The sequence below is a fragment of the Rhipicephalus sanguineus genome, chromosome 10 (assembly GCF_013339695.2).
Source record: "Rhipicephalus sanguineus isolate Rsan-2018 chromosome 10, BIME_Rsan_1.4, whole genome shotgun sequence".
Lineage (NCBI taxonomy): Eukaryota > Metazoa > Arthropoda > Arachnida > Ixodida > Ixodidae > Rhipicephalus > Rhipicephalus sanguineus.
The window spans coordinates 11,987,575-12,059,663 of record NC_051185.1 but is presented as its reverse complement, the minus strand read 5'-3'; the positions used below and the strand labels follow the sequence as shown (position 1 = coordinate 12,059,663).

The following is a 72,089-nucleotide window of genomic DNA, read 5'->3' as shown; positions in this document are numbered from 1 at the left end:
GGCAAGCAGTATGTTCATATGTTCAAATAAACAAACAAATAAATACCGCTCTACATGACAGCCAATGTTGCACCAAAGGCGGCACCGCGTCTGTAGGCACCCACGTCCTGAAGAGATCATTTATCAGGCATGTCAAACAGTGTGCTTTAGTATTTTTTTTGAAACATAGAATAATTCCAAGAATTCGAGAGCGGAATCAAACGGTGGGGAAAAAAAAAAACGGAATGTAGAAGGGGGCTTCCCGCTGAGGCAATAAAACGTCGAACAATGTGGCGCAGACAAACTCGGCAATAAAGCGAGGCGCGCTTCCTCTTTTAGAAAATGACTTCGGAGAACAGGCATTTCCGTCCACTTTGGTGCTGCGAGTACAGGTGTGTGTGTGTCGCTGAGTCACCTTGACAGAGAGACGACAGCGCGGGGGAGGTCAGGGAACGCGCATGTAAACAAAACAAGTTGACTCGTCCGGCTCACAGGGTCGCCGCGGGAGGTCGATTGCCCGGCGGCCGTTAACCTCCTCCGCTTCGCGGTACAGCCTTTTTTCCTCTACTGCGTTTCGGCGCTCGCTTCTTGCAGCCTCCGACATGGCCGACAGCGAGAGTGTGCGGGCCGGCGATACCGGAGGACACGCTTTTGCTAATCTCCTTTCAATATCATTCTATCGACGCTAAGTGTATTATACTAATCTTAGCGTCAGTATTATAGAAATATGATACTGGCGCTAAGATAATAGAAATAGACTCACTCATGAAATATATTTTGTCCTTAGAGCTCACTGGACTCAGATTCAGCAAAATTTTCTTTAACCGGACTCACTTGGACTCAGAGTCACAGAACTTTTTCTGAGATGGACTCACTCGGACTCAAACTCACCAAAATATTACTCACTCGGACTCCCTACACTCACGGCTCTATCTGAGTATGAGTGGGTCGACTCATGAGTCCGTTAGCGCATAATTAGCTTCTTCAACCACGGTGTCAACGCCGATATCTCGCATAAATGGTGCTCTATACTTGGCGCCTTTTGATCTCGTACCTTCAAATATGAGTTATCAGGGCAGGCCCGTAGCCAGGAATTTTTTTCGGGGGGGGGGGGGGGGCACTTGCTGAATACCTTGACTTTTTGAGAAAAGCACCTATTTTTATTATTTATTTTTGGTAAAAACACATACTTCACCAAAATTTCGGGGGGGGGGGCGCCCCCCCCCCCCCCTGGCTACGGGCCTGTATCAGGGGTAGCAATCCAGTAAGGACATTTTTATTGAAAGAGATGACTCCCACGAGATATTTTTATCAAGAACTACCTGAAAGAGCTTGCAGGGGAGGGGGTCACCTGCCTCTCTTCCTCCCTCCTTCGTAACTCACGCTGATCAATAAATTTTGAGCTGGCATATGAACACTAGTGCTTTGTATGTGTGAGCCGACAGGAGTATAAACGTGAGCCGAAATACGGCTGATATTAATGCTGAAGTTGTTTAGATAGAGCCATAGGTCGGCAAAAAAGTGCGGAGCTCACTCAGACTGATTCAAGAAATATTTTTTGCGCTTAGGGCTCACTCGTACTCAGACTCACCGAAACTTTTCTCAACCGCGGGCTCACTCGGACTCAGATTGATTGATTGAATAACATTATTGAAAACAGTCCTGAAGCTCGGTTTTTTAGGCCTAGGTGGGCCGCGTCCACGTCGGCACCACCAGTCCGAGACGGGTGGCGGAGTCGTGGGCCTTCTGGACAGCCCTTAATTGATCGTCGAGTTCGTCGCTCTTGATGAACCGCATCCACTTCTCCCAGGTCGGGATCGGCGAGAGAGGCGGGGCATCCCGCCATCACGTGTTTGATTTCTATGACGCCATTACATGCATCGCACACTGTCCTTAATTCCAGCTCCGGATAAATTTTATTCACGTTGTACGGTGTCGGGTAGGTAGGAACCCGTCTGCAGTAGCCGCAGACTGACCGCCTGTGGGCTATTTAAGACTCACTGAAATTTTTCACAACCGGACTCACTCGGACTCATACTCACTGAAATATTACTCACCCGGACTCACTCAGACTCAGATTCACGGCTCGATCTGAGTCTGAGTGAGTCGACTCATGAGTGAGTTGGTCGACCTATGCACGCAGGTCATGTGACCAGAGAGAGGACTGAGTGAATAAATTAGTAAATAAATAAATCTAAACGATGCTCGAAATTATGGGGATGATGGTGTTCGAAATGATGATGATGATGTTTAAATAATGATGGTGATCAAAATGAGGATAAGCTGTCCTTATTCTACCCTAACATACACTCGCACGCTTACGGTTTCGCTGTCGAAAGGTTTTCACGGAGTGGAACTGTTTATTTATTTATTTAGTTTCAACTGAAGCTTTACCGTAAACAAGCCGTTATAGAGAAGAGGAAAAATTACACGGAGTCTGGGCAACAGTGGCAGAGATTCGAGGATCTCGCCTCGCATGGCCGTCATCATTATATCCCAAGTTTTTTTTTTCTTCGCGCAATGTCAGAGGCTAAATTTGCAGACACACATCTGCGATACTCTGCATTAATCAGAACTAACAGATAATCAAGCCAAACAATGTATAGGGCATGTTATTTTCAGTAATTAGAATATAAATGTGAAGAAAATAAAGTGGACGAAAAGATAACTTGCCGCCGGCAGGGACCGAACCTGCAACCTTCGAATAACGCGTCCGATGCTGTACCACTGAGCTACGGTGGCGGTCATCCTTCCGTCCACTTTATGGGGTATGTCTGTGCATTTAAACCTAGGAGTGTTAATCAGTGCCGCTCGTAGCCATGACGGCGAGTGTGGAACACTCATTTTACAGCGAAAGCTGTTATGAGATCATTTCTCCGGCCGTTTTTGGCGCCGTAGTTGTCCGCCGCCGCCGCCGGTGTCCGTAACCAGTATCGCTCGAAATAAGAAAAAAAAACTAAATAAGAAAAAAATTCCAGGATGGAACGAGGTTCGAACCTGGGCCCTCTGCGTGGGAGCCCAGTATTCAACCTCTGAGCCATGCCGGTGCTTGAAACTGCTTTGCAAAAAGGTCCTATACAGGCTTCATGTCGGGAAGGAACCACATTAGCATATGCAATATAGCGTGGTAGAAGATTAAAATAAGCACCAAGCGTCGCACAACGCGAATTCTGTAACCAGGCGTCAAACAATTGCGAATTGCGCAACGAGTAGGTTGTTGAATGCTTCCAACCCATTACAAAAGGGCTCTGCCATAATTCTTCATCGTCATCAGGCGCATAATCAACAAAGTGCGCATAATCCCTTACATGCGTTTAGCAGGTACCAACGCTCTCTGTAGAATGACGAAAAATGGCACAGTGCCTGCTGCCCTACTTCTAAAAAATTACAATTATTTATAGCGTAGTGGGTTCCTCGCAAGTGCACTTGTATTGGTTGCCAAGGAAGCCCATAAGCGCATGATCCATTACCTCGGGGTCTCAACAAAGTTCTTCGTCCCCCCCCCCCCTCGTCTCTCTTCCACGTCAACGTATACAGCATGACGGGAGAGGGAAATAGCGACCGGGCGTCACCCAATGCAAATTACATAACTGGTGGGCCGTTTAAAGATTCCAACCCATTACAAAGGGCTGAGCCATAATTCTTCATCGTCATCAGTCGTCACGTCAACAAAGTGCACATAATGCCTTACAGACGTGTAGCTGGTGCCTCGCTTCTCCATAGAATGACGAATAATGGCTTAGTGGGTGCTTCCGAACTTCACAAAAATTTTGATTTGTGGCGTAGTGGGTACCTTTCTAACGGTACTTGTATTGTAGCCCCAAGAGAGCTTAACGGGCTCTAGAAACGCCGCTCTTCCAGCTTTCGCTGTGACTGTGCTGCGGTTTCAGCGCAGGCCTGGCGTTTTTTTTTTCTACCTGCTGGCGTCACGCACCTCGTGATCTTTTCACGAGCAGGCAGCTGACCAATTATCCCTATACGTACTACCTGAAGGCATCAAGTCTGCCAGAACAAGACCGTCGCTATGAATGAACGAAAGAAGGGGAATTTTTAAGCGCTCGTGTTTTTCGTTGTTAGACACAACATTAATTAGAACTAACAGACAATCAAGCTCTTCATGTGTTTCGTCCAGTTTTTTTTTTAACCACGCTTCTGCAATATAAACACGTGTTAATACGATTCTGGTAAGCCAATCGATGATAAAGAAGATAAACGAAGTAGGAGAAAGCAGAAGAGAAGACAATATAGGATATGTGAAATACACAGAGTCAAGAGAAGAGCCACACGACTCCGGCACCGTGCATGACCGCAGACGGTAGCGCCACACAGGGATAAGAAAAGTAAACACTACGAGGAGGGCCGGGAATGTGCCATGACTCATAGCAGTGTCGCCTTCGGAAACTCTCTGACAAGTAGCAGCTCGTGGCACTAAGTGCCCGCAAGTGTTTGTCGCAGCATTGTCCATGGCTCAAAGAAAAAAAGATACTACGCCTTCCACCCGAGGCATTCTAAAGTCCTAGCTAAAGTCCCTAGATTTTTCCCTAGATTTTTCCCTTGTTCTTTCTTAAGTACCGACAACCACTGAAGCGCGCCGTCGACGAATCTCATTGGCTAAGGCTCGTTTTCGGTAGCCATGTTCTTCCTAACGCTTTTCCAGCACCCGGTGAAACGCGATCCCCCATTCACTAATGACAGGGGGTTGACGGGACGAAAAAGGCGCACCGCGTTAGCATATTGTCCGCTGAAAGATGCGTGCCTAATTTACTTAGAAGCGCATGGCTTTGTAAATCTTCCAAGTTAGGAAGAAAATGGCGTCGGACGCCAGCTGCGCGTGAGAGACGGCCGGGAAAAGAGGCAGTTGTCGGTACTTAAGTAAAAAGGACAAATCTAGGGACTTTAGTCCTAGCTATCGAAGGACTATGGTCCTAGTCTTTACTAGGAAGTAAGTGGAAGCAAAATTGCCATTGCTCGCTCTTGGTTCCATTCTTTGCTTCTCAGTACTACATACCACCAGTGCACGACTTAGCGAAAGGATTCTTGAAACCACCACATCCCCTCGGCGTTTCGTGGAAGTGGCGAAGCGAATTGAGGGGTTTCGTTTTTCTCGTACAGTCGTCTGCGACCTATCGAGCAGGCGTATTGTCCTCACAACAGCATGACCACGTGACCATGACTCACTGGCATTTTAACCTGACGTACCGTGGCACAAACCGGTCTCCACAGGTGACACGTAAAACCCGGCGCTTTAGTGACACGTGGTTGGTGTTGTTACGCTCACGCGTAAGGGAGCTCTACCAATTCCACGGTGGCGAGCTCTACCAATTCAATTCTACCAATTACAAGCTGAACAGAACATTTTACATAAAAAGTGTGCCATCTGAACGACAAAACGCAGCGAAAAAAATAAAACAGTAGAGTTTACGCCAGGTATTTGCATTACTTGTTCTTATCCTAATAAATGGCTAACTACACAAGGCCTCAGAATTCTCTGTTCCCGATCACGATGAACTTAAATATAAACTCGTATAATTGGAAGACCATTTGTGTGCCATCCAAAGTAGGTACAGTACGTGTTGTGTCCTAGGCAACAGGCTTCAGAGATATGGGACGTATGCGTAACCTCAGCATGATAAGACAGATAGACATAGAACATACGTAAAATATGATAGACATATGCGAAATATGCAAGGAAGAGTATTAGTTATCTGCAGCACGATGTCGCCAAGCTACGCAATGAGCACTGCTAACGCTCACGTTTTGTAGAATACATTCGTGGTTCCATTCTTGTTCGATGTCAGATATTTCATACCTGAAACACTCCGAATTTCGCACGAATAAGTGGCCCCGAAATGGCTTCCGAGAAGCATCCAACTGCCTCGTTCCGTGGTTGTTCGTCTATTGGATATGTGCCTCTGTTTACCCGCATGCGGAGACGTAGCCACGCTAGCGCATATGCTCTGGGAGTGCAAGGCAACGCACACTAACCCCGATACTGCTTCGGCCAGGTGGGAGGCGGCCCTCCGCAGCTCCCTCCTGGCTGACCAGCTCTGGGCCGTCCAGCAGGCCCGCGGAGCGGCCGGCAGGCTTGGTCTGACGGTCCCGACGTGGGAGTCGCCCGCTGCGCGCTGACGCGCGCCTTGCAGGACCCAAATAAAGTTTTTCAACCAACCAACCAACCAGTGTTAACTACGCCGTGCTACTGAGCACCGAGGACGCGAATTGGATTAGCTTGACTTCCAGGAGTCCTGTTGCCATGTTCACTGCCTCTGTTAAAGGTTTCCGCTTCTCAATCGAGTCAGTGACCTCGCGCTCCTCAAGATAAAGGCCGAAATTCGTCCAGCGTTCTATATTCCCGGGCAACTTTTTGTTTCTTTTTGCCATGGAAAGACTTTCTTTCGAACAATTAGGTCTGCCCCCCCCCCCCCCCCCCCTCGAAAAAAAAAATCCTGGCTACGTGCCTGCGGACGGGGGTGCAAGGGGAGGCGCCCCCCCCCCCCCCCGTAATTTCGAATAATATTTTTCCATGCAGTAGTAATAACCTACACAGTTTGATAAGCACTCAGGTCTCGCATATATCTGTGTGAAACGGCCCTCAGGATTGCCAGCCAACATTGCACGTTCCACACTATTTCAACTAATCTGGCTGCCTGTGCTGGAAGCCCCCCTACCTCATGCGGATGCACCCCCCCCTGGAAAAGTTTCTGCGGACGCCCTTTTGCTTCTGTTTATTTTTTCTTCCTGCCTAGCGGCTCCACTTTGTGCTTGAATCGTGTCGAAGTGACTCAAATTTAAGTACGATTTCACGTGATTTTTATTAGCGTGTGTCACTTTCGCTATGTGTGCGTGTTCACTCGGTGTGTTTCAGTGGGACGGCAGGCAGATGCGTTTTCTGTGTGTGTGCTTGTGCGTAAGGAGGCAGCGTATACGTGAGAAGTTTGAGTCGGTAGTTTGTCTTTCGCGGTGCCTCTAGAGAACCCTCGCTGACAGCCAGGCCAGGCGCGTCCGTCCCGCTGACTTGTGGCCGCTGTCGCCGCTGCCGACGACTTCGCATCTCTTCACCGAGCTCGCGCGGTCGTTGACTCTTTTCCGCAGAGGCGGCGAAAATTGTTCGGAACGAATTCAGCAGCGCGCGCGCGCTAGGGCAGCCGAGCAGTCGACCATTTTTCCACGGCTTTCCGGCCGTTTAATGCCGCGGTCGCAGCTCAGTGAGCAGAATACTCTGGTCGTTCGTTTGTCTGCCGCTGACTGGCGGCTGGCCGAATGCCGCTTCACGAGAAGTATACGGCGTCACGGGAACTGGAAAGGGCCACTAAGCCGGAACATGTGGTGACGCTAAGCCTGATGAATGTTAGGCTCGCTAGAATAAATCTGTCTGCTTAAAGGGACACTAAAGGCAAATATTTAAGTTATACTGACACCAATTTTCAAAGATGGGTTTACTCAGCCATACAAATCTCTTGTGTACAGAGACGGCTATGAGCCAGTGTGAAGCCCAGTATAAGATATTTCATTTTGGCATTAAAGACGATTTTCTCATGATGCACCTGCTGAGATCGCTATTATTCGTGACGTCAGGCAACAGTCTCAATTCTGGTGACTTTACGCATCAGTATGGCTAGTTGTGATAACGTCAGGTACTAAAGCATCCGATATATGGCCGGCGTCACCAATGGAGCCACGGAAGCGGCCGTGGAAACGTCCTGACACCTTGCGCGAGCACGTGACGAGATCATACTGTGTCGTGACGTTAGGGCACAGTAGGAACCGAAACTAGCTTTTAAAAACATACTGTACTTAATTTTTCAGGGTGCACTCACGCTTACCGGTACATTTTCTATAGGCTTGGCCTTTCATTTGAGGCATAAAAACGACAACTGAAAATCTTCGTGCCAGTATCTCTAAGCGGATGTGGATTGTTGGAATAGCGTTCTAGAAACCTCATAGTGCTTGTTTCGCGCCATATAAATGCTTAGTTTGAAAGAAAATCGCGTTTTATTGGTCCGCACCTCCGGGAATGGGCGTCTGACGTTGCATTAGCCATGTCCGCACTGCCCGACAGCCGGCGCTGCTGCGCAAGGGGCTTTCGCGGTGCAGAATCCGACAAAGACGGAACTTGCGGCGTCCTCAAGGGCAACGTCAAGAGCTTTTTCGCATGAATCAGACTTAAATGCAAAATATTCATTTTATTCTGTCTTGTAATGCAATGAAGTGTCCCTTTTTTTTTTTTTCTCATGGGTAGTTTGAGCACTTGTGATCGGTACCGAGACCCTAGTATGTCATCGCCCTTGTGTTCCAGGATGTTCCGCTGGAGGCACAAGTCGTATCCTACTTTTAGAGTTACTGTATATGCTACCTTTAGGTAGCAGAGTTGCGCGTCTGTCTTCTAAACGCATCTAACAACCATGCGTTGCGGAGAAGGTGACACTGGGGCCAAGTTTTGTATTTCTCGACGCCGCCGGTGCAGCGAACTGGATTGACACTATATAGTTATCGACAGTCAAGTTAATCACCGGTCTTCCACACGCGAGTCCTGTCAATCGGCGACACGGTAGGCATGTCGCCTGCAAAAACGGAGTGCAGCTTCACTGCATAGCTGTGGTTTATAGGCAGACTTACGCGCAACTGCGCTACGTGAGATTAGCATAAAGAGTAACTCTACCTACATTTACCTTCATTTCTCGATTAATAAAGTGCTGCTGGGCATAATGTTGACATTTTAGACATTATCATGCATTGACGCGTACACTCTGGCATAAAATGTTAGACCCGCCACGGTGGTCTAGAAGGTCGCAGGATCAGGTACCGGCCACGGCGGCTGCATTTTCGATGGAGGAAAAAATGCTCGAGGCCCGTGTAGATTTATGTGCACGTTGAAGAACGACAGATAGTCGAAATTTCCGAAGCCCATGACAATACGGTGTCCCTCATAATCATATCGCGGTTTCGAGACGTAAAACCCCAACAGTTACTATAATTAAATGTTATTAGTGTTCAATGTCCCTTTAACGCGGCACTCAGATGAAGTAGAAGAGGAAATGCATTAGAATATATCTTGATTGTGGTTCGAGGTTAGAAAAACACTTATAAATTTCTGCAACTCACAAGAAAGCACGGCGCCGCGTCCTTGGGTTAGGGGCTAGGAGAGTGTAAGAAAGAGTGGCAAAGGTGAGGCCACCATCTCCAGATATGAGTACCCACACTACCACGCATTGGCTTAGTCGGGGTGGGGAGAGGCGATTCATGCCTACCCCCTTAAAGGACCCCTGACACCAAAATTGAAACCTCGAGATCTTTGTGTTGTTTGACTTTCCTGTATACGGGGGCACATCTGACCGATTATTAGTGACGAACGTTGCCTTTAAGATATCTTAATTTGGTTTTAAAGTAAGCGTGAGTGCTCACTTGAGTTGGCTGCACCTTGCGACATCCTGGTATGACGTAGATAGAGGCCCCGTGTGACGTTCCAAGTGTAAAGCAAGTATTGTGGACGTCACAGAAGCTTTGCGGGGCGCACGTGCACAATACGACGACTGGCACCCGGCGAGGCCTATTGTTCCGCACCCCGCTGGCTGTGTTGTCGGGCTGCTCTCGAGGTAGTTTTCGTGAGGGGACACGCGCTTAACAGGTTTAACCCATACCGAGGCACCCACATACTTTCAATCTCTACCGCGCTCGGGGCCCCGATTTGAAAACCGCGCTGTCAACGTCACCACAGCTTGAGTGCACGTGGTCTTTGACGCTCCCCCGCATGGGGCGCCAGTTTCTTGTGGTTTTTAGGCGGGCGTTTTGAACTGATGCTAAAATGGTCACAATTCACTACGCTAGAATTAGTTGTACGATACGCTAGAGCATTTACGATTTAATTTAGAGATTACCAGACACAAAGCTACAAATTACAGCCAAAAAGTCACCAACAAAAATTTCGCTGTCAGGGGTCCTTTAAGATTTAACTTTTGCGTGTGTATACACACAGACGCGCATACAAACAAGCGGGAACATACATAAAGGGTGGTTGAATCCCTCCCGCCGAATAAATTTCTGCCTACACCCTATAGCTGCCACCAAGCACCGGATAAGATGGAGTACCTCATTCCCGATTACCAGAAAACAAAAATGAGTGTTCGGTGGCTCTGGGAATCGAACCTCTGCATGGCTGCTGTTTTCATACGGTATACCAGTCAGATATATCCTCCACGGAATGTGAAACTCGTAGATAGGCCGTCAGGGGCGTATCCATGGGGGAGGGGGGGGGCACACCGGGCCCGTGCCCCCCCCCCCCCCCCGGAAATTGTTTCCCCATGGGATACAGAGCACAAAATCACACGCGACCCCACTTATCTGCCCGGACCCAATGTCGGATCAAGGAGGTCCCCCCCCCCCTCCGAAAAATATTTCTGCCTATACGCCACTGGATACTGTTATGGGGCAGCAAAGGGAGTGGCACAGCAATCGTCAATATGAAGCCCTAACAAGAAAATAAACCGCGATGTCCCTCAAAGCCGGTCTTATCGTTATTTGACAAGCAGCGATACTGCGATTACGCAAAGTGGGAAATCCAGCAAAAAAATTATAACAAAAGCGGGACAGCCCCGATCTCCGGCGCACTGATGTTGACGGTTGACGGGAAAAGGTCGCGTTGATAAGGTGTACAGACCATAAACGAACCGGGCGCATGCGCAGTATCACGCGCCCTGCCGCGTCTCTCACACTTATCTCACCCACTTGGTCAAACGGAGCAAAGCAGAACAAATACTTTTCATTATCAACAGGGAACCGGTATTCGAGGGTGTCCGAAGGGCGAGGTTATCGCGTCTGCAGGCACAGCGCGACCTTTCGTAAGGGGCTCCTCCATATAACACAGCCTTCTGAAGAGCGCGACGACACATGCCATGCGAGATAAATATGATTCAGCGCGGTGGTTTGCTACTGCGGACGCAACACCCGCTCTGTCAGTCCTCCGCACAATGCACCATTGAACCTGTCAGTCAGGCACGTGGGCATTCGTCTGGCCTTCTATATTCCCGGGCAACTTTTTTTCTTTTTGCCATGGAAAGACTTTCTTTCGAACAATTAGGCCTTGCCCCCCCCCCCCCCCCCCCGAAAAAAAAAAATCCTGGCTTCGTGCCTCCTGTCAGTCATACACAATATTCATCCGATAGATCGCAAGTGGATATCTTAAAGAGCAAGGTAATCTTATGCGCCTATTACCTCATTGTCCTAGCACGTGCGCTTATGAGAATCGAAATGTTAATGAAAACCAAATAGGAATTAGTGTTATATGTGTGCTTCTAGGAAGCACCAATTGAAAACGGCACAGTTGCAGTTGAACTTGGTACTTCAGAAGAGACGCGAATTGAACTTAGTATGCCACACGGGCGCAGAAAATGGCATTAACATCCTAAGGCCTTAATATTTAACGCCATTTGCGCGGTGCCACACGGGCAAATCAAATGGCATTCGCCATGATGCCATTTGTCACCTAATGCCTTCTCTAGAACTTCGACTGAGAAATGCGCAGTCTCGACGACAAAGCTTGCTCACTGCAGTACACACAAAACATTTGAAATAGCGTCTGTCGTGTCAAAAATATTTTATACGTGACTTTTTACACATGATGTGCTGTTTCTCAGTTGCACTATATAGCGATATTCACTCCAGAATTGCAACGGCTTTGATATGACAGGTGCCATGTAGGACTCTATAGGCTTCGGATTTAACATTCAATGGCCGAAGTTGCTGTGGTCGGTTGCAGTGTTGTAAAGGACTGGAACAAACACCATAACATGCCTACTTCTACATTTCGCTGTTCCTGAAAGGAGGCTAGAGTTGTTAAATGCGTGTTTGTATTTTATTATTACCCTAAAATTGTTCATTTCAAAAGTCACTGTTGTCGACATCATCAGGTCAAATGTCATTAAATCTAGACGTGTGGCAGCTCGGTCGAAAAAAAAATGTCATTCAGGAACCTAATGCCTTGACTACTGAATGTCATTTCTTGTGCCCGTGTGGCACGAGTACGAGATAGTGGTGGCGACGCCATACCGAAGTTTTCGCACTTGTTCGCAGTGACGTCATTGACATTGAAAGCCTAGATATGCACGACATAATCGCCTATTGATGAACGAAATGTTACGTCGCAAATACAGCCAATTAAAGACCTATAACACGGCGAGCTTTGAAAACATAATCTGAACAATCGAACTGCCCGAATATGCCAGAAGAGCTGTCTTAAATTCGTGACGTCACTGATATCGCGATTAGAGCATGAACAACAAAATGTACAACAGTTCTGGTTTCATTTTCCGTTTTCCACGCAAGTAATCGAAGTAACTGTACGTTGCCGGTTAGTACCCTCGAGCTCGAGGGTTCTGGTTCGATTACCTGTCCCGGCGGCCACGTTTCTATGGTGGTGAAGTGAAACAGCAGCCATTTACTGAGTTTCAGGTGCACTGAACAACCTAGAAGAATTGTGAAGAGGAAAAATGTGGTATAAATTTATCCGTATTCCCCTACAAAGGCCTGCTTCATTATTCTATCGTAGTTATGGCATATCAAAGTCCAAGTATTATTATTATTGTAATTATAGACGCCTGATCCATGAGCGTCGGCAGGATTTTGTCTTGGGCGGTGCAAGCCTGCATGTGTTGCATCGCGGCTGGGAGAGGGGGAGAGCGCTGGTGTAGCTTGGGTGGGGACAAGTGCTGGTGTGGCTTGAGGGGAGCAAGTGCCCCTTTTGCACCCCCTGCCGACGCCCATGGCCTGATCCCCCCTATCCCCAGCAAACACACTGGAAAACGTCTTCGAAAAGTTACTAGCAGATGGTCAACCCCTTCCTTTGCCAGTGCTCGCTCCCTCTCCTTGCTTAATTAGGCTTGTCGGATACTTGTTGGCGATGCATATCTAAAAAGAGTTGCTGAGTCACCCACGGTGGCAACGCATTCACAGCCCCAAAGAAAAAGAAATTAAAGGATCCAAAGGGTGTCTGCTTGACCGCTGGCAGTGCTCATGGGAACGTGCGCGCTTCGTTGGCCTTTCGCACCGTCCAGAGATAAAGCAACCACAATCGATACCGTGTCGATAATCCTCCCTCTGATGTCTTCTGATGGATGCCTGTGCAATAGCCGCGATTACTGACGCGTGTATTTTGTTTGTGTTGGCTGCGTCACCGCTTAGGATCGTGCGTCGTATCTCCCGTTCCACTTTCCCTAGGGACAGCCGTGCAGGTCGTGAAACTGATTTCGCCTCCATTCAGCACCGCGTCATTCATTTGTTGGTATTTCCATAACTGAATCCGCTCCCCAAAGCCCCGTACAGATACGCCCCCTCCCGGAAACCAGTCAAACATGGACGCCCATCACCAACGTGCCGCTGAGTGACAAGGCAAGAGCCATTGCGGCTACAAACTATAGCATCATCTCAGCGTCCTCGTTGCAATGCACCCCGGCTTTACTGTAACCCCTCTCCTCCTGCAAACCTAAACTTCAACGCGTGCTCGCTCGCTCACTCGCGCGCGCGCGCGCGCGCACACACACACACACACACACACACACACACACACACACACACACACACACACACACACACACACACACACACACACACACACACACACACACACACACGAGGCGTAGCCAGAAATACATATGGGGGGGAGGTCAACAAATCATCCTTTATCTATGTTCGTGCGTTCGTTTGTATGTGTGCGTGTGTGTATACACATGCAAAGTTGAAAATTTTCGTGTGGGGGGAGTGTTTGAACCACCCCCACAACCCTCCCCTCTATGACGCGCACACACACACACACACACACACACACACACACACACACACTACAAAGCAACGCCCCCCCCCCCCCTTCCCCTGTAGGTCACACACACCACACCCTGCACTTTTGTACCACATTCCTCTCGGACAAACAGAACAGCCGGGCCCGTTGCGTAATCTCATTTCACAGCACGTTCACAGACTTTCGCCCTCGTTGCGACCATAGGAGATAAACAAAGAAAAAAGAATGAAATAGGAAGTAAACTGCAGTAGGATGAAAGGCAGGAAGGACGTTGTAACGTACGCAGGAAGGCTTCCCGTTCCACTTCGACGTCACGCCACCGCGCCCTCTTTTCATGTCAGCCGGCGCCATCTGGCAACGGCGTCGAAATGAAAGGGATGGGGGGATAAGGCCGAACCGGGTACTTGGGCGGCAAACAGGGGAGCACATCCCGTAGGAAACTTCAACGTCACTGAATCGCGTTGTGCTTACACAGCGGCCGACACCTTGAGCACACATCCAGCTTACTGCTGCGTAAGTTACGTTTACGAGGATGCACAAAGCTTAGCGATACAGATGATCCATCTGTATTCCTACGGGTTTGTTGCCAGGCCTACGGGAACGCCATGCTCAGTACTGCCCATGCCTCAGGGGCTTGCCGTCCCAGCCTGGGTCGCTGTCCGGTGGTTTGGACAGCCGTAGCTACAGGGAAGACCTGGGGTTGATACATTGGTCTCTACGCCAACCGTCCCTTGCATACCCTTTCATTTATAAAAGGAGTGAGTGAGTGAGTGAGTGAGTGAGTGAGTGAGTGAGTGAGTGAGTGAGTGAGTGAGTGAGTGAGTGAGTGAGTGAGTGAGTGAGTGAGTGAGTGAGTGAGTGAGTGAGTGAGTGAGTGAGTGAGCGGTGTCTTTGGGTGGGAGGGCGAAAGGGAAACGGGTGCTGAGGGCATAACATGCAGCCTTCAAAGTATGCCCTTTAGGAGTGTACAGTTGAACCTTGTTGAGACGTACCCGTTTCGTGCGATTTCCCGGCACCAGCGTCCGCGATATGTTAATGAAGCGAAACTGCGCGATGTTTAAGTGGATTCGGATTGTACGTTTTCCCTGATGGTACGTTTTTTTCTCCACCTCTTCTTCAAGAACGTATGAATGAGGTTCTGCTGTAAAAAATATGAATGAGCTCTGCTGTAAATGTAAATAGCAAATAATTCCTATTTACATAGCTATCTCTGCTTCTGCATGCACGCATTTTGATGTTGTACAGTCGTGAGCAATATGAGCTGGAACACGGAAATTATCTTTAAAAGGTCACAGCGGCTAAACGCCGTTGACAAGCGCGAAGGTGTTCATAACGCTAAATACTCAGGCGGAATTGTATCACTTGCAATTCAATACGTCACATTCATATGCCTACATCACACGTGATCTTAGAATAAACTTGAATTCAGTGTTACAGCTCGTATTGCTCACGATAGGAAATGGGTGCACATGTGTGAAGAAATATTCCATTTTAGGACACCTGAAAGTGCGTATTACTTAATAAATTGCTCCCTTACTGTGTGTGTATCTCCGTATTCACTCACACTATTATTTGCAATCACGTGTGCTTGTTGATTATTACTACTGCCCAGCTGCGATGTGTTATTTAAATGATGCAACCAAGGGCTCCAGGCACAGACGGCCTACTTAGTGCACCACCTTGACATATTTTGGGAGAATAGCGACCGATTCCGAAGTATGTGAAAACGATGTGAAATCAGGTATGCAGAAATCTTAGAGCTGGAAGAATTCCCTTTTATGGAAGGGTGGTGTTGTCAAACGACTTTAAAGTATACATCTGTGTTTATAGCCTCGCGTTACTTTCTCAACACCATGTAAACACTACAATATCTACACGTATGTTTTTTATCTGCATAACATTGACGTAAACTCCTGAAATGAAGGTCAGATGTTGCCTTTCTCATATCAGTTCCTTTCACACCTCCGAGCGTGCAATGCCGTCATGTGCCTCTCTCTACCACACGATTGCAAACTGGGAATTCAGCAGAATTAACCCATGCATTCATGGCTATTATAGCGAAAACTTCAGAGACGAGGGTCGAAAGAACACGACACACACAAGCGCTAACTTCCAACTGAATTTTTGTTGTTTGAGACACATATTTATAATGATAACCACTGATAACGCTGATATCACTGATATCAGTGTTATCAGTGATGCCAGTGATATTGAGATATCAGTGATAACACTGATATCTGAATTTCCCATAAAGTTTGCCAGGGCGCTCAGACCTTTATAAACAGGCAAATGTTATTGATGTCACGGCTGCAATGAGCGAACGTAATTGGCTTACGTTCTGTAAGCCAAATTAGCTCTGTACAAACTATATTTGAGTGTGACAGCTGTATCGATGTCCCTGTAGTCTTATAGATGTCGTTGACTAAAGGCGCAGCCTTTAAATCTACACTCTTAAAAAAAAGGTAGCACTGCTTGCTAACTTTGGGGTTGTGACGGCTTGTCAATGTTACAACCCTGTTAGTAAGTGCAGCTAGTAACGGCAAGGGTGGTAACTATTACTACCTTTGCCATTACTAACAGCAATTAGCAACTGTTACTACCCTAGCCGTTACTAACCATAGGTGGTATAATAAAGGTTAAAAAAAAAAAGGTAGTAACCGAAAGTAACATGTTCATTTTGCCACATTATTAACAGTGATCAAATTCATAATGTCACCCTACGATACAACTTCGGGTAATCTTCCGTGGAGTGTCATGAACTAGAAGAATACACAGATGCAACAACAAGTTCACTACGCGACAGTACTTACTACGCGACTCCCGGGGTATTTATAGCCCCTACTTTCGAGATGCACGACTGGTACCGGTGAGCACCTGTGTGTCACGATGAATTATCAAAAAATGGGACACTAAAGCACCATACCCTACTACCGGTTTGTGTGTGCTTGGGGACGTAGCACAAGACTTTTAATCAACCGCATTAAAATAAAACAATAAAATAAATGTGTCCTGTCTATTTGCTATAAAACTGCCGCAAAAAAGCATTATGTACAGCGGCCAAGACAAGGTACAAAGTCCACTAACATAGCCTCAGTGCATTTCAATGAATTCCTGTGCTAGTACATAGACAGTAAAAAGCTAATAGTTATCATTTCTGGGATCTTACGTGCCAAAACCACAATATGATTATGAGACGCACCGTATAGACCCCCGATTAATTTTCACCACCTGTGGTTCTTTCACATCCACCTGTCATGTTAGTTTGTTGGAATTGATATTGTGTACTAAAACGCGTATAGCACTTGCTTACAGTGAATTAACTTTTGCTCCTCCGTTTTCAGAATAACAGAACGATGCTTAGAAATCGCGGTTGCGTAATTTTAAAAAGAGAACTTGTATTTTTTTCTTGATCCATGGGCATTTTTTTCACCAGTTTTCGATTAAAAATTATGTGTCGAGGCGATTCCAGTTATAAATTAACACAGTGGGTATTAACTACAATTTTAGATTAAGTAGTTAACGGCCGGGTAGGAGAAAGGTAGTAATGGTCCATGAAAGTTGGTAAGTTAGTAACGGCTGCAGTTACTACCCATTTGCTTGCAGTTACTAACGTAGGTAGTAAACAGGCAGGAAAAAGTTAGCAACGGTTGCAGGTAGTAATGTTTACTAAGGTAGGTAGTAAACAGGTAGCAAAAGGTTAGTAACGGTCCAAGACAGTTAGTAACCGCTGCAGTTACTACCTATTTCCTTGCAGTTACAACCTTTTTACTAACTTTTTTTTAAGAGTCTACAGTTGTCGCCGACTTCAGGTCGATAACGTCACGACGAATAATCTTCATTCGCAAGATGCTAGGAACGCAGCGTCGAGCAGACAAGTGCCCAAGGCAGACAACAGCGACAACAGCATCAGAAGTATATAGCAGCATCACAGACAGAATAGCGAACGTGGTGGCGTCACGCCCCCGCTGCCATCGCCGCAGGAGCAGCAGCAACGGCCGCCTGGCAGCAGCCTTCCTGCCAGCCATGGCAGCAGCAACCAAGGCGCATATTCGATACCCACCCGGTTCGCAGCAGGGGGGGTTGCTGCCGCTGGTTCGGCTGTTCGCCGTCGAGCCGTTCTTCTCGAACAACGCGCCTGTCTCCGGTGTCAGAGCGGCAGCCTGCCGTTGCTGCTGCCGCCGCCGGATTAAAGCCCCATCCACTATCTACCCCCACCCCCCATCCCCTTCATCAACATCACTAGCGCCATCGCGTCTTCGTGCGCGCCTTGAACAACGTCTGCGGCGCCATTGCCCCCTTCTCGTGTCGCCTATATATGTATACGTATACATATAAACGCCTGCACCACTAAATATATGCAGCAGCTTCTGCAAGCCTAAACTGCGCGGCACCGTTGCCAACCAGCATCTGATTAATAATAACACTCGTCTAATTCCAGTTACGGGTTCTGAGCTTACGATTGATCGACTGGCACTAAGACATAACTGTTCCAGTTAGAGCGCGGCATTTAAGAGACAGTCGGCAAGCGGCTTATGACCGGCTGGGACATCTTAGTGAACAGTCATGTTAAGCGTGAATATTTGTGTTTTGTATTGAAGAACTGGCACCGAGTGCGTGAGTGTTGTATACTATATACGCGCCTTTGTAGTTTTGTGCTTGTTCTTTACTTTCGCGACAGCAACTATTATGCAAGAGGAGTGGCCGGCGCCACGCATTGGCGCCAACCTGTAATTATATACATTTAACAACAACAACAACAACAACAATAATAATAATAATAATAATAATAATAATAATAATAATAATAATAATAATAATAATAATAATAATAATAATAATAATAATAATATAATAATAATAATAATAATAATAATAATAAGAAAACTGATTGTCCCATTTATGAGAACACGCATTATTGTCGAAGCCCTTAATTGATGTTCGCTGACATTCTCCGATGGGCACATGGTCCTTTGTATTATTTATTTGAATTATCCTTCAGGGCGTACTTACGCGATAAAATAATAATAAACAGCACGCAAAGCACGTTACATAAAGAATAACGGAAACAACATGACGGTGCGTTGTATACAAAAAAATAATAATAACTATACTCCATTTTGTCGTAAGGCGCACAGACTACCCACAGGAAAAATTAGCTAACGATCTAGAGAACGGAGTCTTTTGGTTTGGTATATAAAAGGTCGCATAGGCGATAAGTCCAAGGAGAGTCTAGAGATGTTCTGTTTTAATATGTTGTCTATATCAAGTTGCCTACAAATGATTGAATAACCATATTCAGACAATGTAGTTACTGGTACGTTCATGAACAGTCAGCAGACACAGGGTTCCTAACTTTTCCAAATATTTTAAGTGCACATGTCCAACATTTTAAGTGTTTTAAGTGTAATCCAAACATTTTAAGCGTCGAGATTGAAGCTCTCGATCTAAATTCCCGAATTTCGCAGGCTTCTCGCATCTGCAGTCTCACGCGCCCTAAGAAGGCTTAATGAATCAGGTGTCATCATCCATCGCACTCCAGAGTCGCGTAGCTTTCGCAACGCTGCACGCATTTGTCAGCATCGCCGGGCATTACAAACACAAACAGAAGCGCTCGATCCTGGTACCCCGCATCTTGGTCCTGCGTGTCTTATATACCAAACGCGCGCTCCATCTCGTCAGAGCACTATCGTGCAAAACGGTGGTCTTCAAGAAAAAAGAAAACGAAAAAAAAAAAAAACTGACACGTGTCTACACATGCACGCCTCGCTTCTTTCGTCGTGCGTTGCACTCCGTATGCGCCGTGTTTCTTATGCCGCATGTGTGACTTACGTTTATAACGCTCATGTTTATGGCGTCGTCTTTTCACTTGCCCTTTTCTCTCCCCCACCCTCTTTCTATCGCAGAACCGGCGGTTAAAGAGACTGCCTGTCCTTACACGCATTTTGTATAGTTGCATGCGTTATTCTTGCTTCGTGGCATCGCGCTTAGTTTGGTTACTTTTTCTATTCTTTGTTTTCTTTTGGAACGCACCGCTCTTCGTTGCTGCTGATGCTATAGCGCTGCTGGGGAGGATATATCGGTCGTGCGAGCGTTCGTTAGAGACAGGGGCACCGTGCTGTAGCCGGCCTTTAAAAGCGACGTTGATGGCAGCGTGGTGTGCCGATGGAGCGAGCGAGCGTTGCGAGCGGGGGCTGTTGCTGTACGGAGCCGTTTCCATATTTGTGTGTGTTCTTTTTTTTTTCTTCGGTTGGTTCGCCAATATTGCCGTTGACGGAGAGGTTTCGGTGCAAACGCCTGCGAATGAAACGAGCGCCAGCCATGCAAGCTTGCCTCGCTTAAAACATAGCGCTTAGGAGAGGAGGAAACCACTGGCGATAGTGTGGGAGAGAAAGTAAGGAAGGGGAGAGATAGGAAACGCATCGAACTTGATGCCAGTGGTGGCATAGATTGGAAGAGAGGGAGACAGATTAGGGTGAGGAGGTTTTAAAGGGGCAGGGGTGAGGGAGAAACATATGCGAGGTTTATCACCGACCACGCGTTGAGAAAGAGAGGAAGGACCCTGCTTCTGAAGCGGATAGAGAGTGCCCCTGTTTCTTTTCCATAACACTGCCATTAACCCAGCTTCCAGGGATTTGTGACGGTATGTTTTATTGTTTTTTTCGTGTTTTACTCGCATAGCTGCTTTCAATTTCGGTAATGTAATAGGGCCGAACGGTGGCTGCAGGCGACCACTGAGAGCCATTTCTGGTGCACACGTGATGTCATTTAAACTCACTAAGAGCGGTTCCCTCGTTACGGTGTTGACAGGTCAGCATTACAAACTCGAGCTTACGTTTCTCTACTTTTCTTTCTTTCTTTCTTTCTTTCTTTCTTCTTTCTTTCTTTCTTTCTTTCTTTCTTTCTTTCTTTCTTTCTTTCTTTCTTTCCTTTCTTCCCTTTCTTTCTTTCTTCCTTTCTTCTTTCTTTCTTTCTTTCTTTCTTTATTGAAACGCACAGCTTGTACAAACAGTCTGAGTTTTTCAAAACTCAGTCGGCTTGTTCGCGGAATTATTTCAGTAAAACGACTCTATATCCTCCCGTAGTTGTCCCCGTTATCTTTTTCGCAGTTTGAATTCTGAGCAAAAACAGGGACATTAATTACCCCCGCGAGGCTACAATAAAGATATTTTGTAATTAAACAATAGCGCGGATACAATTTAAAAAAGAGCGCTGATTAAGTGTCCCGACACAAATAAAATTCACGTACTGAAACAAAGTACCATAATATGTTGCTACGTTTGTCAGTCTGTCATTCGATAATGTCACGTAATGCTCACGGCTGTACTACATAAAACAGCTGCATCTCACGTGCTGCGACGCATTACTGAATACAAAAATTAGGGTGCACTAGTAATATAGTAGTAATGTAGTAGGCACGATTCATTATTGAATGTAATAATATTTGTTCATACAAATCACACCGGAAACTGAATTACCGTGAAAGCTAAGCCTTACAGCTAACCCAGCTAAATCAATCCAACCTTTACAAGCAATGCGCTTGCCAAACGTGGACGAAATAAAAGGCGAGATATGTTCGCTTTTTGTCCTTGCATGCTTGTTAAGCATGCAAGGACAAAATCGTACAAATCGTACAAATCGCTGTTGCATGCATAGGCATGCGTGGGGTTCTCCATTAGGGGGAGGGGGGACGGGGGGTGCGATGCCTCACTGTCCACCCTCCCCCACCTCACTACCCGCTCTTCCGAACACGCTTCTACTGAGACTGAGGCCATTGTGATAAGAACGCAGTGCAAAGATGTGCGCGCGCCTATAGTACAGGGAACATCAAGGAGACCAGCTTCAAGAATTACCCAAATAGGAAAAGATTTTTCTAGAACATGTGAAACGCCGCATGCCTTGCACTGGCAACGATATCTCAATACGCCTACGACACAGGTTTCTTAAGGTAACATGCGCTTACCTGTCGTGCTTGTGTAACCGAAAGAACCTGGCGACAATGCTTTTCCCGGGGTTGTAACACCGGGCAGGGGTGCTCCGGAAATGAAATGGCCCGACTCCACGACGTCTCGTCTGACACAACGTTTCCTACGTCTTCCGTTTTCGAGACACATTTCAAACCTTATCGCATGTACTAACGCAATCAAAAGAAACGCGAACCGCGGAAAACGTAGCTTTTGACCCAGTCCAACTCCGACATGCCTTGGTTGTCAATACAGCCGAATCTGTGCTTTCAGCCGGCGTCACCACAGCGTTAGAATCTTGCTCCGGCTGACACTATCGTACTGTGTGCTTATAATCTGCCATTCATGTCTGGTACTTGGAACACACACGTCGTGTGATAGCGCCAGCAGGGGCAAGATATATATAGCGCAGCGGTGATGCCGGCTAAAGGCACAGATTCGCCTATAGCGACATCAGATGGCACGTCGGAGTTGGACTGTGTCGAAAGCTACGGTTTCCGCTGTTCGCGTTTCTTCTCGTCGCGATGGTATGTTTCAGAATCTTTATGCCTTGCAGCGACAAGGTCCGGGCGAAGCGACGATACTGACGTGTTGCCGCGACACTAGCGACACAGAGCGATGGCCGGAGACAAGATATAAGAAGTACGTAGATAGGCAACCACTGCGCCGCCTGGTGCATTCTACGACTTCAGTACAAACGCGTAGAACAAATAATAATAAAAAAGTAGAAGCGAGACAGAAATATGTGAGAGAGAGAAAAAAAAAACATGACATTTGCTTCCTTTAAGAATAAATTTTAACTTTACCTGTGTCACTTGGTGCGCTGCTGATCGCGATTAAGCCCGGTCGGGATCAAATTTATCCGCCGTGATTGGCTAGCTCCTGCAGCATGTGTGTCAAGAAGTCAGTCACGATCAAGAAGTTCGATCCGGATCAGGCACGATCGCGATCAGAAGTGACAGTGTGACACCGGTATTATACTCGCGTAAAAAGGGTCCCTTTTTGTCCCGCCACAATAATCATCACGTGTCTCGCGTCCCTTTCCTTGCGTTATCGCCGTGCGCCCGGTACTTTCTGGTAACGAACGGCATGCGCTTTATTAACGTCACATGTAATTCATGATAGGAAAGTGCTGAGCGCCAAGGTTTTCAAGACAGCTAGAAGACCATGTAAGCCGGATGACGATTACTGTTGTGGGACAAAAACACACCCTTTTCAGGCGTTCTTTTTTTTTTAGAGGGTCATTTATTAATTAATATCTGATGGTTTACGCACGAAAACCACGATATGATTATCAGGCATGCCGTAGTGGAAAGCTCCGGAAAGTTCGACCACTTGGTGTTCTTTAACGTGCACTAACATCGCACAGTATACGCGGTCCTCCAGCATTTGGCCTCCATGGAAATGCGACCCCGGCGGCCTGGATCGAATCCACGACCTTCGTATCAGCAGCCTAGCACTTTTTAGAGTATAGTTTAACAAGTTTCTTAATAGGTAGCATTCAAATTCCCATCCAAGCGAAGGTTTCCTCTGAGTAACCGTCGCAGGTCTCAAACGCCGTACTTTTGTACAGCGAGGGAATCCGACACGGCAACCTAGCCTCTAAAGCGCTTCTCGGCTCGAGGACGCGGATTACATTTCGGACCACGGCTGTCGCATTTATATATAGGTGAAATACAAGACTCATGCACTAAAATTTACACGTTTGTTAAAACAAGCAGGGATGGTCGAAATGAATGCGCACATGTCCTCCCCTCCGCGGTGTACTTCATAATGATATCGCGCTTTTGATGCGCGATACGCCAGAATTTAATAAGAACCAGGTAATCGCCAAGAACGCACTAAGTAATGATGAAACAAATTATAGACCTAGCGCTTCTAAAAATCCTCAGTCGTACGGAAAGCAGGATCACGTTCACACGACTCTGCCTTCGCAACTTTTGGGTGGCTTCGTCGCAGTACAACAAAGCCCTGAGGGAAAGCACGCTTTTTGTTATATTTGGAGTGCATGTCAAAGCTTGGTCGAAGCGGACTATTAATATTGCGCCATTATGTATTTATTTACAGTGCTCATTTATGCAATATAAGGGTGTTTTATACATCACGAGCACAAATGTGAAAAGCATAGAGCGTCGCTGTTCCTGTGTTATTGATGTTGTCATTATCATCGAGTAGGTGACCACTGTTGTCGCAGTCTCAAATCGCCGTAGTCACTTCAGAGAGCCCCGTTATCAGCAATTTTAACGCATACTTTTTAGCAAAGGCCTACAATTTTTTTCTTGCGTATATACTAAACAACAGCAAAAACAATAAAGAAATCAACAACAAGAGTTTTGCCCCGCCACGGTGGTCTAGTGGTTATGGCGCTCGACTGCTGACCCGAAGGTCGCGGGATCGAATCCCGGCCGTGGCGGCTGCATTTTCGATGAAGGCGAAAATGTTTGAGGCCCGTGTACTTAGATTTAGGTGCACGTTAAAGAACCCCAGGTGGTCGAAATTTCCGGAGCCCTTCACTACGGCGTCTCTCATAATCATATCTTGGTTTTGGGACGTTAAACCCCAGATATTATTATTATTAACAACAAGAGTTTGTTGTCTGGCTGTCATATATTTTTCCGCTCAAAGTCGACAGCCACTGCTTCGGTCGTTTTAGATCCGTGAATTCGTCTCGAATGAACGTCTCCAGGTTATTTTGGTAAGGCATAAACGAAAACTGGACACGCTGACATAAGACGATGCGCATAAAAGTTGTTGAAAAAAAAAAAAGGTTCCCTTTTCGGTTCCCGACTTGCTTGAGGCTGACGCATTAGCCTGATCCAATTTTTCGGTTCCACTGACGACTCAGGAGAACGGCCGACGGATGCCCACCAATTAAGCCCCGCCCACCTAGCCACCGCGCCACGTCAACCGGAAAGCAGCGGGCCGTTAACTCTGAGAGGGACAAAAACGATCAGTTTCAAGTGCGCTCCTTTTGATGTCGTCTATTATTTGTGCGCACCCTCTTGCGGACACAAGCGCAAGCTTTAACAGACACACGCACGCACAAATGAACAGGCACACGCAAAAGAAACAAGCTTCTAGGATACAAAAGACACGTAATAAGTGATTTACTGCGCATCATTTCTTTGTTTCATAAGACGAAAGATGCCCATTAGACGAGTTGCACTACCTCATTTCCTTTGTTGGCAGCTAATCATAGTGATCTAAGCATTTTAGCCTTTGACCTCTTCATTCAGGCTTCAGTTCAGGCGTGCGTTTAACGAGAATTTAAATATGGCAATGTTTAGCGCAATTGAAGGTACCTACGCCAGCTTATACGTACGGGCAACACAAAATGGAGAGAGCGGCGCCGCTAAAATGCTTTAGCCCTGACATCACAATTTATCTAAACAAACAAAAAAACAAGATTAATAATAAGAAGATGAAAAAAAGAAGACAAGAAACTTCGCTAAGTTAAACTTACTTTCTGACTTGCAGTCAACTTATTTTCTGAACGTGCTCAAGCTTCAAAAGGTGATCTGAGAAACGTGAAACATAAGACGTTTTATAAACTACACTTCATTGAACACACACACAACGACCACCCCTATTTCCTAATTCATTTTTTTATTGACTTAAGCACGTTTTACCTCCGGGGGTGCGGGCTACACCCTCGTTATTTTCCTTTGCATTTCTCTCTGTGGGATAAGTACAACACATCACAAGACATCACATCACAACACAACACACACACACAAACGACGGAAAAGTAAAATGTAATGTCTAATGCCCGTAAATACTGGTTGACAAAAAACAACAATAAAAAACAACAAAAAAATAACCATTTCCGCTCTTCAATCAGTCGGACCGGAATAAACTGGCGAACGACGCTGTAACAACAAAACACGCAAAAAAACTCCTAATGGTGGACCGACACGACAGACACTATCCCCAAATCTCACAGTGAGCGAAATATAAATGCGGCCATATCGAAGAGCTCACAGAGGCCGCGCCGATCACGTATAAATATACCAACTCTGCCAACCCACCCGCAGACGCTCGCGATTCATATGCAGCCGTCATCTAGCTAGGGCAGCTAGGGCCATATTCGACGAGCACTTGACCAAGAAATCTACCACCGGAAACGGAGACCGTCAATTACATAGGCGTGCTCCCGTGTGCGTGTGTGTCCGTGTAGTACACGATCTCTCGAATGGCGTCCTAGCAGACGATCCTGGCTGACGATGCACGTAGATCGTTGTAGCCCCCCTTGTATAATCTGTCATTAGAGCCAGTCATTAGGCCTCCGTGTAGATCTTCATTGATTCGTGGCTTCCGCGGAGGCCTTTTAACGGCCGCCGCCTCGGCCGCTGTATAGGCCCCAAACTCGCGTTCAACGCTCTAGACAGAGCGGAGTATCGCGTGCCGCCGCTAAGCCTAACCGCGTCCGCTCGGCAGACGACACCGAACCAAGATGGCGACGCGACGGTTCGCGATTAGCTCTACTGGAAACGATGAACGTGGAACGAACCGCAATCATGGGCGTCCATTGAGGGCCACGCCCACCCGTCAAACGGGGAAGTTCGCGGCGCGTTTTCGTGATTATTATTTTTATACTCTCGGGTATATATCTTATTCGTGTTCTGCAGCGGAAGCAGTGGCTACAGGGTAATGCTCCCTCGCCATTGAAATAAGGACGACGTCAAATCTGCGGGTGTCCGTGACACTGAGCGTTCGATTCGAAGCCGGTTTCTTTGTACAGAGCAGCCCGGTAGGAGAGATGGTTAATTAAAAGAACATGCACGCACGAAAATATATTTCAGCTATAACTAGCAAGTTAATTGATGAGTAAGTAAGCATGTTGGTCAATGAATTAGTGAGTGAGTCAGGGAACTGGTGAGAGAATGCGTCGTGGGCCCGTGAGTGAGTGAGTGAGTGAGTGAGTGAGTGAGTGAGTGAGTGAGTGAGTGAGTGAGTGAGTGAGTGAGTGAGTGAGTGAACAGGTGTGTTCAAGGAGCGGGTGAGCGGGACGGTCAATGAACTAGTGAGCATAGGCGTGCGCATGCAGGGTCCACGAAAGCGTAGGAGGTAGGGCAAGATTCACTGCACTCACCCCCCCCCCCCACCTTTCGATCGAGTCCGAAAGAAGACAACCTCCGTAATGGATGCAAAAATGAAAAGGAATCGATGACGTGCTTCTGACAACGACCTGTCATTGGTCCCTGGCATAGGCGTGCGCAGTGTTTCCCTTCAGGGAAGCGATGGTTCATCGCGATTCGCAGAGGGGCTGCGATGCCCTCCCCCATGCTTCCCCCACTGCCCCCCGTGCGCGCGCTATGGTCCCCGGCTCTTCGGGAAGTAAACAATTCTTGGAATGCAACATCAGGGGTCCTCGCCTGGCGTCATCGACAAAAATAATGCTTGGCAACCATGCACATTAAACAATTACTAATAATAATTGTCCGGGTCTTACATCCCAAAACCATGATATGATTATGAGAGACAGGGCGTGCGAACGCGGACACAAGAAAGAAGTCATCACAAACGCCGACTAACCTTGTGGTGCCATGACTTCTTTCATGAGCTCATGTTTGCACGCCCTGTCTTTTAGAATGAATACTTACCAACTACCACAGCTATCTGTTAATGTAAAAATTGAGAGACGCCGTAGTGGAGGGCTTCGGAAGTTTCTACCACCTGGGGTCCTTTAACGTGCGCCTAAGTCTAGGCACATGGGTCGCATAAAACAATGACGTGACAGGTCAGACTGAGCGAACGTATGGGCAAGGAGGCACAAATGGCGGCCTCCTTAGATGGCTAGGGGACTTTAGATGAGCATTACTTATTAAGGCCTGAAAAGAAAGAGAGAAAGAGAGAAAGAAAGAAAGAAAAAAGAAAGAATTAACGGTGACGCCATAATAAACGCGCCACGGATAAACGTGGACGCACAGTAGCATTACAGTAGTCATCAAGAAGCTCCAGTCGGCAGCAGCAGCAGCAACTAATGCAGTATCTCTGATTCGACGACTGCTGAAGGAGCACACGGCAGCGACGGGGTGCATCCGGTATTCGCCTCACCCTGCGGGCGTCGTCGTCGGCTGCTGCTTCGGGGCGCGCGTCTGAGTAAACATGCCGTGTCGGTTGCGTGGCGGCCGAGGAAACCATCCGCCGTGAATCACTTTCTCTCCTTCCTCTGCACGAGATATATATCGCTCCGCCACGGTTCTGCATTTGTTATCTTCTGTTTTTTCGTTGATCTCCGTCTCTACTGCTCGGCTTGTTCCGAGAAAAGAAAGTATATAACATGTAGCTAAAGAAAAGCACGTAAGGAAAATGCGACTTCAGTTTGGTTTATACGTGCAGAAATACCCAACAAAGTGGACGATGAAGCGTCTTCCGTCGTAGCTCAAATGGTATCGGACGCGTAATTTGAAGGTTGTGCCGTTCGGATCACACCGATGGAAGGCTGATTTTTCGTTCATTTTAATTCATCTTTATGTACGTCATAATTGCTACAGCACAGTGAAAGACAGCAATTAATCTATCCTGTACTTTCATTGACCTAATTGTCTGTTAGATTGTCTGTTGTGTCTAACAAAGAAACGAGCCCCTCGAAAAAAATTCATTTGTTTCGCGTATTCACGTGGTGAGACCGCGACATTAGTACGGATTTCAACAACAGAGTGCCTAGGCAAACAGTTGTTCACAACCACCTGCGCCGATTTGAAATTATGTTCTGTTGCCGACACGAAACATGTGGAGTACTCAGCAAATGACACGCGGTATTTGGCCTTCATGGCGGCTGGGGCCTCATTGCGCCGTCGGTGATCGCTAGCGACGCCGAGCTGGGTGTTTATGGTATCGAATTCAAAGAGAAGCTTTGGTACTGCAATACAACCATTCGACCTGCGTTAAATGCGAAGCATTTCTTAGCGAACTTCTGCGACTTTGAGCGTATCTATCTATCTATCTATCTATCTATCTATCTATCTATCTATCTATCTATCTATCTATCTATCTATCTATCTATCTATCTATCTATCTATCTATCTATCTATCTATCTATCTATCTATCTATCTATCTATCTATCTATCTATCTATCTATCTATCTATCTATCTATCTATCTATCTATCTATCTATCTATCTATCTATCTATCTATCTATCTATCTATCTATCTATCTAGCCGCCTACGACTTTGTGCTCTCGTGGTCACTTGGTTAATCGAATGTACACCAAAATTGGTATAGCGTAACATGACTGTATGACACGCATGTCATGTACAGCATGATTTACATGCCACGCTCATGGTGCGCTGGCTACCGTTTCGAGCTTCATATACACCAAAATTGGTATGTTGCCACGTGACTGCGTGACGAACATCAATAACACGAGTTAAAATGAAAATCATGACACGCATGTCATGTACAGCATGACTTACGAGCCAGGCTCATGGTGCGCTGGCGGCCGTTTCGCTAGCTTGATCTACCCCGAAATTGGTAATGCGCGTCGTGAGTGTGTGACGAACATAAATAACACGAGTTAAAATGAAAATCATGACACGCATGTCATGTACAGCATGATTTACAGTCCACGCTCATGGTGCGCTAACGGCCGTTTCGCCAGCTTGATATACACCAAAATTGGTATCTTGCGACGTCAGTGTGTGACGAACATAAATAACACGAGTTAACATGAAAATCATGACACGCATGTCATGTACAGCATGACTTACGTGCCACGCTCATGGGGCGCTGGCGGCCGTTTCGCTAGCTTGATCTACCCCGAAATTGGTATTGCGCGTCCTTTCTGTGTGGCGAACATAAATAATAGGAGTTAACATGAAAACCATGACACGCATTTTCCTCAATGACATACAAGACGATGTTTGCAGCTCTTTGCTGGCTGCTTCGCATTACATCGATTCCCACAATGCGTGGGATCTGCCGGCTTTTTTCTGGAGAGTTTCAACCCCTCTTTACGTATGTTCTTGTGCATTTGTATGTGTGCATGCATAATATACACATGTAAAAGTGAAAAGAATTTTGGGTAGTTTGAGCCCCTCCCCCACTCCTGTCTACACCAATGACCAGCCGCCATGCGAGCTGACTATCGCGTTTCACTTGCTGAACACTCTCTACCTTCTTCACAATTCTACCAATATCAGTCACATGTTCTTTTCATTTTGACTAAATCTCAGGACAGGTTAGTTCCGGTTCTTGGTCCCCGTAGTACATTCAGTCTGAGAAATGCAAGGCGGACCTATCTAATTTAGAATCGAATCCTTTTTCAGGGAGAAAAGCGTCCTTCGCACCAGTTAGGCAGTGCCCAAGAATAAATAAGTAAATAAATAAAAATGCACGCTTATAACGACGGCATTTGAATAACGAGTTTACGAATCCTAACAGCTTCCACCGAGCGGCCCTTCAAACATGCTGAAATCACTTCCACACTTCCACGGGTTCATTCCGACGAGAGCTCTCCGAAAGCGCGCAAAATGCGCGCGCGAGCGAATTTCCATAAATAGACACCTCCAAGCCCGTTATGCAGTGAAGCGGTACGCAAATGCGTTGCGTAGCTGGTATACAGAGAATCGCAAGGAAAGATGGCATAAACGGCTCGAAATCGATCCATCGGTCGTTTCTTTCCTTTTCTTTCCTTCCTTCCTTTCTTTCTTTCTTTCTTTCTTTCTTTCTTTCTTTCTTTCTTTCTTTCTTTCTTTCTTTCTTTCTTTCTTTCTTTCTTTCTTTCTTTCTTTCTTTCTTTCAAAAGCGATTGGAAAAGAGCAAACGCGAGCATCATAAGATAGATCTTCGGATAAAACAAACGGAAGGCGAGAAAATCGTTAGAAAGAAAGAGATAAAGAGGCATGGAGAGGAAATATAGACGAAGAGGAAATATAGACGCGCAAAAACAAATGGAACAAAACAAAAAAAAGAAACGTGGAGGAAGTGGAAGAAGAAGCGGGAAGCAGCGATGGGCAAGAGAGCATCGGAGGAGAACACAAAATGGCGGCCGTCTGCGAACGACAGACGGAGCGGCTAGAGCGGCCGTGACCTCGAAAAAGCGAGCGGTTGGGGATGGAGAGAGTACCTAAGCGCGGCAATGCGCATGCGTCGCTTCGAACGCATCCTCCTCTCCCTTTGCTCCGCTCCCCTTTCTCAACGCCCTCGCGCTTCATTTTCTCTCTCGCTCTCACTTTTCCGTTTTTCTGGAGTTACACCGTCTATCACTCAGCTCGATCGTGTATTGCTTCCCTCGCGAGGACCTTGCGCCGCTCGAAAGGTATCGGAGTGGGGTCGAATAGCCTCGAACGTTGGCTTGTTTGGCTCCGTGACGGAAATCTGAAAGTGGATGCCCAGGCTGTGCGCTGGGCAACGGCGAAATCGAAGCGCTCATTTGCAATGGGTAATGTGCTCACTGATGACGTTCTTTCCTCTTGTCTCTCTCTCTTATTCAATTGAAATCAAGTGAATGAGTTCTTGCTATTTCTTGTCGACGACTTGCCCTTTTCACTTGGTTATAAGGAATAAAGTAAAATTTAAGCAAGTAAACGTACACGGTCATGCGTTCTGTAAGTTGGAAAGTTCTCGCTTTAACACAGCCCGCAAATTCTTCAAAGAACCGTTTAAAGATTTTTGTCGCTTTATGGTGGACTTCTGAAGGCCGTGGGCCTGGAATTTCGAATAGTGAAAACGTTCGTTCTGAGTCCAATAAACGGAGTTTCCGTTCGCATCGCTGTCTGTGTGAGTTGTTTACTATTTTCGTGTTTTCCTTAGCCGTTTTTATGCCTTATTAGTTAGTAATTAACATGACTTATTTCGATTAAATATTTATTCAGATAAAACTAAGGGACCTTGTGGGAGGGTACGACACGAGGGCGGAAGGTACCGCCCGTTTTGCAGCATAGTTTATAAAGGAAATTCACAGGGATTTCTCGGAAAGAAACCTTAGTTCACGAAATACTCACCCTGGCCTGGGACTCGAACCCGCGACCAATGGCTTTCCAGCGCGGTCTCTGGAAAGAGATCCCGGCCCGGGTCTGGGTTCTCTAGGCTCAATAAAGTTTTTTTTTTTCTCTCTCTCACTCTCTCTCGGAGAAGTTAGCTTATTGTGGTTTGTGTTCTTTTGCCTCCCCGTCTAGCTTATGGATCCATATGGTAGGGGGCGTTTGTGGTGTGGTGTTTTATAACAGTTGTGTTTTGCGCATAAGCGAAAAATGGTTCTCTAGACTAATAACCACTAAAATAAAAGGAAAATGTCGTTGTCAGACATACATAAAAAGCGGTCGAAGAACACGCCTCGCAAGGCTGAAGTTTTAACTGACAGCGCAGAAAAAATAAAAAATAAACGGGGGTTAGGGGGTGCAGAGAAGTGAACAGATCGTCCTCTCAGTTTTTTGTTACTACTGTCTATGAAAATTATTATTATTATTATTATTATTATTATATTATTATTATTATTATTATTATTATTATTATTATTATTATTGTGTAAGACGCAGATCAAAGGACCTATACGCCCCCACCCCTCACTATATTGTACCACTACTCTTTAGGTAGGAGGATAGAAACAGAGGTGAAGATAGGAATGAGACGAAAGAAATAACCAGATGATAGCCAGCAAAGATTAAAGTAAAACAACGACAAAGATTGGAGCGCACCAGCAGGAACGGAACTGGCACGCCTGAATGAAATAAAAAAAGAAAATCTCGAGTCACACTTTGCCAACAAGCCCAGTCGCACACCTGGGTCGTGCCCTTTGGGAAGGTCCATACAGCAACGGAACAAGAATAAGCCATCCTAAATCAATGACGCATATAATTCTGTTCACGAAGAGTTCATTTCATGCGTATCACGCGTTGTGCTTCAATGCACCCGTTTTCCACGACTCACAAAGCTTCACTTACACAGAGATAGATCAGGAATATACATCCTGCCTGATTTTCTTATTAAAAAAAAATTTTGTGGGGGGGGGGGGGCGGAGGCAGGGGGTCTTCATCTTTTCTTCGTTATTAATGGCAATGCCGGACCTTCGTACGCCACCAGACGCTAATCCGAAACTTGTCGCTCTAAATCACGGCGCTAGCCTAATTTTTATGTCATTTTCCTTCTCTTTTTGCCTAGGAAGGCGTAGTAAAGAAAAAGAAAGTAAAGATGCTTAAAGCAGAACGGCATAACTAGGCCAAGCGCCCTCTAACAGGTCAAGTGTGGGTTGTAGTCCGCGCTGTCGCGCAGTGGACCAGTGCGCTGGGGTTCCTCTCCCCTTATGAAGGCCACCGGCAGCGGAGCGCTGTGCTTGCAGGAAATGACGAGAGAAACTAGCCCACTCGCATCACATAAATACTGCAATAAATAAAAAAAAAAGATTTATAAAGGAAGTCGCCGATCGTGAACTTGGACGGCTTCCCACCGCCGCCGCACAGTCGCCGAAGCGAGCTGCTGCTCCGTTCACCGCACTCTCCCCGTGTACAGGGTCCTTCCTTCCCACCGACTCGCAGAAAGAAAGAAAGAAGCGCTTGCGCGCGCTTCTCTGCGCAACCCGGTGCCCTACTCTGCTCCGTCCGCCGGCACTCCATCGCTTCCCAACAAGGAGCGCGTGCCCACGAAGCTCTTCCAAGGCCTTTCGTCATTGGCGCCTTCCCCGCAGCGGCACATTTGCTAGATCGCAAACTGCAACACGCGACAGAGCTGTCGTAGCAAGCGTCAACCAGTCAAGCAAGAGCGACTCTGTTAATCTGCGCTTGCGAAACGGAATCCAAGGAGTGTCCGTGCAACAACACCGATTCAAACGTGCAGGCATTTCACCGCTGCGCCGCAAGTTGCCGCCCACCTCCGTAGCCGCCATTGAGGACACCGGGCTTCTTCGACTCGTCTGCCAGCCTCCTGTGCGGCAAGCGGTGTAGGTTTGCGGGACGCTCAGTTCTATTTCGAGGCGTTGGCGTCCTAGGTGCCCGGTCGTAGTGTGCGTGTGAGTGCGTCGCTTGTGTTGCGAAGCCATGGCTACGAAACCAGTGGTTGTGTCTGTTGTGATTGTGGTCGCCGCCATGTTGTTGGTGTGGGCACCACGTGACGCGGCAGCTGACGCCAGTGGTGAGTATCATTCATGCACATCCATGTCGCTTTACGCCTTTGGCGTGGCATCGTTGTAGGCCAGTTGTGGGCCACACCCATGTCTTCAGTTGCCGTTCATGTCACATGTCGTAATCGGATTTGTCATATTTCTCGCGATCGTCTACATTGGCAACACGTATTATCACAGCGTCACTGCCATACTATTAAGAAATGACATTACCGCAACGCTTGTAACAGCAGTGACATGTACGCCAACACTTTCTAGCTTGCCATGCGTCAGTGGTTCTTGTGAAACCTCAACGCTGCATTTGCATCCAACCATGCTTCTCATTGATCAGTAGTCGTATCTCCTTGCTGGCGCGGACAAACACTGAAGTGTCAGGACACACTTAGCGTTAACTTGCAACAGCTTCACTCGTTCGATCTTAACCACGATACGCCCAGCAGTGGCAGTGCTCGGCAGCCGCCAAGGTTACGAGTTTGGCAACAGCACCTATTCGCCTATTGCAACACATGACATCTGGGACATATGATGTACCTACTCCAGGGTTGACTGTCCCCCCACCCCCTGGTTTTTTGTATATGTTTGAAGTAGGAAGTCATAGTTACAACTATCAGCTGATGAAACAGAATCAAGGAAACTAACAGCCAGTTTAATAGCTTGAAGAAATGTAACAAAATGGGGCAGGGAGAGGCCAGTATAGATGACAAGGCAAGCCCAGAGGACGGTGGTCGTGACTCGTGGGCGAGTGAATGTTCTATATAGATTAGATTAGAGTGAATCGGTGAGCCTTTCAGATCTTTTCTGAAGGGAAGAGACCTGATATCTTGAGTGGGGAGAGGAGGGGCGATCCGCAAGTGGTATCTGACCTCCTTGCTGATTCCCGCATATACGTAGTTCTTCACAACAAATAAACATTACGGAGTCAGCGATCGCGTTTGTGTGTCGTCCCGTCTTATTCAGCTTCTAAAGCAGTCTTTTCGCATGCGGTAACCAGACCAATTCAGCGTTCTGTTTTGGTATAAGTGGAATGCGTAAATGAGATATGTGGTGTGCAAGAGTAAAATACTAGGTGTGAACAGAGCGGAGACTAGGTAATTAAGGATACATGCTGGGGCAGGCAAGTTGTTTTGGCATGATTACGTATCTTATCCGTACAACGCAAGACAACCGCTGGTCATTAAGACTAACAGACCGGATTCCAAGAGAGGGCAAGCGCGAGAGGGGGAGGCAAGAAGTTAGGTGGCTGATGCGATCAAAAATATTGCGGGGATAACGTGACCGTAGCAAGCGCAGAACCGCGTTGATTGGCGCAACATGGGAGAGGCCTTTGACCTGCAGTGGGTGTAGTCAGACTGATGATGATGATGACGTACAACGTATTTACGCGAACGGGCGCAGGATGCGAATAAAGGGCAAACACAGTCGAGGAAGCTAGATGACAATAGACAGTATGATGTGGATAGGAAATTTTCGGTCTTAGGCTGAAGTGAGATGACTCAAGGAAAATGGTGTATGGAATTCGCTGGAAGAGGCTGCAGTGGCCATGAAGCACGATGTTGATTGTAATTGTTATGATGATGTGACACACTAATGAAGACGTCACACTGTAGTATTGTGCAACACAGACAGCACGGCTGTCACAACGAGGAAAAGTTTCATTCATCAATACTAAAGGTAAGCAGAACCCGTATGGCTAGTTCGGTAGTTCCAGAGAGCACAGCCGCCATGTCCTTCCGCCTGAGGTCGGTCATTGCATCGCCTGAATATGGAAATAGAGTGGCCCGGAGAAATGCTGACTAATTTCTTCGTTGTTGTGACGTTCGCAGGTCTCCTCAAGTACTTGGGCTGCTTGCAGAAGTTGGCGGACTCTAGCGGTGCCTGCGGGAAAAGAAAGACAGAGTTCAGTGCGGTGGAACAGGCATTCGGAATTGACCACAAGCACAAGTCCGACAGGGAGAAGAAGGGCCTCTGCTGGTAAGTTGTGGAGGCTGTCAGCGGAACGCTGAGTTGTCTGCTTGAACTAGTTGGTAGGATCTGCAACTGAAAAAAAAAAAAAAAAGACACAGTTTCTTTTCTCTTTAAACTCATCGTAAGTGGCATGGAGATAAGAGATAACGACTCTTTATCAGTACACTCAGTTTAAAAACCATCTCCATTCCCTGTAGCAACGCATTTTGAATGAGCCTAAGTTGACGTATATTTAAGATTTTTCGATGAAGATCGTCAGAACATTTCAGCAAGCCTTGGCTCGTTTGCGACCCGGATTATTCTATCAACGTTCAGTCACGCTTAGTTGATTGACATGATGAAACGCATTGAATTTTATAGGTAACTCATCTATTCGAAGCCGAAGCTTATCGCAGGGTCTAAGGCACTTACGCCGAATTGCCGAAAATTAGTAATAAGCTCTTAAAGGAGTACTGACATGAATTTTAAAATTTTTCGGGTTGTTGCTCTGAATGAAAGCACGGGTGTCGAGAACCCTAAAAAGAGTGTCGTGGTGCCTGGGGATGCATTGCATATATTTTTAATACCGCTTCTTTCAACCAGCAGTTTCGGTTTTGGTTTCGAGAGGGCGGCTTCATAGTGACGTGTCAAGTCTGCCCGTGACGTCACGGGCAGACTGCAACCCACGAAATATACACCTGCTGTCCTTTGCTGTCAGTCGAACGTGGTTCATGATGAGTGAATTGTCGTCCAGTGCCTCCGACAGCGATTCCTGTGATTTAGGCTGCATGCAGAACCCAGATTTCGCAAACCAAGTGAGCTGACTTGAAACGTCATAGGGCTCTCCATGCGGTAAAGCTGCCTTGCAGATGCTGGGAGATGAAAACTTTAAAATCAAACTTAAATATTTATACGTGTTTCCCGGATGCGGTGTTGGGAGAGCGTTAACACTACATGCCAAGGAAACAAAAAACGTCCGTTTTGCTGCACTTCAAAATCGTGTCAGTACTCCTTTAAATGTTGCAGACAACAAGCTTAGTGCTCTGTAAATCCAAACGAAAAACAAGATTTAGAAATTGAGTCTCTAAGAATGCTACAGGCGGATGAATGTAGCTCGCGTAATGTTGTTTGGCAGATATAGCGCCGCTTGATGTGGACGCACTCACGTTGACGCCTAGTGGCACATCTCCGTACCGACGGACGACTAACGCCCATGATGATGATTTAACGCTTGCGGGAGCTGAAGTTCTTACATATACGTGGACACCGCATGTGGTGAATCCCGCGAAAATATGGCATCAACAAGCACATAATAAACACTGATACTCGATATACACTCCTTCAACGCGTCGTGCAACCGCAAAGAGAAACTCTACGCGCGTCGTGTTAGACGAAAATAGAAAAGAGGAGGCAAGCGAGAAATAAGAGAGGGAAAGAAAGGAAAAAAGAGAAGAAAATTGGAAATAAATAGAAATAAAGAGAGAAAAAAGCCAACAATATCTGGAAAAGAGAAGAGGAAAGAAAGAGAAAACCGAACAGAAACAAAGAAGGCGGCCCAGCTCCGCACTTACTTCAGGCTTGGCACCACTTGTGCGAAGCCGCTTTACCTTTTATTCGAGTGATGCGGCCTAAGATTTGGTTTTGAATACTGTCTCCATTGTACGTGCCAGAGGAGGCATGTGAACTTTGTACTGGCGCTGTTGGCGTCGTGAAGGAGGTGTGGCCTATACTAACGATATTATTCGGATCATAGTGCCTAAGATGTAGTTTTGAATACTGTCTGCATTGTAACCCGGCAGATAGCCAGGTATGCTACTTCACTCGTTGGGCCGGTAACGTGAGCACTCCCAGCCAGGTGTGCGGTGCGGGAGAGCTACTTCCTGTAAACAATCTCTGTCACCCTTACTCACCTCCTGCTTTTTTTTTTTTTGTTCTCATCTCCCTCGCAGTAAGTTCTCGAGTTACGTCGACTGCTACATGAAGAACGTACGTCACAGCTGCGGCGACGCGGCCGGCAAGTACGCGCTCAAGTTCATCGAGTCGTCGACCCAGAAGTACGTGCGCAACACGTGCCATAAGTTCGACAACCGAAAGTGCAGCTCAGCCTTCTCCACGTCCGCGTCCAGCCTAGTCGTCTTGGGCGTCACGTCAGCCGCGCTGGCCTTCTCCCTGCTGCTGTGATGACGCTGCCGTCGAAGTGTAGTTAGACCAGATCCGTGTCATGGCCTTCGAGATAATTGCAAGTCCGTCAGAAATCTCGTACGCCATGGCTTTACTGGGCTTCTTCGGATATCCGTCACTTACACTCACGGACTGTCCAAGCCTCGATTGAATGAGCGTTGTGTATGCATTGGTCCTGGCTTTTCAAGAAAAGACAGGCACTAGCCTTGTCCTTTCTTGTCCCCGTTTCTTTGTGCCCCCAAGTTTTGTCAGTGCATTGTTCTGGGCACTCTGAGAACATCAGGGACGGATAATCGAAGATGCCCACTAAACGCTTACTGGTCTTCTTCAGTTACCCGACCCAGACTGTGCTCAACTGCTCAAGGCCGTCCTTACAGCCAACGAGCGTTGCGTATGCAGCGCCTCGGGGTTTCAGGGATGGAAACGCCGGGAATGGAAACCCCGGGAAACCCTCGGGGTTTCAGGGACAGTAGGAAAGGCCCTCTAGAAGTCATCGTCCTGCAAAAGGCTGTCATTTACCGTGGCTTCCGCGATCACCGTGCTCGTGGGAGGTCTCGGAGGTCACTGCATTTCTTACTGCTTCCGCAATCATGTGAAAATGCTGTTAAGAGACTACTGTAGCGCTGAAAGTGTTTTTCATGACCGAGCCAATTGTCGGTGGAATTGTCAGGGTTAAATCACATGTAGAACAGGCAGGACAGTTGTGCTTCCATAAGGACTCGGTGTTGTATGATTCTGATCCATGCACAGCTGTTCTTGAAATGTTAAAAAAAAACAAGGAATGTTCAGCGACAGAATTAGTTCACTATATGTAAAACTTCTGAAACGTTCACAAAGATTGCTTCGATTTTTTTTTTTTTTTTTTTTGCACACTGGCCGATGCTTTCTCATTGAGCATGCATAACTTCTTTTTGAAGATGATATACAGTGTTGTTTTCAAGCGCTATTGTAATGCTCTAGAATTCATGTTGGTATACTAACGTACTGTCGAATTATCATATTGGACAGTAGCGCTGCCGTTCACCTTGTATAGCGTTCAATTACTGTTCGCAGTCATCTTGAGACGGATACATCTGTCTATAAAAACCTCTATCTGTCTTCTCAAAGTTTAATGATCTTCCGTGCAGCTTAAGACAAGTCTGTAAGTCTGCGCTAATTTGGGCAAGCTTGGTGGTTGCGAACTCGTGGCAAGCTCTCTACTAAGCATTACACAAAAACGTCGGAAGGTGAATGCCATGCTCTCTCTTGATTTCTTGCCTGTTCTCTCGGGTTTGTGTTTCTGTGCACAATGCTGGAGTATATTGTACTGAAGGTCGTCTATGTTCCAGACACCTTAGCCATTGGTTTATAGGTTGTAGAGCTCAGGCTTTGGGCAGCAACGGCAGGGCGACGTTATAAAATGGCGGTGTCGATCGAGCTTCCCCATCTCTCAGGCAAAGTGTTTCGATTTCTCAAGCGTCTGTGTGCCATTCTTATACGACCTTTTTGTGTTCTTTTAAGTGCGTGTAACACATTGTCAAACAGTTAAATTGAAGCTATCTACTGCCACTATTCATGCATAACAGACCTTTCGAATCGCAAGCAGTTTAGAATGAAAGTGGAAATGTACTTTATATTAAGCTTCCCTCTCTGCTTGTGGTCTGCGCGTATCCTCATTCATCGTAAGTAGCGGCTGCCTGATGCTGGATAAACAAGGTATTTTGTTGGGAATGACTAGAAACTGTTTCATTGTGTTTGTCGGTTCACTAGTACCCCTATATAACGGAAGGGAGCTTTAGCTGAACACACTCGAACTTTACTAACGCCACACCGCTTGCCGCGACAGCGCGCATGCGCATGGGCTAGCACACAGGAAGTCCTCAGTGCACACAACTGCGCGTGCGCTAGCAACCTGCTGTATGGCGAGCTGGGAATGCCGTGAAGGCATTGTCGGGCAACCTGAGAAGACGAAAGAGCTCGGCGCAATGCTTAGCTTGAAAGTTCGCAAGACTGAGACGTGTACGTGCGTTGCGTTTCACGTTTCTGACGCTATTACATGTGTGTATGAGCGTACACAAAATATCAGGGTCAGTGTCAGCTGTCGACATATATGCTAGTCGTGTTCGCCGATATTCAGGCGCTGCTGGCGTCGTTGTGGTTATGAAGGTAATGACGTCACATCTTGCTTACGTCAGTGACTCAACTGGGCCTGATGGTGATCAAATCTCGCTATCGTCCAAACATGAACAGCTCGACAGCAACACTCGTGACCGCAGTATCTGTAGGCAAACATCGAGTGCAGTTCAGGTGACCTTGTGTTTGTCATAATCGTGATGCAGTGTTTCCTTTAAGAAACTGTTTGCGTAGGGGAGCGCAGAAGCGGTTCAGAAGAAGGTGCGCAGGACAGGAAATACGCTCACAGGACAGGAAAGAGCGTCTTGCCTGTCCTGTGCATTTTCTTCGGAACAGCTTCTGCGTTGCCCTACGCAAGATGCTGAACCAACTGACCCAAACTCACTTTTGTACTCGGAACGCTTCGACATCTTTCTGGGCAGATACTGTATACACATATATGCAGGCATAATATGAATGTTCTCTCCCCCTCCCCTATTGCTTTTTTATATGACGTATTGTGTTGGGTTTCAGTAGTGAAAGGAATATATTTCTGTACTACTTAGGACACAATGTCTCAGGGTATATATCTTTATTTCTGTACTTAACATGCCTGGCTCTTTGAAAAACCGTTCTAATTGAATTCCTGTGCAAAGGCGGACTTTGGGCATCTACGATCTCTTTGAGGGGCTTGTTTATCTTCTTATGGACGGTTCTCTTTCACTAGAGCTTCTGTGCTCATAAAAAAACGATGCAGTTGTATGCTGTATCCGAAGGAATCATGTGTACCTTATCAGCGCACATTTAGCAGTCCTTAATGCTAGTGGGTTAATTCCGAAGAAAGCGTAATCGTAGACATACCTTTGGGCGATTGGGATGTCCGCCCACTATGTGTGTGTTTTCGAGTGTTTCAATGCGATGACACGTATAGGTTAAAACTTGAGCTTCAGCGATGCTTGAAGAAGAACGTTATCGGCGGAGACACGGGAGTCAGGGAGGGGTGAATGGAGCGACGGAGCGGTCAGCGGAGCGGTGAACGGAGCGGAGCGTTGGGACGTAAGAGTCACGCGACACGAGGAGCGCTGATGGCGGACGAGCTAGATTAGGCAACGTTGCTCACCACGTGGAGGCGACTCTACGGAGGCGGCGCTAACAAATTGGTGTCGATGACCGCAGTGCATTTCATTCGCTCAGGTGTAGCTCTACCAGTGAGCAACGCGGAAGGATTTGTTTGGTGAGCAACGTAAGTGCTGCAGACACGAAAATGAAAACAAATGTGCAGATACAATGCAGCATTGTCTCCAATTGCTGCTCGTGCGCTGTTTTTGGTTTTTCAGGTATAAACCTACACGCCCATGTCTCTATTCTTATAAAAAAAACTGCTTTTGGTGTCTTTTTAGAATACCCCTTTTTGCTGGAGCCATGCAGGTGCTGTGTTCGTATTAGATAGTTTTACTTACAAGGAAAATCTTGTGTACTATGTTGCTGTGAACGTCGCATCGAATTCATCAACTATACAAACAACGAATCACTGCTCGCTTCCCTGGTGTAGCCGATGTTAACGTGCCTATACATGTGCCTCGTGTTACTCGATGCCCTATACATGTTTGCGAAGTACCTTTGTATATATAAAAAACTGCATAAATACGCAAAACAACGCGTATAGAATTGAAATAAAGCACGTTCAAGCGTTGCCGTGCTGTTTTGTCGCTTCTTAGTTGCCTTCAAAGTTACATTGTTCCTACATCACACGTATCTCGGCACACAAGGCACCTTCTTGGCGTTCTTGCGCCCGTTACTTGTTCGCGTCCATTAAGGTCGCTGTTTGATGGTTCGCAGAAATAGTAAAGGTGAGATGATGTTCCTAGGAAGTCAGCCGTGGAACTATATCGCACAGCAGATTACGAAATAAAAAAAGACGTGTTTTCGAATTAAAACGGTAGAGCCATATTGGTCGACGCCTGATAAAGGTTTCTGAGAACGCGAAATCACACTAAAAGAAAAAGTCAACGACGGCCATTCGTGCGCAGCGCGTGAGAGTGATATCGATACCATATAATACCGAAACCGTTGGTCTAAATGGCGTAGTTAACCAGCTAGAGGCCGTCCGTTTTAGATGCAGCGTATGAAACTCTATCGGAAGAGACCCATATACGCCCGTGCTGTAATCATAAATGACCACATGGGATTCTGTGAGAGCATTGCTATGCAAGAGAATCGACCCCCCCCTCCCCCCATACACAATGCCTCTGTTAGGCCTAGAAGGTATTTGTACAAAAATAAATAAATACGAGTAGCCGGAGCTACACGTCAGCACCAACCTCTCCTTAAACACACTCAATAAAAAAAAATTGAAAGGCGTTATTGGCGTAAGGGCAGGGAACACGAAACGTGAATATAGGCGTAATCTTGCAGGAGAGTAAATTTAATCCAAGGCTCGATGGGTGCTTAACCCGAAGCATCATCCTTAAGGGCTCTTAGTTAAGAGTATAGTAAACAAAAAAAGAGCGAAAATTACAACCGCTGTAAAAGAACTAGTTGGGCAACTTGGTACACATTTGACTAAAAAAGTAAGACAGCGTCAATAACAACGGACAGCGTTCTTTGTGTTTTCTATCTCTGTTCCTAGTGCGCACTGTTAGCTTTCTTTAAAAATAGCAGTATTGATGCAACAGTTGCTACTGCTTGTCTCAAAAACGACTCGCATCAAATAGTGCACTTGATAAAACAGCGAAAATATGTTATATATTGTATTATGTCCCTCGTAAAATATGCCATATTCCCAACTGCCCTGTGAAAGGTCCTTTGGCGTAGTCAAGCTGTCTGTAACATCTTTTAGTTAGTAATCCTCTTCAGAATCTGTTCTTCTCTAGCAAATAAAGATGATTTGATTTGATCTTTATCCAACTCATATCCATTCAAAATGCATATCGGGGGTTTCTGCCTTTGACGAACAGTCATTTTAAGTGGCCCAATGAAAAAAAAAATAATTAAAGACGGTGGGTGATGACGTCAGATCTCGGACGGTGTCAAGCCCGTTGCGCGTCGCTTTCAGAACTCCCATGTGTGTGTAAATATATTCCTCCCGCATTCTTGATAACTTCTCAGGTTCAACACCCTTCCCCCCTCCTCCTTCCCCCGCGCCCTGAGATTTCGGCTCGCTTATGAAGCACGTTAGTTGGACACGCCTGCATTATTCCATCGCATTTTCGCAATGCGGCGTTCTTTCTTGCGCCTCCCCGGCTCATGACGTGATGGGCAAGCCGGCTCAGGGACTTTGTTGTAAGTTCTCACTAATTGAATTTCAGTGCGGATTCCGAGCCGGCGGTCGTACAATGTCCATTGCGTCATACTGGGGAGACGGGAAGGGGTATAAGAAGGTTCATTGTGCTTCCTCTTCACGTCATCCATTTTTTTTTCACGCTTCACGAATTCTGTATAGCTAGCTGCGAACGCAGGGAGGGGTCTCTGTATTCTACTTTTTATTTCTCAGACAACCCGTTCTCGAAGGGACCTCGGCATGGAGCCATCTGCTAGAAACGGTGGATATCAACAGACGGTGGTACATATCGCGAAGCATATGGAACGGAACGGCATATGGAACGGCAAGCATACGCGGCATTTACAACCGCTCACCTCGCAGTGCTGAACATTTGCTTTGTAGTTCTTTCACTTCTCGCCAACGATAGGGCGTGGACTATGTACCTGCTGACGTGAATTTGTAGAATTATCGCCCCTGATCGACATTCGCATCTTTTACGCGAATGATATGAGTTTGCAGTGTTTTTTCAACCTAGACTTGTGCTGCCTCGCAAGTGTCGTTGACGTTGTAGGTGTGACCGCTAAATAAAAAAAAAAAAAGGGTGGCCCTCGATAGTGCACCGGTCACATATACGTATATATGCGCCGTTTGCCCATAATTGACGCACTCTCGATCGTGGGTGCCGGTGGTCAGCCGTTTCTGACATGGCAATCTGATCTTTCATTGGTATAGGCTTGTAATTTCACGTTGTCATATTTCATTGCTGCCTGGATATGAACGCATGACCGACGTCGTTGTTTGTAGCAATTGAAGTGTTACGCTGCTAAGCACGTGGATAGAGGTCCAACTCCCGCGATGGAGGAACGAAACAGTTAGCAGAGAGCATTGCGCTATGCGATAGAAAGAAGGGAAGAGAGGGAGAGAGAAAGAGAAAGTGGCAGATTAGGTACGCACACGCCAAGCTTCGCTTACCCCCATTTTGTCGGTATAGGCAAGGGCTCCTGAATCTTTTTTCCGTAACAACCTAGAACCACTGTTTTACGTGTCTGGCGGTCGTCAAATTGTATTCGTCTCAGACCGCCTGTCCATTCGCAGCTTTAACCTCGTCAAACAGCCAAGCCGCAAAGCGAGTCTTCGGGACCCGCTACGTACGTACCGCTCTTGGGATTCGAACTCGTACGTGTCCGTACTCATTGCACTGTATATGCCGGAACAATACACCCTATATTTCCACATCGGCCATAAAATAATCCCGACACGCTGGCCTAGTGAGTATGGTGTTCGACTGGTGAGCCGGAGATCGTGGGATCGAATCCCGGCCGCGGCGGCCGCATTTTCGATGGAGGCGAAAATGTTTGACGCCCGTGTACTTAGATTTAGGTGCACGTTAAAGAACCCCAGGTGGTCGAAATTTCCGGAGCCCTCTACTACGGCGTCCCTCACAATCATATCGTGGTTTTGGGACGTTAAACCCGATCAATTATTACTGTTAGCTATAAAATATTCCATTTTTTTTCTTCCAATAATCATACAACTCAACGAAATTACTGCAGAGACCGTCGTGTGCTTTTTCGCACGTAATAGTAGACGCCACCTCCTCATACAGCGGATTCTTCAGGTGGGGCTTCTTCGAGTGGATCCGAAGCGCTCGAGTTGCATTCTGTATAGATTTCACGTTACTGCACCCTCGTCCTTGTTCGTGTCCCCCATTTGCATGTCTATACTTCACCTCTGCAGCGCTGTATGCCTGCTTGCTGTTGCAGCGATAGTCAACGCTAGCCAGTAAACTGAGGACCCAACGTGCTTACAGACCCTAAGTTTGCTACAATCCTTCAATATTACAGGGCTAATAGAAAAATGTATCCAGCACCACATAAGAACCTCACATCAATAGAATCTATGGCGGTACGCAGACTCCAGACAAATACATACACCAACTTACACATGTATTCTACCCCGCAGCATACAGAGATATATGTCCGTGGTGCTGGACGACACCAACTCTGTTTCACATTACGTGGGAGTGTACACTACACAATGAAGAACACCACAACATGAACAACACAGAGGAACAATGGGAGGCGCTGCTGTCCAGTTCGGCCTTTGAGGATCAGGTTTGGCTGGTTCAACGGGCAGAGATGATGGCAAGGGCCAGCGGAGCCCTGGAATAGGGGCCCCGACCATTTGCAATGCCCCACCTTATGCGAAAATAATGTTTTGTTCTCCCTCTCTCTCTGTTCGTGTAAGAGAGAAATATAGAGATAAGGAAGGGGAGAAGGAAAGGCGGGGGTGACCACACGCACGTCTGATTTGCTACCCTGCAATGGGAGAGGGGTATGGGGCATGAAAAAGAAGGAAACTGGAGAGAGAACGAAGAGTGGCGGTTCATCCGAGAGTGCATATAGACACCACGATTTGTCACTCAAGTCTGCATAGGTCAGTTGCTGAGCTTTAAACTCAAATGCCATGTTATACAATCAATCTAACTTCAAAGCGAGCCTTAATATCCCTACAGAGATCATAGACTACAGACGGAGCGTGGCCTCCGAAGTTCTATAACAGCAGCACCTTTCCGGACATTGTCAGCCAGCAATTTAAGCGCCTTGGCATAGAAAAAAATAATTTAAACAAGCTTCAGCTGTATGTCGAGTGTTAGAACGTTCTATAGAAATCAGAAGACTGCGTCCCAATGGCTATAATGTAGAAGCTTCGAGTTAAAGCAGGCATTTTCCATACATAGCGAATCCTTCTGAACGCATTCATGGCCGTCACAGCGCAGCTGACTACTGCTCCGCGCTCGCGTTGCTTCTGCCGTTGCTGCCATAATAGTTTCGACCGGTCACGACCCGCACCTTGTAAAGGAAGTCGTAAACCTCCTGACCATTGTTCGCCCGCAACGCGGGCTCTGCGCGTGCATGAATCCGCATCCATAACGCGATGCATCCTATCGCAGTCACGAGCACCGGCCGGGATCGCTCGTGCTTTTAGCGCCGGTCGCCGCCAGAGGCGCGCGTGTGCTCCAGCTCACGCGATGATTATATCGATGGTTCGTTATGGGACGCGCAGAGCGCGGCGCGAGCGAGCGGGTCGGTGGAGTTCGTGCGGGTACTTATGGTCTTCCCCGGCGGAGTTCGTCACGCGCAGGCCACGTCGAAACAATGATGGAGGCTGGAGGGAGGAAGATATGCGTTGCATTTTGTGTTCGTGCGCTGATACTTATCCTGTATATTCCGGTGTACTACCCCTTGTACCAACACCGTGATCGCTTAGGTTTATACTACAAAAGATGCCCAAATAGCTTTCGCTGTATACAACTCAAATTTTGAGTTGAATACTGGATAAGAAAGTACAGGAGGTCCTGAAAGAAGGACAGACTGTCTATAATAATAAGTGCGGGGGTTTTACGCGCCAATATCACAATATGATCATGAAGCGCGCCGCAGTGGAAGGCTCCGGAAATTTCGACCATCGGGAGTTCTTTAACGTGCACTGACATCGCACGGTACACGGGCCTCTAGCATTTCACCTCCATAGAAATGCGACCGCCGCGGCCAGGATAGAACCCGCGACCTTCGGGTCAGCAGTCCTGCACCGTAACCACTGTACCACCACGTCGGGTAACCTTAGTTGGGGATAGTCCATGAAAATGTACATAGTGATGTAAATTTTGTAACTTTAAAAAGCCTGAAGACTATAGGAGCGATATAGCTGATGGACATTACACTACTTGTAACTCGCTCTTGCAGTATATTCAAGAAAATGGCCTACCGTGCCCATATGTAATTCCATTCCCATGTAAAACCATGCGACAACACAAATAAATCTGGAAGCTTGATCAAGTACAGTTTGCGAGTGTTCCAGGAACCGACCGACTTTTCTTTTCATTCCATCGTAACGTGCTTTGACGTCCAATTTAGGCAAAGCTACAGTAACCGTTAGTTCAACCTTATATTTGCCAGGGTTTCATTGTAGGTTAACCTTACGCAAGCACGGTGAAGCGCGTTTCTTTCTTTTTTTTTCTTTTTTTCTACTCGCACGTGCTTATACACGACGTTCCCTTTGGTTGCATGTACGAACGTTTCTGCAACGTGCTTACGACACTACCCGCCAGAAGAGTTCTGTAAGCGAAAACAATAGCTTTACAAAACTCAAAGCCAGATGAAGTTTTCGCAACTTTGCCAACGGTATCCCCAAGCTACACCTCTACATGGATCCCATAGGTTCGGTCGGCGCGCTTGAAACAGTTTGGGAAACTCTGGTTGAAAATCCATGGCGCCGTATAGCAAGAAGTGATGCAAGGAAGAACTGTATGTTTAACAGGAAAGTAAAAAAAAAAAAAAACGATCGCGCGTCTATAAGGTCGGCGCGTGTCTTCAATTAGGGCGATTCAACTTTGACGCGCAGTGCAAAAGAAAAAAAAAGAATAAAAAAAGGAAAAACGGCGCCACACACAATAAAGAAAAAGAGTATTTGTTACTCTTTTCGAGGAGTCCCACTTCTTGCCAGGTAAATAACTCTCTTTAAAAATAGGCGTTAAGTCTTTTCAGGATCTCACGACTCTCCTACGAATATAATCAACTCCTAAGAGAGTTCATGTGGCTCTTTAAAGAGAGTCATATGCGTGGCGTGTCAGGACTCCCCAAAAAGAGTCAAATCCCTCTTTTTTCGTATAGTGCAGCAGTGAAAGAGAGAGAAAAAAATAACAGTCGTGGTAGGTGCAAAATCGAGTGGCGCGGTGTAAACGACGCACAATTACGACACACTGAAAAAGAGGACCACGAAACACAATGCTGATGTATTGCTTTGGTTTATCTCTTAATTGTGCGTGGCTTTCAGCTGCCGTTAGACTTTTGCATTGCAACAAACTAGCGCTTCAGTAATCAGTGTTATTACAGTGCTATGTGCAACATAGCTGTTGAAAAAACACGCCGCCGGTACGTTGTTTGCGGACACCGGCATTTCCATTATACCCCCCCCCCCTCTTTTTCCCTCACAGACACACACATATGCAAACACATAGGCACACACAAAGAGAAAAATGAAATGCTGAGGGGCATTTTGAAAGCGCTCAATAGCGGAGCGTTTGGTTGGAGCTGAGAGGAAGCGGGACGAAGTCGAAATGCGTCTGAGCCCCAACACTGCGCTTGAAATGAATGTTGCGTGCGGCACGTTTTGCATGCAAGGCGAATTATTATGGGAACGAACGCGGTGCTGGCACGGACCACCGCTCCTGGATATGTTTTCGTTGCTTTTTAGCTTCTTGAAAAGCGGCGCACCCGGCCTTACTTTCTTTTCTTTTTATCGTACTCCCCATTTCAATGCTTCCCTTCCCGACATGCAACGCGATCTACAGCTCCCCCCCCCCCCTAAACCACCCCTATCTTCCCTACCCCTGGGGGAGAATTCGCGGGCGCTCGTGTGCGGGGGTTCGGTGCCACGCAAATGTGGTGCGGAGATACGGCATAGAATTTGTAACGCCGTAATGAGTGCGGCGCGAAAGCGTCGGTAGTTAAGCCTCGCGCCTGTTCCCATGGAGGGTTTTTGTTCACTGTTCTTTATAAATATGGTGGACGGTAAGGGGCGATATGGTCGTCATGCGCCGCGGAAATCGTATCGACCTGGTCTTCCATTGAAACGCCTCGTCATTGGAATAGACGAAACCGCAGGTGGTGGTGTGAACGCGGTTATGATCGATACATGCAATGCAGCATTGGCGTATCCAGGGGGGGGGGGGGGCTCCCCTCCACCGAAATTTTTCATTTTATGTGTGTATATATACACGCACACATACAAGCGAACGCACGAACATACATAAAGTATATGGTTGAACTTCTCCCCGACAGGTCGACGGTTGGCGTTTAAATTTCGCGCCATTTTCCCATCAGGTGTCTATACGATGTGCTTTTCGTCGCCTGCACCATGCATACGGCCCGACGAATAAGAGGTCAGTGTCACATAGCGTAGCAATTAATAACCCTTAGTGCTCATACCGGAAAACATACTATATAGATCGAGCAAAAACTTGAACGGTTCCGCGCGCTCTTGGTGCGAATGGAGCGGAGGCTAGGTGACGTGAAAAAATTTAAAACGTGTCATGGTGCTTTCAAAACTTGTTGTCTCTTCGAGCGCGTCGACGACAAAGTGCTCGTTGGTCGGTCTGGCGAGCGCACGTGTGTGAAAAAAGAAAGTCACTGCTATATGTTCATGTGAAAATCACGTGTCAAGGATGTGGCGGTTCAGCCGACGACAACGAACTAAAATTGTCAATATTTATAAACAAACCCGCCCCGTATCATATCATACAAACAACATGTTCTCAATTGGCCCATGTAATAAGCAATCGCCCTCCCACAAATTGACAGTGCCCCAGGAATAGAACTCAACATTAAAAAGTAAGGTAACTTTCTCTATTCACATTGTAAAATAGGACAGGCTGACGGGTTTAGGTGGTACTGGCTGGTCCTTGTCGCTTAGCTAACAAACAACAGAAAAAGCAATAAAAGATTAAATATTACAAAAGATAGCACGCAGTGTGACATCAAATATATAACACAGCACAAAATGCTTGCACATGAACGCATTGTTTCTTACATCAGTTCAGAAATGATAAAGTGCGTGCATATACAGACGCAAATAATTTGAATGTATTGTTGTTCATGAAAAAAAAGGCAATCTTTTGTGGGAAAACGTGCAGAAAGTAAGCACAAGATCATGACGAAAGATTTAACTTTCCGCAAAAATATCAGGCATATATTTACGACAATCCACTGCGTTAAGAAAACATTAAATTTCAACATTTATCTTATTATCACATTCGAATATGCTTTAACACTGTTTTAAAGCAACAAGAGCTTTTCTCTGAAGGCCCGCTGTTGGCCATAAACAATTTTTTTTTTCGGAGTAAGTGGGCTAGAAGCGTCTCGACCCTTTGACCAAGATCAAAGCGTAGAAAGATTACTAAAATGAGATCCTCAATTTAAAGGTGACTATTGAAAAAGAAAGAGTCTATTCAATTAACCTCGCGATCTGCTCTTGCGAGAGCACTGTCGTTGCTTTTGCTCCGTGTGCAATATCACCCACGTGTCAAAAGAGCGGAAAATTTTCAGTGCATGGACTCGTATATCGTAGTAATAGTCAGCGCGGCATTGCACGGCTTCGCCGAATACGCCCAGTCGATGCGGGCTGTCGTCACTCTTAAAGAATCAAAGGAAGCTTGGGAAACTGTTATGAATAAAAGTTATAACGGGCCATTCCCACGACAAGAAGGCTCGGGCTTCACTTCTCAGAAATTAAACGAGCGAAAACCGCTAGACATTAGCTGGAAAGCTTTGATGTCAACATCAGTTCTGGAGGAGACCCGAGAGCATGGCTAAAGCAAGCGTGATTATGTGATTTGCTTTATTGTCTGTTTTCTATACATACGTAACTTTCCTTTACGTGGCTTATGCATGCACTTTTAGCATTTGCGAGAGCGTTATATAAAGTGACGGGTCTCCTACATTTTTTGTAACTGTGCCACACAGGGTAGCCAGATATATCATGTAGCGCTCTTTCCGGCTTGTCACTTTTGAACAGCAAGCAACAAAAAAACCGAAGAGTAGCCAAATAGTCACAAAGGTCCCACTCGCTGCTTCACCGCGCCACGTAGCGCAGTAACAATGGAATATGTAGAACGTCTACAGAACGTCTACAAAACGTCTACAGAACGTCCGCAAAATGTCTACAGAACGACCAGAACGCGTCTAGAGAAGAAAGGAAACGTTAACTCGCTCTCATTGAGGTCCTGCAGTGAACGTAGCAGCATTATTCTGTCACGTGGAACGGTATGAGGTATACGTGTCTTATTTGGTGCAATATAGTGCAAGATATATTTGGTGCAATATGAAAGGGGCTACAAGATGATCCCACAACGCCGGACTACATTATACAGAAATCTGCATCTGCTCGTAAGTATATACCCGAGGCCCGAGTTCCCAAAACACCTCTTTCGGAAGTGCGTTTTCACATTGGCCAGCTGGCTTCACTAACGATATGTCTCGCATCGTGATTGGCTGAAACATTCTCTCGCGAAATTTTTAAGCGTAAGATGTTTTTGTGAATACGAGCTCTGCTCTGCAGCTCCTACAGCACCGATTGAGGACAGTGCACGAAACTGTATTCGTGGAAGTGCAGCACACCAAGAGCATCCCCACAATCTCCCACTGTGGATTCGTCCCCGCGCTGCCTGCTTTAGGTTTGCGTTTCCTCAGCCTCCTTCGAGAGGGGCGTTAAATGAATCGTGACGGCAGGCAGGCACGCATGAACACATACACACAATCGCGGTACATACAAACACATTAGGTGTGCATCCTGATCCTGAAAAGTGTGCATGTGTACGCACACTTCTAAACTAGCATGCACACCTAACGCTCAGACGCACGTGCATACCTAGCGCATGCGCGTGCGCAAGCATGACAAGAACATAAGCCACCAGACACACACACACACACACACACACACACACACACACACACACACACACACACACACACACGCACAGAGGCGCGTGCATGAATCTCTACACGCAAATACATACATACATACATACATACATTACTCATACTAATTATTACTCATACACTCATACGCAAACAAACATATAAACGAGCAAAAATAACCGCACACATACACGTAAGTGCTGCACATAGATACATGCGTAAAATTGATACACACACGCAGCACACACGTAGCGATCAACGCAGCACACACACACACAAACACACAAAAACCAGGAGAAACAATCACATACACATACGAAGAACTGCTACAGACATACGCACGCGCGTCAACTGCTACACGTAGACGCACATACAGAGAGCACACACATAACGATCAGCCAGGCACATACATAAACACAAACACACAAAGCGTTGCCTGTGCCGCGAGGAAGCCCGGCATGGGAAGGGGACGCACGCTGGAGTGTGCCGTGCCAATAATTTTTTGTCCACCCCACCGTTACAGAGCGGGCTCCCCTCCCCAGACGCAGCCCACCCCGCGGCGCGGCTCACTCCTGGCTGAAACCCCACGTCAGCCATCCGTAGTGTAACGTGCGAGCGCTTATAATAGAAGCCGGCCCAGCTTAGGGGGCTGAAAGCCCCGCGCGACTGATTGGCGAAGGTATAGCGCGCGAGAGCCGAGGCACCGGTGGACGGACAGCCGTGCGGGGGGACCTGAGAGAGATGCCAGACATAACTGGGCCTGAGTGTCCAGGCCTTCATCTACACAGTTAAGTGCAGTGAGCCAGAGGAGATACAGCCGTATATCTTGATTTACGGACCATTGCGAGCACGTTGCACGGCCTTGTTTTGACAGTTAGGTGCAGCAAGCAAGATGATGATGTGGCTTTATTTCATGTTGATAGAAAGGTGGACTACGTTACACATAGCTATCAAAGTACATTGTACATCGTTAAAAAGTTGCTGCTGCACATTTCCCCCTTAAATTCATACGAAAATTGCACGAAGAACACAACACACAAGGTATGAAAGAAACAGGTTTGTGTGAAAAACACAAACACAACGAGGGGAGGCGATCAATACGCACACTATGCTGCAAGCCAGAGGAGGTAGTCCGTATATATAGATTTACTGACAATTGCAAACACGTGTCCGGCGTTCTGAGCCATAGATGGCATTAAATACGCTTTGGTCTCACTTTGAAATCAGATAGACTAATTTTTCGTCGTCAGTGAAGCACTTGGCTTTGTGTACTTACGTGCGAATTGGACAAATGATGAACCTATAGACTGTGAACGGTGGCTAACGAACGACACATTCTGTGTCGCTATTGTAGTACCTGCGTGAAACGTACGTGCAGTGTCTGTATATTTGGTTTACCTGAGAAATTACGTGGTATATAGAAACCCATGGGATAGAGAAAAAAATTAGAAAGAGATCAGAAATTTGATGACGCGAGGACAAGAAAAATTGGGCTGAGTGCATCGCTGTTCAAGGGGACTTAGAAAACGAACCTTCCTTATTCGGTGAAAGGACTAAAAAAAAAAAAAAAAAGAAAAAAAAACCGACCTGTGTTGTTCCAACTTTTCTGATCGAGCTCTGAAGTGCAGCAAATTACGCTATAGCGTTCAGCGTAAAAGATACCAGTGATAGAATTTGAACGAACAACGGGACGGGAGAGAAGATCCGTATTGGTAGGAATTGGTTTTGGTGTTTTCTATGCAGGTAGATTTAGCCTGGCAATCTGGGGCTGCAATTGTCTCCACATGTTCGTCTATTTCAATGTTGATGAGCCCTCTATCAAATGTCTAGAAGTTTAGTGACATATCGTTATTCGAGCAGAAGGCGTGAAGCCTCATTTCGCCTTGTTTTCGGTCCTTCGGAGAACCTTATCTGTTGCACACACGCGTTTCGGAATCCTATTTAGTGCACGTAGACGGTTAGAGTTTTACTTTCTACACTGAAGTACCGGCAGTGCCCAATGACGCGTTCTACGTCACCGAGTTCAGTGCATATCAATGAAGTTTCTGTTCTGTCCTGTCTCAACTCCATGGTTTACTCTGGGGAGGCTGAAAAGTAAAGAAAAAACATATAGCAAACTGAAACAAGTAAAGAATGATAGCATGAAAATGGACAGTTCGCTTACAGCTTACAGAAGTTCACTTTGCTATAGAACGTTCACAGGCACACATTCATGTCCAAGTTCTATCCACAGTACACGGACTAGCACATCACTTCGTATATATAGCTACACATGACTGCTCATCACAAGCACTTATCTAGACTATCGTATTATTTCAATACGTGCCTAAGGAGATAGTTTCTGCAATATCCGTGCACTAGAATAAAGAGTCGTAATGGTCTCGAGTTGCGGCTTCTTCTCAACGACACTATTTAAGAACCATGGCCTGTATGCACAAGAACATCTAATGCTATAATCGTTAGCAACAGAAAATTTCAACCAATCCAGACGATCGCATATGATTAGCGAAGGCGGCCAACCAATGGCAAGAAAGCGCATATGTTATAGCGAAACGCTTCGTTAATACGGCTCCGCGGTTTTCGATCGCTTCATGCGTCGCTTTTTTCCTCGGTAGTCCGGGTTATCACCGAGTAATCGGTCACAAAAATCTCCCGGCTTGCATTTACCCAACGTTCCGCCATTATTATTATTTCTTTTTTTTTTTTTTGCCGGCATAGCTGATGTAGTCATAGAGAGGAGTCAATCTGAACAAGCACACTACGCGCACACGCAGACAGAGCCAGCGATCGCATCCTCCCGAATCGTCCTACTATATCTCCCTCGTTAGCGGGACGACACGCAAGCCACGGGAGACAACGAAATAAACAAGATGATAATGTCGCTGTCCAATTACGCGGGCGACGCTCGACGACAGGCGAGGCGGCGGGAAAGAGAAGTACATACGAATCGCAGAAACAAAAAAGTATACGTATATCGTTATAGGCAAATACAAAGAAGGAACGGCGGGGAGTGCAGCGGCTGAGTCAAGTATAGCGAATGCAAACGAAAGCCTGATATGTGTGCGTATTTCCAGAGCCGCGGGCACGCACGCACGCGACATTCAGAAAGCCCGCCATCCGGATCGCGGCCGGCATGCAAGCACTGTGCGCTTCACGTAGAGTGGACTGGCGTAGTATACTACGGCCCGGGCAAGCGCAAGGTCGCGCACCTGCGGTCTTCCTCCTCTCTCTCTAACGCTTCGCTGCGTCCGCATCCGCGTCGGCCAGATTGCAGAGGGGGAGGGACGGTAGGACAACTAGGCTTAGCGTTAGGCCTAACTGCATCCGGTGCACCGCTGGCTGGCCCCCCCACGCGACGACGATGAACGAATGGCCGCAACAGAGCGAACATGACACAGCAACAAGAAACATAAAAATGTTGCGGCGCAGTGCAACGCACGCACTCGCAACGACCAGGAGAGAATAAGAAAATCCGGTTGACGGAAGGCCCGCAAGTTCGAGGCTCTGTGCCGAGAGACGGCTGCTCGCCATTTATGCAGCCTGCAGCCTTTGTTTTACAGCGAAAGCTGTTATGAGATCATTTCACCAGCCGTTTTTGGCGCCGTAGTTGTCCGCCGCCGCCGCCGCCGCTGCCGCCGCCGCCGCTGCCGCCGCCGCCGCCGCCGCCGGTGTCCGTAACCAGTATCGATCGAAATAAGAAAAAAAACTAAATAAGAAAAAAAATTCCAGGATGGAACGAGGTTCGAACCTGGGCCCTCTGCGTGGGAGCCCAGTATTCAACCCCTGAGCCATGCCGGTGCTTGAAACTGCTTTGCACAAAGGTCCTATACAGGCTTCATGTCGGAAAGGAACCACATTAGCATATGCAATATAGCGTGGTAGAAGAGTAAAATAAGCACCAAGCGTCGCACAACGCGAATTCTGTAACCAGGCGTCACAGAATGCGAATTGCGCAACGAGTAGGTTGTGAAATGCTTCCAACCCATTACAAAGATCTTGCCATAATGCTTCGTCGTCACCAGGCACAGCATCAACAAAGTGCGCATAATACCTTACATGCGTTTAGCAGGTACCACGGATCACCGTAAAATGACCAAAAATGGCACAGTGCCTGCTGCCCTACTTCTCAAAAATTAGAATGATTTAGAGCGTAGTGGGTTCCTCGCAAGTGCACTTGTATTGGTTGCCAAGGAAGCCTATAAGCGCAGATCCATTTCCTCGGGGTCTCAGTAAAATTACAATGCTTTATAGCGTAGTGGGTTCCTCGCAAGTGCACTTGTATTGGTTGTCAAGGAAGCCCATAAGCGCGTGATCCATTTCCTCGGGGTCTCAGTAATGTTCTTCGCCCCCTCCCCCCCCCCCCCGTCTCTCTCCCACGTCAACGCATGTTATGCAGCATGACGGGAGAGGGAAATAGCGAGCGGGAGTCACCCAATGCAAATTACATAACTGGTGGGCCGTTTAAAGCTTCCAACCCATTACAAAGGGCTGAGCCATAATTCTTCATTGTCATCAGTCGTCGCGTCAACAAAGTGCACATAATGCCTTACAGACGTGCAGCTGGTGCCTCGCTTCTCCGCAGAATGGCGAATAATGGCTTAGTAGGTGCTTCCCAACTTCACAAAAATTGTGATTTATGGCGTAGTGGGTACCTTTCTAGTCTACTTGTATTGTAGCCCCAAGAGAGCTTAACGGGCTCTAGAAACGCCGCTCTTCCAGCTTTCGCTGTGACTGTGCTGCGGTTTCAGCGCAGGCCTGGCGTTTTTTTACGGGCGGCGTCTCAATGAATCAAACATGCACGTTTGTCACGAGAAATCGATTTCGAGCGAATCATGAGCCGTCGCACCTTGCTGCTAACACAGTGAACGAAAGTAACGTGCGAAAGATGAGTTGCTGAATAAATTGGAAGGGCGAAAGCCACTGCTGCATTGGAGTGGACAGTAGCTCGCCGTTAGTATGGTAGAGGACGTATGAGTGGCGGCCGAGCGGCTAAACGCATCGCGCCATTCAGCGAGGGGTCGTAGGTTCGAATCCCCGGTCCCACCAGAACCAAAGATTTTTTATTAATTCTTCATTTGCATCTACCTCGAATTTTCGCTTACGGACAAGGCTGATTTTTTCGCTCACAACCAAAGACGCCGCCGCCGACACCACCGACTCCGGCATTTCTGCAAAACGAGCTCCTTAATGCCGAATGTTAAATAGGTAGTTCTGCGTTACGCCTTGAAACTAGCTTTAATAGCACTTTCGTCTGCCTTTGTGGTACAGTGTCACATCCTGCAGTTGTCGCTGTTGAGTCGCCATAGCAACGCAAGGGAGAGAGAGGCAGAGGACAAAACTATGCGCACATGCTCCCATTAGCCTCGACTTCCGTATAATGACTTGTTGCGATCATCTGTTCCCTATGGGCAATCAACATAAACTGTGAGGTCACCACAGTGCTCTGCTTTCGTTATAGCATATAGTGTCTAACATAATTTTATTTCGACTATATACATTGCCCACTACCCCCCACCGTGTCTTACGTAGAAAATGTTCAAGCGCCGCTAGCAAATGTTTCATGTAATTCATGAAGATGCAGACTTGAACCGAGCGAGTAATGCAGCGCAGCTTTCATTATGTGCAGCTTTGATGATTATCGAGTGTGTAAGTTGTTCACATTGCACAGTTGATCCCGGGAACCAGTGTTAGCAGCACCTATTAATTCAATGGACTGCCGTACATAGAACTCTGTACAGCACTTGTATGAGACATGCTGTGTTTTTAGCCGTGCTATATTTGTCTAGTTAGAAAGAGGTAGGAACAATAAAAAGTTATTTATTCACAGTGAGCCACTGTATGGCTGGTTAACAAAGCTATCGACTTCGAAACTGATGACATTTCATTCTCTTGATATTCTGTTTGTGTTGATTGCTTGACCGAGCGTGCATCAGCGATACCGCGTACGATACCGCTAGTCAGGGGCATAGCCAGAAATCTTGTTCGTACCTGGTGGGGGGCGAACCCCCCCCCCCCCCCCCCCCCGGCTACGCCAGTGCCGCAAGTCTTTCTATCTTTCTGAACAACAATTTTACAAGCAGCGGTGCCCTCTTTCGACTAAGTTTTGTATCTCGTTTAAGTGTTTCTTCCTATTTGAAGCACTTTCCTATATTCAGTGCAGCAAAAGCACTGCACTCGCGTTTCGCAGTGCATTGATCTTCTTAACAATGCATCTGAGTCAGCGAGGCTGTTGCAACGCGGAGTTGTAAAACATGGGTTGTCTTCGAAAACGCGCAGTCAAGCTTTCGGAATGCGAATACAATAAAATAGATGCCTTTTGCATTAGACAAAGGAAGCCTTACATTCTTCAGCATTGCCTATAGCCAAGGACAGCGCCTAGCTCGAAGATAGTGCATGCATTACTCACCCGAACTGAGGCATCCACGCAGTCGCAATTTTCGAAAGAATTTCAACAAGCCGAATATTTCATCACTTCCAACATAGAAATTCGTAAGACAATTGTCTTTCCTCTGCATTCTCCTACATAACGTTGTTTCGCGTATACAGATCGCAACTTCTTGAATTTCCAAACACCTGTGATTGTTTTTTTCGCCTTACTGATTCCTTTTTTTATCGTTGCCGAAGTTTTACTTGATTTTTTCTGTTATGTTTAATTTACGCGTCACGGTACTCCGTAGAAAGCAAAATAATTTAAATGAATATGAAAAATAAAAACAACGGCCCAAAACAAACGAGCGGTCAAACGTACTCACGCAGTCGTTTATTATTTGATATTGCAATGCCTCGTGGGAAGTAAGACTATATTGCCTGAAATAATAATCTTCAATTACAAGACAAATGAAATAGAATGAAACGAAATGAAATGAGATTAATACAGCTGTACACTGATTCAGCCATCAACAAATTTATCGACTGATTCATCTTAACATCCCAAACCAATAGACAGGCTGCGAAAGACGTTGTTAGGGAGGGCTTCTGAATAACCTCTTGGCGCCCGTGTTTTTTATTATTATTAATAATTATTATTAATAAAATAATAATATAAAAATTATTATTTAATATGTGATGCTTAGAATAAGCTGGTGCGATTATATTGCTCATTACTTTTATAAATGGAAAATTCAAAGTAATGAAGACCACAGACATGAAAAAACATCGCATAAAGTTGCTGTCAAAGTTAAAGTTATCTCTATAATTCAAAGACTGTCTCAGAGTAGCAAGAAGCGAGATATCGGACGGAGCAATGCGGCGCCTGCGACTCGTATAAAAAAAACCGAGCTGCAGTGTTTTAAGAGACCTGAAGGGAGTGTCCGGGGGAGACGGATTTCAAAACGCGCCAAGTGCGCGTCGGAATAAACGAATTGCATTTTACCCAGTCTAAGTCTCCTCTCATCAGCGACATACGAGAGCCGGCTTTCTCGGTTCACGCCGGAGAAAGGGGCAACACGAACTTCACTGATAGATAGATAGATAGATAGATAGATAGATAGATAGATAGATAGATAGATAGATAGATAGATAGATAGATAGATAGATAGATAGATAGATAGATAGATAGATAGATAGATAGATAGATAGATAGATAGATAGATAGATAGATAGATAGATAGATAGATAGATAGATAGATAGATAGATAGATAGATAGATAGATAGATAGATAGATAGATGCGCGAAAGACACGCTTTGACGTACACCTGAATTTCTGTCCTCAGGTGCATTAGACTGACTTTTGGTGAAAACGGAGCCACCGCGGCCGGGAATCGAAATTCGAAACCGCGTTCACAACGCGCTGAGCAACAGCCCAATGCGATAACATTTACAGAAATGAAAGAAAGAAAGAAAGAAAGAAAACGAGACCGGCAATGCAGGGTAGAGTGCAGTCGTCGGAAATACGCACAAACAAAAATACACCCACCAAAATATAGCAGAAGGCAAAAAAAAAAATCAGAAAAGTAAATTCTGAACGGTTGCCGTGCTAAGCGACGCCGAACGCGGAGCTTTGGGGCCGACGCAACGAAGCAGCTCCGAACACCTGCCACAAACATGCCGCGTGTTTGTTTCAAAAGCTGAGAAAATAAAAAGAACCTAGAAAAAAAGAAACACCACTCGCATAATGGAGTTACGAAAGCAGTTTCCCCGAAAGGACGATTGTGTCGTATACTTATTCCAGTTGCCTTGACACGTACTGTGCGCTCGTATAGAGTGCTTGATACAGTGTAGCCACAGCTCCATATAAAAAGTGTTGCTAAGTTGCTTTGCCGTTTGATGCTAAGCTGGTTTTTATTTGGGACTTCCTCGCTTCTGTTCTAACTGGCTTGCTGAGGAGAGGTTGAGTTTTATATAGCCTCGGCTACTCCATTTCTATAAGTCCTGCAGCGCAAAAAACAAAAACAAAAAACGCCAGGCCTGCGCTGAAACCGCAGCACAGTCACAGCGAAAGCTGGAAGAGCGGCGTTTCTAGAGCCCGTTAAGCTCTCTTGGGGCTACAATACAAGTAGACTAGAAAGACCCACTACGCCATAAATCACAATTTTTGTGAAGTTGGGAAGCACCTACTAAGCCATTATTCGCCATTCTGCGGAGAAGCGAGGCACCAGCTGCACGTCTGTAAGGCATTATGTGCACTTTGTTGACGCGACGACTGATGACAATGAAGAATTATGGCTCAGCCCTTTGTAATGGGTTGGAAGCTTTAAACGGCCCACCAGTTATGTAATTTGCATTGGGTGACTCCCGCTCGCTATTTCCCTCTCCCGTCATGCTGCATAACATACGTTGACGTGGGAGAGAGACGGGGGGGGGGGGGGGGGGGGCGAAGAACATTACTGAGACCCTGAGGAAATGGATCACGCGCTTATGGGCTTCCTTGACAACCAATACAAGTGCACTTGCGAGGAACCCACTACGCTCTAAATCATTCTAATTTATGAGAAGTAGGGCAGCAGGCACTGTGCCATTTTTGGTCATTTTACGGTGATCCGTGGTACCTGCTAAACGCATGTAAGGTATTATGCGCACTTTGTTGATGCTGTGCCTGGTGACGACGAAGCATTATGGCAAGATCTTTGTAATGGGTTGGAAGCATTTCACAACCTACTCGTTGCGCAATTCGCATTCTGTGACGCCTGGTTACAGAATTCGCGTTGTGCGACGCTTGGTGCTTATTTTACTCTTCTACCACGCTATATTGCATATGCTAATGTGGTTCCTTTCCGACATGAAGCCTGTATAGGACCTTTGTGCAAAGCAGTTTCAAGCACCGGCATGGCTCAGGGGTTGAATACTGGGCTCCCACGCAGAGGGCCCAGGTTCGAACCTCGTTCCATCCTGGAATTTTTTTCTTATTTAGTTTTTTTTCTTATTTCGATCGATACTGGTTACGGACACCGGCGGCGGCGGCGGCGGACAACTACGGCGCCAAAAACGGCTGGTTAAATGATCTCATAACAGCTTTCGCTGTAAAAAAACAAGAAAACAAAAAAAAATTAGGTACTCAAGAACAATATTGAGCGAGTAAAGAAAAAACATATAGCAAAATGAAACAAATAAAGAAACAAAAACGTGGTAATGCGCTGTCCGTTAACTCAGCTAAATCCCTGCCTTCTTTGAAGCTTCGGCACTTCCCGCCTGCTTTATTGTTTTGACGTTGACAACACGCAGCAGTGAATGACATAGGGACTGATCTACAAGCGGCTGTTGAAAATTTCCTGCCATCGCATACAATAATCTTTAGCAGAACAGACTGTTGGGCTGGTTAGTTATGCATGAACACTGAAGGAATAAGAGCTAAAATTGACGAGCACGAAAAGGACAACAGACAAAGCACTGGCGCTAATAATAATCTTGCTTCAATTTAAGCGAAGTAAGCGCTTGTTCTGATAGATAAACTAAAACTGAATTCGGTTGTTTTATGTGCAAAAAAGAACATTAAGTTCATGAGGTACGTCGCAGTGGCGGGTCTCCATATTCATCAGTGTATAGGGTGGAAAACTGAGCAAGTTGGCACGGTTGCATCGTTAATGGACAGCGCGAAAAAAACAACGAAGCGTAATAAAGAAGGACTTAAGGCATTGTTTCGTGCAACAAATGTTTCAGTTGGCAGTCTGCGCGTGTGTTCTTCTCTCTGTGGCTAGTTCTTTTTTTTTCTTTTTTTCTTTTTTTGTAGCATTAGCTACACTGGCTTAGCCGGAGCCGATTTTGCGTGGATCCTCATGAGCCGTGCTGCTCATGCGCGAGGATCAGTGATGTCACACAGCTGGCTCACCGGAGCCGGCATCTCACGCGCTCTCCGCCACCGCCGCGCGCGGCTCGCCGCTGCTGGTCTGCGCATTCGAGACGAGTGACATCGTAGCCATGGCAGACACACTGGCGCCGGCGCGCGCGCAGCTATTCGACTTGGCACCATTCGCCTTCGCTGTGCAGTCGCCGTCTGACACTGCGCTGGAGCCGCTCGATAGCGCCTCTGACTGGCGTTTGCAGGTGGATAACGCCATGGAGAAGGAGAGCGCAAATGCTGCTCAACGGCGCAGAAGAGCCGAGAAGCTTATCTCATCGGATCCCGTAGTAGTTGCCTGGCAATTAGCGGTTCAGCGTACGAAGAATGAACAGAAGAAGGCTAATAATCCTAGACAATCTGAAAAGCTAAGAATAATCAGCTGAACGTTTGCTAATGCTACGTATATCCTGGCATAGCCGAGCTAAGCCACTGCAATTTTCTTTTTTTTTTGCGTTGCCCATTGAGTATCCAGATTAATCTTGACCAGCTAGGGTTGTTTAACGTGTACCTACGGGAAAGTACACTGGCGTTCTTGCTGCCATGGCTGCGAATCAAACCGGCGATATCGAAAAAGCATCGCGACAACCTGCTGGGTTACGATGGCGGTTTTCTAATAAGTAAAGAACTATGAATAAATAGTATAATAAATAAATAGCCATAGCGAACAAATTGCGCCGAACATTCCTTACCAAGCTGCCGCTCAAATGTACTACAGTATGTGATGCCATATCTGCAAAATAATAATAATAACAACAAAGGCCCACAGTAAAGCGAAAGCCGTGACAAGCATCTCCACCGGAAATTGGGCGTCCGCCGCAGACCGGTATTTACATCTTATTGTATTCCCACCGTCGATTTCCGACAGCTTATTTACGCTGCCCTTGCAAATCGACCTTGAGGGAAGTCAGCACCGAAAACAAATACAATAATAATAAAATATATTTGATCGTTTCCTGTTCACAGCATGGCGTGGTGACGTGCGGCATTTTGCTTCGGGGGTCTCTTACCAGGCTCCAGCTGTCTCATCAATCACAAAAGGTTGTTCGCACACGTGACTCAAAAGCAATGCGGTGAAAAATCACACCAAGCAACTTCCGCACACCGCCATCTTGCGGCATTTACTATGTGCACTTTCATGCATATGTATATATTTGGATACTTGCATCAGTAAGAATGCTGCAAACAACTCCCCCCCTCCCCCCCCCAAAAAAAAAATTAAAAAAAAACGTCTCAGCGGGAGCTATAGGTGATGGAATGCATGGCATGTTAGAAAACCAACAAACAATAATTTTGGTGCATTGCCTTTCACAGGCAACCCGACTGGAAAAGCTAAAGTAAGATTTCCTTTTTTAATACACGTAAAAGTCTAAAATACTCTCGTTCGGATGTTCATGCCTTCTATTGGAATCCAGTTTAGTACGTTTAAAACAAAGAAAAATGCAAGGTCTTATAAACGTATGTATGAACTTTCTTCGGTGATCTTTGTGGCATCTTGAAAAGTGACCAAAACAAACACAAAAGAAAACTAAACTGAGGCATCAAGTATGTACTGATTATTCTAAAACTTCTCAATAGTCATAAAATTCATAGGTGTCCATTTTTTATAAATTATTTGTTTCTTGGCCAATCCCCAGGCTGGGCGTGAGTCAGTGACGTAGGTCATCATAATGCTCATTATCATCAAGTTTATACAACAGCAGAAGTTCAGAACAAGCAAAAATAGCGCCGATACGCGAACTTCAGTTACAAGGACATGTAATCTAATGGCGTATTCGGTTGGGCGATTTTGAGCGCTCTAGAGCGCTCTGAAAAGTGGTCGCGCGTTCGGCTGGCAAAATCCGAGCGCTCGAACTACCTTCGGTTGGTTCTTTCGGAGCGCCAGCCTCCGACTCGGAGCGCTCCCGACCGCTCTGACTTCGAAGTGAGAGCGTGGTGCGATCTGGCCGGGAGGGGGGCTCACGTGGCACTAGACGCCGCGTTTGATCACCTGTTGTGTGTGTGCCCAGCGCTTCAAGCACAACGAGCTGCCTTGCTCGCCGCACTCCGTCGCCAGGGTATTCCCGCGGCTACACAGAGGGACCTCCTCTTCCCTGCAAAGCACCACACCCAGGTTTTCAAGGCGGTTCTTCGCTTCCTTGAGGACACTGGACTGGCCAACCGGCTATAGTAGCCTCCCGCCGCGTCCTCGGTCATGGACAGCATTCCTCCTCTCCTTCTCCTCCCTCTTCTCATCTTTATCTCCCTTTCCCCCTTTCCCCTACAGGCGCTGAGCCGTGCTCCCAATTAGGGTTGCAGAAGTTGCGCCTTTTCCTTTCCTCAACCTCTCCTCCTCCTCCTCCGGCAGGTGACAGGGTGACAGCGCGAGCGCGCATTTCAGAAGGGAAGAGAATCGGACGCGTAATACTTCGTACACGTGTGTTGAATTGTGTTCGTGGCGTTTTTGAGCGTTTGTGCGGTGAGTTCACATGTACCAAGCCATAACTGCACCATATCGAAAAGGAGGCGGCTACTGAAGGCGGACTAAACGTAAATGGTGTTACAGCAGCTCGCAGACGAATGCCTTCACATCGATGACGCCGAGCAACTTAATAGCGTATGCTAACGCATTACATGCGAGTACAAAGCTTAATCGTGTTGGCAAAAACAAGCGCTCTATGCCGAGCTCGCGTGTGATCGTGAACGGCGCAGGCGACGGCCGGCGTCCGCCATGCTAGGCCTACCTCTCGGAATCGTGAGTGACGGCGAGCTGTTGCGATGTGCTCGTCGTTCGCGAAGGCGTAGTTGTAGTGATTATTTTCTTATATAACGAAGCGTGACTGTGCAAAATTGTTTGTTTTCTGCTTTATTACGAGGATACGAAGTCCTCCAAGTGTGCATGCCGAGGCGCCCTATGTGGGCGGAGCCTACGGCTGATCGCTCGTTCGCCCCGTGTGTGCTGAATCGCCATGCGCCGCATGCCGGACATCCGACGCCGCACGCCGGATCGGAGGCAAAATAGTACCATCCGTCTCGCCCTTAAACCAGCAGCTCAGACGATGACGCCAGCTCGGATGGTCGAACCCATTTGTCGATGTTTACCCGGCGGCTTCCCGCGCTGGTTGCACGGTGGCGCTACAGGCTACAGGCGCGCTGCTCTTAGGGTGCCTTGATGCCCGCGCGCTCCGCTGAGGGTGAGGACAGGCGCGTCGTCTGCTACGACGGCCGCCATTGCGCATCCCGCTGCAGCTCGGCAGCATGCGAAACGCGCTACACAAAGCGCTTGCGGTGCGCGGATACGTCCGGAAATAAATGCACGCTAGTGAGCTTTCTCTTTTTCTTTTCTTTTTTGAAGCTTGGGCAGCTTTTATTGCTGTTGTTGCCTAAATGTTTATTAAGGAAGCATGTAATTCATGTAAGCTGACGGCGTGTGCATGTGTTATGCGCTGGAGGTAGACGTAGACTCTGTTATGTTGAAAACGAATCCTCTTCCTTACGCCGGAAACGACAAACTATAAAGCCTTACTTAATTTTCTCGTAGGCTCTGCATTCGATATACACAAATAATTGTTTAAAGTATTCGTATACATGTCAGCAGCAGCAGCAGCAGTATATGTATCTGAACACACACAATTTAGTGTTGCGAAGCGACCTAAGCGCGATTAAGGTGGCTCATTTTGCTAAGTTTGCAAACAATTTACTCGTTTATTATAATTGCATCATACATAATGTACACAGAATAAAGGGGCGAGGGGCAGTACGGTGCGAATATCCTGCTAAAATGAAACGAAAGCTCCTTTATCATTGTTATTGCTGACATTTCTTGCCCACAATCTGTAGCCGCTACTGTATCGGCACTCGAGTTGCAGCTTGAGTCCTTATCAAAACGATGAATACGTTGTTGAGTAGTATGCCGTAAAACTTTGCATGCGCGCAGTATCAGTGCGTTTTTCCTTCGTTTTGTATCTACAGGTTTTCTCGCATGCCCAATTGCATACACATATTATTGAGTGTTTCCAATACTGTTTAATACTTTGTGCGGCATATGCACGGCGTGATTTATTTGTCTCTTTTATTAATAATAATATCTGGGGTTTTACTTGCCAGAACCATATGATTATGAGGCACGCCAGAGAGGAGGGCTTTATGAATTTTGATCATCTGGTGTTCGTTACCCTGCGCTGACATCGCACAGTACGCGGGCCTCTAGCATTTCGCCTCCATCTAAATGCGACCGCCGCGGCCGGGATCGAACCCGTGACTTTCGGGTCAGCAGCCGAGCTCCGTCACCACTATGCCACCGTGGCGGACGTATTTTTAAAGCGAAAGCCTTAAATGCCTCATCAAACGCGAAATTTGACCGTCGGCGTCAGGGGCGTAGCCAGAAATTTTTTTCGGGGGGGGTTCAACCATACTTTATGTATGTTCGAGCGTGCATTTTTATGTGTGCGTGCCTATATACGCAAGCAAAACTGAAAAATTTCGGGGGGGGGGGGGGTTTGAACCCCCCCAACCCCACCCTTGGCTACGCCCCTGGTCGGCGTCCCGCGTCTACGGCGTCAGCGTAACACGACGTCGGGGACGAGGGATGCAAAAAATCATCGTCACGTGATGACGTCACCATATGACGTCATCACTGCTTCACAATTTGGCGTGACGTCATATGATGCCGTTATCACAAGACATCGTAGCTTGGTCAAAAGTGGGCAGATCACGGAGGCAGCGCAAAACCAGGTGAGTTGCCTCCGATCTTGGAGACAATAGGGAGTTTTAGCTTGTAACGTATACTTCTTTACGTTACCGTGTTACCGGATACCGGATGGAATCTGCGCATGCGCGAACCTTTACGGAACGTAAAGGTTTACGGAACGTAAACTACTCGCCGGATATAGGCTTTACGTTTACGGCCCTGTCTCGCAAATCCACCTTCGTTCGTGGCTACTCGCGATATCCGCTTTGCGTAGACTCCAGCCGCCGAGTCAAAATAAGCCGAAGTGCGAGCGCCACTTACGATCGCCTTATTTCAGCCGGATTACCGAGCCTAGAGCGACCTAGAATACCGAATCCGCAAACGTAAAAAGCCTAAAGACGCTGACAGGCTGGATAGGTGGCGCCATCTAGCGGGGCCAAGGTGTACCAGGCGAGCACAAAATTGCTATTGTAGAAACATCGGGCATTCTACTCCCAATGTAAATGCCTTGCAGCGGCATTATTACGAATGAGTTGCCTTTTTAATCATTTTTTCCCCTCGAGAACACTCAGCAAAAACAAACGTGTGCATGATTGTGGTTGCGCGAAACGTCACAAGATGTCGACACCATCGCCCGGTAACCTGGTATTGCTACACACCTTCGCTTATACCGGGATACTGCACACGCTAAAAACCTCTGTTATGATTTTGCCGCAGCGTAATTCAATATTATCTAAATTAAATGTCGTTTAAATGCTGTTATCATCACCACTTAGTGGTTTGCGCAAACGTAAAGGTTTACGTACGTACGTAAAGGTTTACGTTTGGGCAGCTAAAAAACTGTACTAAAACTCGAGTTCCGGTAAAACGGTAAACGTAATCCGGTAACAGTAACGTAAAGAAGTATACGTTACAAGCTAAAACTCCCTAATGCAAAACCGCGCTAGGTGCGCAAAAAACTGAGAAGAAGAAGATGGCTTTCGCTTTCGAGCCGTCTTAAGCGAATGCATAAGAAACCCTGCGAGTTTTTATTTCATTAACTGATTTTACATGACGTACTCATTGTACAACTTGACTTTGTTTCTTGTACTTTTTTTACTGACATAGCGTGTCTACTGCACACAATGCTTCCCCGTCTTCTTGTTGTTTTCATGCGTCTTCTTTGTATAGACGCTTCGCGAGAACTGTTTGTATGCGCATTCCTGTATGAGCCTTCAGGGCTTACATAATTAATAAATAACTTATGCTTGCTCAAAGAAATAAAATACTGAATGTGTGTGTGTGTGTGTGTGTGTGTGCGTGTGCGTGTGCGTGTGTGCGCGCGCGCGCGCGTGTGTGTGTGTGTGTGTGTGTGTGTGTGTGTGTGTGTGTGTGTGTGTGTGTGTGTGTGTGGGCGCGCGCGTTAATATCTAGTGTACAGGCCATTTATTTGTGTGCATTAAAGCTGCACTGACAGAAGCAATTACACAAATAAAACGCAAATTACACAATAAAACACAACTTCCACTAGTCGATTCACAGTGATCGTAAATGATTAAAAAAACAGGAACTGCGTAATTATTTAAGACAGGACGAAGGTGTAACCTTGAAACACAGAAACAGGGAAGGATAAAAAACATTAAATGCACACATACATACATGGGCATCAGACCAGCACAGAAGGCGTACTTGAAACACGGAAAGGAATATAAAAAACAAGAACCCCGCGTGTTGTTAGTTATGGTGCTTGACTGGTGACCCGAAGGTTGCGGGATGGAATCCCGGCCGCCGCGGCCCCATTTCGATGGTGGTTAAATGACAGAGGCCCGCGTACTTAGATTTAGATGTACGTTAAAGAACAACAGATAGTCAAAATTTCGGGAGCCTTCCACTATATACGGCGCCTCTCATAATCATATCGGGGTTCTTGGGACGTAAATTCTCACAAATATATATTATTAGGAAAAAAGAAGGATCTGATCTGCAGACAAACACGCACAATATATTCCATGATACATTTCAAATCGCAAAAATAGCGAGAGCAAAAATCTAAGGCAGATACAAGACCAAGCAAGTGCAGTAAAGAATGTTTGCGAATAAAAATGCAGGATTCATGCACACGTGAACCAAAGCATTTTAAGCATGTAGCTGATATCAGTCTGTCCATTTATTACGCAAGGTTAACACCGGCAGAAGTTATCCTTGCATGTGCATTCGAAATACCGGCCGGAAACGTACGCTGCAAGTGCATAATGTGTTCTTCGGATGCCGCTTGTCACGTTTGATTTTTACTGCCCAAAGAAACCTCGTATCTTCTAAAATGATACAGGTCCAAGCGTTTCTGGGATGATTGGTGCACTGCGGCACGCAACACCCGGCCATGGTGACGGTAGCGAGCGCATAAAACTGAAGGGAAACGAGCACCGACCCAAAAACAGCACGCGCGCCACGCACAAGTGACCGGGCGGGGGGTTCAAAATGGCGGCAACGCTGCCGCCGAGGCCGAGGAGGCGGCACCTGCCCTTTCAAAAGCTGACACCACTCTAAGCGGGGGCGCGCGCATCGAGGCACTCTAGAGTGCCTCGATGCGCGCGCCCCCGCTTAGAGTGGTGTCAGCTTTTGAAAGGGCAGGTGCCGCCTCCTCGGCCTCGGCGGCAGCGTTGCCGCCATTTTGAACCCCCCGCCCGGTCACTTGTGCGTGGCGCGCGTGCTGTTTTTGGGTCGGTGCTCGTTTCCCTCCAGTTTTATGCGCTCGCTACCGTCACCATGGCCGGGTGTTGCATGCCGCAGTGCACCAATCATTCCAGAAACGCTGGGAGCTGTATCGTTTTAGAAGATACGAGGTTTCTTTGGACAGTAAAAATCAAACGTGACAAGCGGCATCCGAAGAACACATTATGCACTTGCAGCGTACGTTTCCGGCCGGTATTTCGAATGCACATGCAAGAATAATTCTGCCGGTGTTAACCTTGCGTAATAAATGGACATACTGCTATCAGCTACATGCTCAAAATGCTTTGGTTCACGTGTGCATGAATCCTGCATTTTACTTCGCAAACATTCTTTACTGCACTTGGTTGGTCCTGTATCTGCCTTTGACTTTTGCTTACGCTATTTTTTGTGATTTGAAATGTATCATGGAATATATTATACGTGTTTGTCTGCAGATCAGATCCTTCTTTTTTCCTAATAATAATTATTTGTGAGAATTTACGTCCCAAGAACCCCGATATGATTATGAGAGGCACCGTATATAGTGGAAGGCTCCTGAAATTTTGACCATCTGTTGTTCTTTAACGCGTACACATAAATCTAAGTACGCGGGCCTCTGTCATTTCACCTCCATCGAAATGGGGCCGCTGCGGCAGGGATTCCATCCCGCAACTTTCGGGTCACCAGTCAAGCACCATAACTAAAACCACAGTGGGTTCTTTGTTTTTATATTCCTTTTCGTGTTTCAAGTACGCCTTCTGTGCTGGTCTGATGCCCACGTATGTAAGTCTGCAGTTAAATGTTTTTATCCTTCTCTGTTTCTGTGTTTCAAGGTTACATTTTCGTCCTGTCTTAAATAATTACGCAGTTCCTGATTTTTTAATCATTTACGATCACTGTGAATCGACTAGTGGCAGTTGTGTTTTATTATGTAATCTGCGTTTTATTTGTGTAGTTGGTTCTCTCAGCGCAGCGTAAATGCGCACAAATAAATGGCCTGTACACTGGATAATAACGCGCGCGCACACACACACACGCACACACACACACACACACACACACACACACACACACACACACACACACACACACACACACACACACACACACACACACACACACACACACACACACACACACACACTGAGTATCTTATTTCTTTGGGCAAGCATAATTTATTTATTAATAATGTAAGCCCTGAAAGCTCATACAGGAATGCGCATACAAACAGTTCTCGCAAAGCGTCTATGCAAAGAAGACGCATGAAAACAACAAGAAGACGGGGAAGCATTGTGTACAGTACACACGCTATGTCAGTAAAAAAAAATACAAGAAACAAAGTCAAGTTGTACAATGAGTACGTCATGGAAAACCAGTTAATGAAATAAAAAAACATGGTTGATCCCTCCGTCATAGGAATCGGTATAACACGAAAGTGAAACGTGTCTTCACAGAAGTAGTGCTTATTGTGTAGTGATATATGAGAGCTTGTACAATGTCTATTCGTGTTTGGCAGCTATAGCACCGTTTGACGTGTATGCACCCATGTTGACAGCATGTCTCTATCGCGACGACTAACGCCCATGATCATGATTAAACTGTTGTGGTAGCTGACGGTGTGAACATATATTTGGACACCGAATCGTGAATCCCGCGTAAGGATGATATCAACAAGCTCATAATCAACACTGTTACCCAGTATGCACTTCTTCAAAGCGTCGTCAATTAAGGAGCGAAACGGCACGGTGTGCGCTTTCTAGTAATGGGTAGCCGACGCCTGTGCTCATGCATACATAACCCGCACTGCGCTTCAGCAACACGGGAGGTAGAGGTTCGTAGCCTGAGCCGCAAACGCGTGCGTCCCGCTGGCCTCTGTCTCACAGGCACTGCTCTCGCTCCACCAAAGCACGACATTCGCCCGTCGAAATCGCGTCCTTTCTGCAACGCATATTGCAGCAGTTTTGTTAGTCGGTGCTCTCGCAATTGAAGCAGTCGGCGGCGGAGAAATCCCGTTGGTGCACGTGGAAGATGCACTACTCCGATGAGCCGACGCACGTTAACACGAAGCCAAAGGCAAAGAACGTAACTCCGTCAAGGGTGCCTCGGCGACGCCAGCGCGGCCACTCTACCTCTCTGGTATCGAGACGCTGTAACCATGACCTCAGATATCGCGTGCAATCTCGGAGTAAGCGGTAGTGAGTGTCGATCGTGAAGTATTACTTCTTTTCACCTCTCACAGATGGCGGCACCGCCCCGCTCCGCCCGCCGCGAAAGAGAATGCGTGAAAGATATAAGGCGCGTTCGCGCCGTGCCTAGCATCTCCCGAGATGGCTTAGTGGGTAGCGCGTCGGGCGCTTGCCGTCGCGGCCGCAACGTCGTGGGTTCGATTCCCAGCGGGGTATCTTTTTCTTGGTTTTTTCTTTCTCACCCGTTGGTGTCCATTTTATCAACGTCATATCCGTGACGGATGTACTTGGTGGACCCCGGCATAAAACACTTTCGTGTTAAAACTCACAGGCTCCCTTATGCGTTCGCTTAAGACGGCTCGAAAGCGAAAGCCATCTTCTTCTCCGTTTTTTGCGCACAAAGCGCGGTTTAACATTGCCTCCAAGATCGGTTGCACCTCACCTGGCTTTGCACTGCCTTCGTGATCTGCCCACTTTTGACCAAGCTACGATGTCATGCGATAAAGACATCATATGACGTCACGCCAA

The 72,089-nt window shown here is 46.8% G+C and overlaps 1 protein-coding gene across 1 annotated transcript; it reads left to right on the top strand.

Annotated features, from left to right (window-relative positions):
* Positions 1-33,320: 33,320 nt before the first annotated feature.
* On the top strand, positions 33,321-41,714 carry LOC119407051 (uncharacterized). Its single transcript, XM_037673889.2, has 3 exons — positions 33,321-33,797; positions 35,610-35,757; positions 37,680-41,714. Exons 1-3 carry the CDS (start codon positions 33,704-33,706, stop codon positions 37,909-37,911), a joined length of 474 nt encoding a protein of 157 aa, XP_037529817.1. The 5' UTR covers positions 33,321-33,703; the 3' UTR covers positions 37,912-41,714.
* The last annotated feature ends 30,375 nt before the right edge of the window (positions 41,715-72,089 follow it).

What these genes read in the sequence shown, in the direction of transcription:
- LOC119407051 (XM_037673889.2), top strand. Translation starts at nt 33,704, where the DNA reads ATGGCTACGAAACCAGTGGTTGTGTCTGTTGTGATTGTGGTCGCCGCC. An exon ending in CGCGGCAGCTGACGCCAGTG is followed by an intron (nt 33,798 to 35,609) that starts GTGAGTATCATT and finishes TGACGTTCGCAG; the next exon opens with GTCTCCTCAAGTACTTGGGC. An exon ending in GAGAAGAAGGGCCTCTGCTG is followed by an intron (nt 35,758 to 37,679) that starts GTAAGTTGTGGA and finishes TCTCCCTCGCAG; the next exon opens with TAAGTTCTCGAGTTACGTCG.